Raw genomic sequence first — 72,089 nt, 5'->3', positions numbered from 1 at the left:
GGATCCTGTTCATTGGGAGGGGTCTGGCATACCGCAAAACGCAGGAAACAGACCTCCTACGGTCGTAACGGGGGTCCTGTTGATCGGGAGGGGTGTGGTGTACCGCAAAATGGATGAAACGGACTTGTGTTGGAGCATTATGGTCGAAACAGGGGTCCTGTTCATCGGGAGGGGTGTGGCGTACCGCAAAACGGGACTCCATGGGATACTTTTCATCTCCACCGTCGACCTCCTCCAGCCTCCACGGGCAACTGTTCATCCACCGTTGACCTCTTCCAGCCTCCATCTACGACTGTTCATCCACGGGCTCCTGTTCATCCAGCCTCCACCGCGCACTACTCCACCAGCTACTGTTCATCCACCCCTCCACCATCCACTGCTCATCCAGCCCTCCACGGGGTCGTCCTATTCATCCAGCCCTCCACGGGTTCCTGTTCATCCAGCCCCAACCGGCTCGATCGATCGGGGTCCAGTTCATCCAGAGGCAACGCCACAGGGTCCTGTTCATCCACCCCCACCGCTCACTGTTCATCCACCCCCCGCACCCCGCAACGCTCATTGTTCATCCAGAGGCAACATCGATCGGCTTCAGTTAGCAGCAGTAGCGAAGGAATCGCTCGATTGGGTTTAGTTAACAGCCATCGATCGATCGCTCGGGTTCAGTAACGCGTAGCCTGCAGTGCAATCGCTTGGGTTCAGTTAGAGCCCAACGCCTCGCTCGGGTTCAGTTAGAGCCAACGCCTCGCACACATGCGCGTACATGTACAAGAGAAACGTGCATCGCTCGACCCCTGACCTCCCACCGTAACCGGGAACTCGCCAAAATTTTCCTCGCCCTTGCTTCTACCATGGTTTTTTCTGTCATGGATGGCCCAAAGAATGTCATGCAACTGCGTCTCCGGCCCGCCCAGGACGAAAAGCCCATTTTCTGTCATGATTTTTTGTCATAGAAGTAGGAGCCCACCACATCTATGATGATACCGGGTTTTGTCACAATTATCGTCATAGAAGTGTCATAAGTATGACGGAAAAAAGTTTTGTTCGACCCAAAATGTCACGGATGTGTCTTTTTTTTGTAGTGTAGGACTCCACTCCTAGTAGGATTCGCCCCTTCCTTCCAACAGAGAGGGGGGAAGGGCAAAGAGGGGAGAGGGAGAAGAAAGGGGGGCCGCGCCCCCACCCCTTGTCCAATTTGGATTGGGCAGGGGGAGGCGTGCACAACCTCTTGTGGCCTGCCTCCCTCTCTCCACTATGGCCCATGAGGCCCATTAACTTTCCCAGGGGGGTCCGATAACCTCTCGGTACTCTGATAAATCCCCGAACCTCTTCGAAACCATTCTGGTGTCCGTATATAACCTTCCAATATATGAATCTTTACCTCTCGACCATTTCGAGACTCCTCGTCATGTCCGTGATCTCATCCGGGACTCCAAACAAACTTCGGTCACCAAAACACGTAACTCATAATACAAATCATCATGGAACGTTAAGCGTGTGGACCCTACGAGTTCGAGAACTATGTAGACATGACCGAGACACATCTCCGGTCAATGGCAAATAGTGGAACCGATGCTCATATTGGTTCCCACATATTCTATGAAGATCTTTATCAGTCAAACTACAATAACAACATACGTTATTCCCTTTGTCATCGGTATGTTACTTGCGATCGTCGGTATCATCATACCTAGTTCAATCTCATTACCGGCAAGTCTCTGTACTTGTTCTGTAATGCATCATCCCGCAACTAACTCATTAGTCACATTGCTTGCAAGGCTTATAGTGATGTGCATTACCAAGAGGGACCAAAGATACCTCTCCGATACTCAAAGTGACAAATCCTAGTCTCAATCTATGCCAACCCAACAAACACCTTCGGAGACACCTGTAGAGCATCTTTATAATCACCCAGTTACTTTGTGACGTTTGATAGCACACAAGGTGTTCCTCTGGTATTCGGGAGTTGCATAATCTCATAGTCAGAGGAATATGTATAAGTCATGAAGAAAGCAATAGCAATAAAACTTAACGATCATTATGCTAAGCTAACGGATGGGTCTTGTCCATCACATCATTCTCTAATGATGTGAACCCGTTCATCAAATGACAACACATGTCTATGGTCAGGAAATTTAACCATCTTTGATTAACGAGCTAGTCAACTAGAGGTATACTAGGGACACTCTATTTTGTCTATGTATTCACACATGTACTAAGTTTCCGGTTAATACAATTCGAGCATGAATAATAAACATTTAGCATGATATAAGGAAATATAAATAAAAAATTTATTATTGCCACTACGGCATATTTCCTTCAGAAGCAAGAGAGAATTTCTTCAAAAATACTAAAGCACACCATGCTCAAATATATAAGTGAAGCACTAGAGCAATTCCATAGAAAAGAGCTTCATTGACGGGATGTTAGTGTCGCTTACCTAGCCTGTCTGGCAACTATTTGAGGACTCTATTTTGTTTAAAAACTTTAAGTTCTAAGTATTTTATTAAAACATCAAGCAAAACAAAACAAAATGACATTTAAAGAATAGCACACATCATGTGAAGAAGCAAAAACTTAGGCTCAACCGATACTAAACGATAATTGTTGAAGAAGAAAGGTGGGATGCTTACCGGGGCATCCCCAAGCTTAGATGCTTGATACTATTTAAATATAAATTTGGGATGCCTTGGGCATCCCCAAGTTTGATCTTTTGTGTCTCCTTAATTTCTTTTATATCACGGTTTCCCTAAATCTTAAAAGCTTCATCCACACAAAACTCAACAATAACTCGTGAGATAAGTTAGTATAAACCAATGCAAAAACGTTATCATTCTCTACTATAGGAAATCACTAAAATTATTATTCAACATTTCATACTAAATTCCTATGCATATTTAATACTCCTATCCTCAAATAGAATCATTAAACAAGTAAACATATGCAAACAACGCAAACATAACAGCAATCTTCCAAAATAGTACAGTCTGTAAAGAATGCAAGAGTATCGATACTTATTAAACTCCAAAGATTATGAAAAAAATATCACACTTTAGAGAATTTATCATATCTTATTTTTCAAAAAGATTCAACATTTTATCACATTCTGACTTTTCTAGGGAATTTTTGCAACATCGATGAACTTTCTGTCTTGAAACAGCAGCATGTAGACTTGCAAAATAAGCATGGTAAAGGCTATCCTTGACATTTTTTTATTGAAATGAAATAAGCAAAACATTATTACAAATAGAAGCAAGAAAATCCTAACAAAATAAAATGACTCTCCAACTAAAACTCATATCATGTGACGAGTGAAAACATAGCTCCAAGTGAGGTTACCAATAATGTTGGAGACGAAAGAGGGGATGCCTTCCGGGGCGTCCCCAAGCTTAGTTGCTTGGATATTCCTTGAATATTATCTTGAGGTGCCTTAGGAAACCCCAAGCTTAGGTTCTTTTCACTCCTTATTCTCCTCATATTGATATCTCACCCAAAACTTTAAAACTTCAATCACAAAATACTTAACGGAATTCGTGAGATAGGTTAGTATGATAAAGAGCAGAACCATTTCACTTTGGTACTGTCAAAGACAAGGTTCATAATTTTTTCCACATAATTCCTACTGTAGCATATCATTTCCACAATTTATATCGAGCAATATAATCCATAGAAACTAGAAAACAAGCAAACTATGCATCGAAAACAGAATATGTCAAAAACAGAACAATCTGTAATGATCTGCAGAATAACCATACTTCTGCTACTCCAAAAATTATGAAAAAATAAGGACCACGTGAGAAATTTGTATATTAATATTATGCAAAAAGAATCAACTCAAAAGCACTCTTCTGTTAAAATGAAGAATTATTTTCGTGAGCACATAAGTTTCTGTTTTTCAGCAAGACCAAATCAACTATCAGCCAACATGATCCCAAAGGCTTTACTTGGCAGTTTATTGAAACAAAAGCAATAAAACATGATTACTAAAGTAGTTTAATCATGTGAACACACAAAAACAGTAGGTAAAAGTGTTGGGTTGTCTCCCAACAAGCGTTTTTCTTTAATGCCTTTTAGCTAGGCATGATGATTTCAATGATGCTCGCATAAAAGAAAAGAATTGAAACACAAAGAGAGCATCATGAAGAATATGACTAGCACATTTAAGTATAACCCACTTCCTATGCCTAGGGATTTTTTGAGCAAACAATTCATGGGAGCAATAATCAACTAGCATAAGAAGGGAAAACAAGCAAAACTTTAAGATTGTCAACACATAGAGAGGAAACTTGATATTATTGCAATTCCTACAAGCATAAGTTCCTCCCTCATAATAATTTTCAGTAGCATCATAAAGAAATTCAACAATATAACTATCACATAAGGAATTCTTTTCATGATACATAGGCATAGAAATTTTGTTACTTTCAACATAAGCAAATTTCTTCTCATCAATAGTAGTGGGAGCAAATTCAACAAAATAACTATCAAGAGAGTGAAAATTAAAATCATGTTGACAAGTTTCATGGTTATCATTATTCTTTGTAGCATACATGTCATCACCATAATCATCATAGATAGCAACTTTGTAATCATAATCAATTGAAGCCTCATCCAAAATGGTGGATTTATCACTAAATAAAGTCATGACCTCTCCAAATCCACTTTCATCATTATAATCATCATAAATAGGAGGCATGGAATCATTATAACAAATTTGCACATCAAATCTTGGGGGACTAAAAATATCATCTTCATCAAACATAGCGTCCCCAAGCTTATGGCTTTGCATATCATTAGCATCACGGATATTCAAAGAATTCATACTAACAACATTGCAATCATGCTCATCATTTATACCAAACATTATATTGAATTCTTCTTCTATCAATTGAGCACAATTTTCCTTTCCATCATTTTCACGAAAGATATTATAAAGATGATCAATAATGTGATGCAACCTCAATTCCATTTTTATGTAGTTTTCTTTTATAACCAAACTAGTGATAAAACAAGAAACTAAAAGATTCAATTGCAAGATCTAAAGATATACCTTCAAGCACTCACCTCCCCGGCAACGGCGCCAGAAAAGAGCTTGATGTCTACTATGCAACTTTATTCTTGTAGACACGTGTTGGGCCTCCAAGCGCAGAGTTTTGTAGGACAGTAGCAATTTTCCCTCAAGTGGATGACCTAAGGTTTATTTATCCGTGGGAGGTGTAGGATGAATATGGTCTCTCTCAAACAACCCTGCAACCAAATACAAGAAATATCTTATGTCCCCAACACACCCAATACAATGGCAAATTCTATAGGTGCACTAGTTCGGCGAAGATATGGTGATAAAAGTGTAATATGGATTGTAGAAGTATATTTTTATAATCTGAATAAATAAAAACAGCAAGGTAGCAAATAGTAAACAATCATAAAAACGGTATTGCAATGCTTGAAAATGAGGCCTAGGGTCCGTACTTTCGCTAGTGCAATCTCTCAACAATGCTAATATAAATGGATCATATAACCATCCCTCAAAGTGCGATGAAGAATCACTCCAAAGCTATTCTTTCCGTTCAATCTATTCAAGAGTTCGTACTAAAATAACATAAAGCTATTCTTTCCATTCGATCTATCCTAGAGTTCGTACTAAAATAACACCAAAGAAAATTCATATTCATAATACTTAATCCAACACAAAGAACTTCAAAGAGTGCCCCAAGATTTCTATCGGAGAAAAAAAGACAAGAACATGCATCAACCCCTATGCATAGATTACCCCAATGTCACCTCGGGGATCTGCGAGTTGAGTTCCAAAACATATATCAAGTGAAATCAATACTATACCCCATTGTCACCGTGAGTATTCAATTGCAAGACATATATCAAGTGTTCTCAAATCCATAAAAGTATTCAATCCGATAACAACGAAATCTCAAAGGGAAAACTCAATTCATCACAACAAGATAGAGAGAAAACACCATATGATCCGACTATATTAACAAAGCCCGCGATACATCAAGATCGTGACATCTCAAGAACATGAGAGAGAGAGAGAGATTAAACACATAGCACTGTACAAACCCTCAACCCCGAGGGTGGATGATAACCCACAAGTATAGGGGATCGCAACAGTTTTCGAGGGTAGAGTATTCAACCCAAATTTATAGATTCGACACAAGGGGAGCCAAAGAATGTTTTAAGGTATTAGCAGCTGAGTTGTCAATTCAACCATACCTGGAGATTAATTATCTGTAGCAAAGTGATCAGTAGAAAAGTAGTATGATAGTTTTGATAATAGTAGTAGCAGTAATGGTAACAGTAATAGTGATAGCAGTATTTTTGTAGCAAGTGCAATAGTGACTATAGCAGTAGTAACTTAGCAAGAACAATATAAGATAAATTCGTAGGCATTGGATCGGTGACTTGTTGGATGATATTCATCATGAGACATTTCTAACCTAGGGTGATACGACACTAGCTCCAATTCGTCAATATAATGTAGGCATGTATCTCATAAATAGTCATACGTGCTTATGGAAAGAACTTGCACTGGTGCTCGTCGGTCCTAAACAAACGGTTTTTTACCCCTTTCCGCGACGGCATTTAGAACCGTTGCCAAGTGAGTGTGTGCGATAGGGTGTCCTTCCCACACAACCCAGATATCATCGAGGATAGGCCCTCCTGGGACCCAGGCTGGGGCCGTGTGCGATCGAGCGAGGCCTCAAAACCCAATCATTTTCGTAGGTATGTACATCCCACACGGTAATCCGAGAAAATCATTTCCATAGGTATGTACATCCCACACTGTAATCCGAGAAAATCATTTCCATAGGTATGTACATCCCACACGATGAATCCCAGAAAAAAATTTCCATTCGTATGTATATCACACACAGTCAATCCAAGGAATACGTTTCCGTTCTTATGTACATCCCACACAGTCAATCCAGGGAAAACGTTTCCGTTCGGATGTAGATCCCACACGGTTTTATGTATACGCTCGTGTGTGAAAGGTGTAACTATCACACACACTCTGCCTTGGTTAACTATTTGCTTTCATTAACTACATCACACACGATTTGATGTAGAAAACTGTGTGGCATTGGGCTATCCACCGCAAGCGCTTTTACTGCTAGAACCGTTTGCAAAGGTCCATGACCGTCTGTTCTATTTTTATTTTTGCTTGTAATTTATTATTCTAATTGGAAATTTTGAAATACGAAACGTGCAATTCAAATTCTCAGCACAATGGTTCAACAACGAATCTATAAATAAAACTTCCAGTACAATATGTTCAGTAATTACAGGATTAGGCAGAACTATGATGAACCACAGTATTTAAAGGCAGTAAAGGTGAAGAGACAAGTGTAAATCATTTTGACTGCCGACGGTGTTGAAGAAGTGGGATGCCCATAATGTGCCTTCCTGCATGCCATAGGCATGAAGCACTTTTGTGCAACCCCTTGTGACGATCGCCCGCCCATCCTTCATCGCCTTCAGGAAGACTTCTAGAGCATTAGCATGGTAGCATGAATTATATACTTTAACCTTAGTTGCCTCCACCCCCGTCATGTAGCTTGCAAGGTAATCATCAGTAAATAGCTTCGGAAACCACTGAAAAGAGAAAAATATCAGATACTGAGGTCTAATAGAGTAACTTGTTGTGGGCAGGGGGGAAAGGCAACACATTACGTACCATCCTAAAGTTCACTATTGTCTTTGACAAAGTGTAAATAAAGAGCTTAATTCCAATCACCCGTTTCTTTCGCCTAACAATCTTTCTTAGTTTCCTCACTTGACGCTTGTTCATGAATATCTCATTGCCCCATACGCAAAAGGGATCGAAGCATGGATCAGTACCCCTCATATATGTACCTACAAGCAACCAGTAAATGTTAGAAGCTAAACTGAGATTGCACAAATGATGTAAAATACAACTACCTATGTTCCTAAGTATAAGTATTTTTTTTGAGATTTCAATATGAACTGCATACAGATGTATATAGAATTATAGATATAGTTTAGATTAGAATCTAGATTCACTCATTTTGCTCCTTATGTAGTCTATATTGGAATCTCTAAAAATACTTATATTTAGGGATAGATGGTGTATAAGACATGGGATGCAGCTAACCTCGACGGCGAACAACAACATCGCCCATTGTAGCCCTGTGTTACTGTGTAAGTAGATGGAAAGCCAATGTTAACTACAACAGGGTTAACATCCACCAAAAATAGCAAATGGTAATAAAACGGCAACATCTGTAGTGATATCTTCATTTCGAAAGAGTAGCACGGTAGCAAAGGGACGGATTAAAAAATGGATACAACTGTTAATTGCAATAGGCTTAATAACATCCTAATTCATGTTTTTTAAGTTTGTAGCCATTGAAATACAACTCTTTAAAAATGGATACAACTGTTAATTGCAACAGGCTTAATGGCCATTGAAACTGGTACTGATAAAAATGCAATTGGCAGAGTTAAACATCACAGGGCAGGTGCTGCCAGATCAGATAATGGCCCAGTTGTCTATAGAAAGGTTGGGAAAATAGCTCAAACGTGTTAGGCATGTTTACTACAACATGCTTAATACATCGATAGTACAAAACATAGCCATTAATTGCAACTAGTATTCGTAAGATTGAACTGGTGGGTACATACTTTGTAAGTCCTGAGAGGTAGTTGCTGCGGCACTTCATCTTGGCCAGAGCCTGCCCAAAGTCAGCGGCGGCGGAGGCGAGCTGTTCCTTTGGGTCGAAGCATGGATCAGTGGCACTGACATGTGTACCTATAGGCAACCAGTAAATGGTAGAAGTTAAACTGCAATTGCACAAATGAAGTGAAATACTGTAAGACATGAGATGCAGCTAACCTTGACGGCAAACAACAACATCGGCCGTTATGACCCTGCGTAAGTACATGGAAAAGCATGTTAAGTACAACAGGGTTAGCATCCACCAAAAATAGCAAATGGGGCAACATCTCTAGTATATCTTCATTGCGGAGAGTAGCATGGTAGCAAATGGACAGATTAAAAAATGGATACAACTGTTAATTGCAACAGGCTTAACAACATCCTAAGTCATGTTTTGTAAGTTTGTAGCCATTGAAATGCAACTGCTTAAAAATGGATTCAACTGTTAATTGCAACAGGCTTAATAGACATTGAAATCGGTATTGATAAAAATGCAATTGGCATAGTTAAACATCACAAGGCAGGTGCTGCCAGAGCAGAGAATGGCCCAAATGTCTATAAAAAGGTAGGGAAAGTAGAAAAAATGTGTTAGGCCTGTTTACTAGAACATGCTTAATACATTGACCCTACAGAACATAGCCATTAATTGCAACTGGTATTGGTAAGATTGAATTGGTGAGTACATACTTGGTAAGTCCTAAGAGGTAGTTGCTGGGGCACTTCATCTTGGCCAGAGCTCGCCCAGAGTTAGCGATGGCGAAGGCGAGCTGTTCCTCCGGGTCGAAGCGTGGATCAGTGCCACTGACATGTGTACCTACAGGCAACCAGTAAATGGGTAGAAGTTAAACTGCAGTTGGACAAATTATGTGAAATACTGTAAGACATGGGATGCAGCTCACCTCGACGGCAAACAAAATCATCGGCCGTTATGACCCTGCATAAGTACATGGATAGGCATGTTAAGTGTAACAGGGTTAGCATCCACTAAAAGTAGCAAATGGGGGGCATCTCTAGTGATATCCTGAGTCATGTATTGTAAGTTTGTTGCTATTATTAGTGAAAATGAGCTGGACACGGTAATATTTGAATAGCACACAGTGTGTAGTATTGAAATAAAAAAGGCATGAACATGCTTAATACATCAACCGTACAAATCATAGCCGTTGCAAGTGGTATTGGTAAGATTTAGCTGGTCAGATATTACCTGTTAAGTCCTGTGGGGTAGTCGCTGGGGGACTTCATCTGGGCCAGAGCCTGCACCATGTCGGCGGCGGCGGCGGAGGCGGGGTGTTCCTCCCGGTAAACACGCACAACGGCCATCGCGCCATGGACCGCCATCAGCTCCTGGCGGGGAGGGGGATTTGGAGGCATGAGGATGTTTCGCAGGCGCCATTTAAGCAATCAGGCCGGGGACGTGATAGAGATTGGTGGGTTACCTGACTGGATCCGAGCAGAACGTAGATGTGGTTGAAGTTGTGGTTGCAGCGGCGGCGGTTTGAGATGCCGGTAGGGGGAGGCGCGAGGGAGGGGGGATACTGAGGGGCAGGGGATATGGTTGGAGGAATAAATTCTGAAATCGCGCGCCTAATGAAAATTTCGGTGTGAAACTTGAAACTTGGGCATGGGAATCACACAACACAGAGGAAGTGTGTAAAATACTCATGTGTGAGAAAAAATAAAGTTGGCAGATCTCGTCTCCAAAAATATGTACACGTGTACTTGATTTTTTTCGGTTAATGGTACACTTGGTTTATTAGGAAATATCACACAGGTAACTGACTTATGGGCCATTAACACAAAAAACGCAGACGGGTACGACATAAAAACCGTGTGTTTTGTGATCTTCTAATGATTAACGCAAAAAAACGCACATGGGCACACATGCTAATCAATGCTCAAAGCCCTCAAAGGATGCTCTTACCGACATTGTACGTTAATACTACAAACTTAAAGTACTACTGGTAATTTTCTCTAATACTACAAACTTAAACTACTTCTCACATGCTGCCATCGGGGCATGCTGGCCAAACCCCGGCGTTCTCCTTCTCGGCCTTGTTGGTGGCAGCCACCGTGCTTCGATCTCCGCCAAGCTCTCCTCACCATGGTGTGCAACCTCTTTTTTCTTGCGGTGGCGGGACTCTCTTTTCTTGACTGCTTTCTGCCTTTTCCGCTCCTTCTGTGCGACTTTGGCTGCCTCTAGATCCACCACCCATTGGGCCATGGCAGCCTCAAAGTCCGCCCATGTAACTGTCTGGCCACCGGCGGCGATGAACTCGGTGCAGCAAGATGCCATCGCTTCCTTACCATGTGTGCGGTCGCGGGCGGCGAGGAATGTGGCGCGGCAGGATGCGATCGATTCCTTACCAGTTATTATGAACCGCGGTGCCATGGACGACTCCTGGAGAGAGCTCTGGGATGGAGGGGCCGGGCAGCCGTACAGTGCGGTGCTATTCAAGAGCTCAACACAAAAGACAACAGAAATTTGGCTTCCCTTACAATTTTGCTCGTTCATTATCGCACATGGTTCATCTCCGTCGCTTCCGGAAACAGTGTGCGCTGAGCCTATTGTGTGTTCGTTATGATTGGCCAGAACCCCAGCCATGCGGATCGCGCGTGTGCACCGTTGGATGCGTCACGATCGAATGGCAATCCACGTCCCTCAGATCACACCCGTGCACCTGTAGCTGGATTGGATTTATATGCGCTAAATGCCTAGAAAATGCACATAATCCCCTAAATATGGTAAATGAGCCCGGAAAAATGCCAAATTTGAACACGGTAACTTGCAGGGTGTATGTTCATCATAGAAAAAACTCCAGGGCAAAGAACGAAGAAAATTTGGATTCCCCTTCAATCTTGAGGATTTCCCTTTTGAAAGCATGGAACTTCCTCGGTGATTGTTCGATTTATGAAGGGCGTGCATGACAACATAAGCCAAACGTTCTCAAATTTTTACCAGGGCATGGTGAGGTCATAAAATGGCACCATGCCAGGGGTCATGTTTTTTAAGAATTTATTTCCTTTTTTCTATCGTTGAAAATCCAACAAACAGACATTTGTGGTTGACTATTGCCACACATTTCATCGAAATATCTTTCCATTCCTTGTAAAAGGCACTAGAATTTACTAAATGGCATGAGCATGGTTTTCTAGGTCGTTCTTGTGGACCCTTTCATGCATTGGTTGTTTGAACTTGTATTATGTGCATTAATGCCTAGGAAATGCACATAATCCCCTAAATATGGCAAATGACCCCGGAAAAGTGCCAAATTTGAACACGGTGATTTGCAGGTTGTATGTTCATTGTAGAAAGAAACTCGTGGACAAAGGACAAAGGAAATTTGGACCCCCCCTTCAATCTTGGTGATTTCCCCCTTGAAACCATGAAACTTCCTCGGTGATGGTTCGATTTATGAAAGGCGCGCATCACGACATAAGAAAAACATTCTCCAATTTTTACCAGGGCATGGTGAGGCCATACCATGGCACCACGCCAGGCGTCATGTTTTCCAACCATGTGTTTCATTTTTTGTATAGTTGTTAACCGAGTAAACGACGCGTTTATGGTTGACTATTGCCACACATTTCCTTGAAATATCTGCCCATTCCTTGTAAAAGGCATGAGAATATGCTAAATAACACAAGCATGGTTTTCCAGACCGTTCTTGTGCACCTTTTCATGCATCGATTGTTCGAATTTGAATTATGTCCATTAATGCCTAGAAAATGCACAAAATCAACTAAATATGGTAAATGAGCCCGGAAAATGTCAAATTTGAACACGTTGCATTTGAGGTGGTATGTTGATTGTTGGAAAAAACTGAATGACAAACTAGGACGGAAATTAGGATTCCCCTTCAATCTTGGTGTTTGCCCCCTCAAAACCATGAAACTTCCTCAGATGATGGTTCGTTTTATGAAAGGCGCGCATCACGACATAAGGAAAACATTCTCTAATTTTTACCAGGGCATGGTGACGCCATACCATGGCACCACACCAGGCGTCATGTTTTCCAACCATGTGTTTAATTTTTTGTATAGTTGTTAACCGAGTAAACGACGTGTTTATGGTTGACTATTGCCACACATTTCATGAAATATCTACACATTCCTTGTAAAAGGAATGAGAATGTACTAAATAACACGAGCATGGTTTTCCAGACCGTTCTTGTGCACCTTTTCATGCACCGATTGTTCGAATTTGAATTATGTCCATTTAATGCAGAGAAAATGCACATAATCCCCTAAATATGGTAAATGAGCCCAGAAAAATGTCAAATTTGAACACGTTGCATTTGAGGTGGTATGTTGAACGTTGGAAAAAACTGAATGACAAACTAGGACGGAAATTTGGATTCCCCTTCAATGTTGGTGATTTCCCTCTCGAAAGCATTGAACTTCCTCGGTGATGGTTCGATTTATGAAGGGCGTGCATGACAACATAAGCCAAACCTTCTCTAATTTTTACCAGGGCATGGTGAGGTCATACCATGGCACCATGCCAGGCATGACGTTTTTTAAGCATTTATTTCATTCTTTCTATAGTTGAAAACCCAACAAACAAACATTTGTGGTTGACTATTGCCACACATTTCAATGAAATATCTATCCATTATTCCTTGTGAAAGGCATGGGAATTTACTAAATGGCACGAGCATGGTTTTCCAGGCCGTTCTTGTGGACCCTTTCATGCATCGATTGTCTGAACTTGAATTATACGCATTAATGCCTAGGAAATGCACATAATCCCCTAAATATGGCAAATGAACCCGGAAAAGTGCCAAATTTGAACACGGTGATTTGCAGGTTGTATGTTCATCATAGAAAAAAAACTCGTGGACAAAGGACAAAGGAAATTTGGATTCCCCTTCAATCTTGGTGATTTCTCACTTGAAACCATGAAACTTCCTCGGATGATGGTTCATTTTATGAAAGGCGCGCATGACGACATTTTTACCAGGGCACGGTGAGGTCATACCATGGCACCACACCAGGCGTCATGTTTTTCCAAGCATGTAATTCATTTTTGTATAGCTGTTAACCAAGTAAACGACGCGTTTATGGTTGACTATTGCCACACATTTCCTTGAAATATCTACCGATTCCTTGGAAAAGGCATGAGAATGTACTAAATAGCACGAGCATGGTTTTCCAGACCGTTCTTGTGCACCTTTTCATGCACAGATTGTTCAAATTTGAATTATGTGCATAATTAATGCCTAGAAAATGCACACAATCCCCTAAATATAGTAAATGAGTTCGAAAAAATATCAAATTTGAACACGTTTCATTTGAGGTGGTATGTTGATCGTTGGAAAAAACTGAATGACAAACTAGGACGGAAATTTGGATTCCCCTTCAATCTTGGTGATTTCCCTCTCAAAAGCATTGAACTTCCTCGGTGATGGTTTGATTTACGAAGGTGTAACAACCTGGTTTTTAACCCTTTACTTATTCTTTTGATTTATCTGGTTTTTGCTTTGTTTTTCTTGTTGGAGTGGTTCTGTGGCCTTGCCACCTGGGAAATCATCCTCATTTCCCCTCCCAAGTGGATCATCATTCTCAAAACCTTGCCAAACATCATGTCACTTCACTTCTTGACCAAACCCTAAACTCTTTTTCTAGGGAAAATTCCTTTTTCATTAAAGGAATAACCCTATCTGCCCTAGGTTGTGAAGCAACCTATATTTCTGTCCATACAAAAATTCCCTATTAATTCTCATAATTCTTTGGGTCATATATAGCTCAAATATGCCCAAACATTTCCTTGGCCAGTTCAAAAATAATTCCCCAATAATTATTCTTCCTTTCTGCCCTAAATGGCACTTTGTGAAGGAAGTGTCATTTAAATTTTTCCTAGTAGCTCCAAACCTTTTTGGGCATTATTATATGTTCCAATAATTGCCTCATGCACAAGTTCAACTTTATTTGCCTATCCAATCTTCCTTAGTGAATTTTCAAAGTTTCTGTCAGACAGAAGGCTTTGTGAAGGAAGTACTAGCTAGGAGTATACAAATGAGTTGAACTTTTGCACACTCCTTAATGTGCTCATATTAACACCCTCCAACAATTTTCAGCCCCATCCAATCATCTATGTGAGCACAGGAGCAAATCTTTGATTCTGGCAATATTTTCAGGTTGTGAAGCAAGTGCATTTTATATTGCTTCAAATTTTTTGATAAATTACCAGATCATTATTACACCCACAAAACATCTCTCCACCCAATTTGGCATCATTTCTATGAGCCATTTGATCACCAAAATTATTCCAAGTTTCTAGACAGAAATGATTTTTGTGAAGCAAGTGCCATTTTGGCTTGTCCATTTAGCATGAGCTTTTTACAGAATCTTCATATGTCCAAATAATCAAGCTTTGCCCAATCTTAGCCCAAGTTGCTTCTCCATGTGAGTGCATCATCCAAATCTCATTTCTGGACCATTTTGGTAGTTGCAAAGCAACTATATTAAATCCTGGTCCAAATCTTCTCAAAATTACCAGGATTAAAGTCATTCTTTAGCTCAACCTCGCAGACAACTCCATTGCTCCCAAAATCCTTCCCGTTGATCACCAGTGCTCACCCAAGTTTACTGCAGTAAACTTCAGAGGTGGCTTACCGTTTAACCAGAGCAGTTTTCATCGATCTACCACCGCAGTTACAACCTACCCAGGGAGTACTTACCACTAGACAACATTTGTCAACGCTTGGCTTCTTCTCCTCGCCAGCTCACGCGGTGACCATGGCCCTGGCGAGCATTAAACGCGCTCTGGCGCGACCTCGGTGCTGTGCTCGTCCATGCTCTCCTCGTCTCGACCCCAACCTTGTCCAGTGGCCTCCCCGTGATCTAGCGCGTCACCCTCACCTCACTCCCCCACCGTCCATTTCCTCACCGACGCTCACTGACGCTCGCCGCCGAATGCCCATAGGGGCACAATGTTTCGTTTGGCTTCGAGCTCACCTCGGCCTCTTCCTCTGCCCCCCTCGACTCCGTGACCTCTGCAGCTCGTCCGCTCTCTCGCTCGTCGCCTTCCCCGTGCCCCCCCCCCGCGTGCTCCGTGACCTCTGCAGCTTGTCCGCTCTCTCGCTCGTCCGCACTCTCGCTCGTCGCCTTCCCCGTGAGCTCACCTCGACTCTGTGGCACCCGAGCCCATCCCCCTTGCCCGCCTATATATAGGCCTCCCCCGAGCCTTTCGAGCACACCAGCAGCCTCCCCGCACTCCACTGCCTCTCCCCAGCCTCTCATTCGAGCTCGAGGAGCTCTCTGTGTCCACCATCGCCACCATGGCCGCCGCGGTGCTCCGCCTAAATTCCGGCGAGTCGCGCCTCCTCTCCCCGTTCCAACACCACCAGAGCACTCCTCTCCTCCCCGTAGTTCGCCCCATCCCCTCTCCCTTCGCCGGAGACGGCTGCAACACCAAGAACCACCGCCGCCCGAAGCTCTCTGCCCTCCTCATGGCGCCACCCTCCCCTCCACCTTGTTCCTTCCCCGCGCTGTCCAACCCTCTGAATGGATGCGGCGTCCTTCCTCGAGTCCGTCGGTGCCTCCCATTTGGCCAGAGGTGGGCCGGTTGGGCCGCCGCCGGCGCCGCGCCCCTCCCTCTAGACCATGGGTGAGCACACGCGAGCGCTTGAAGACGAAGACGACCCCGACCCCTGCCCCTAGGCCCCACCTGTTAGCGACCCAGAGGCCGGCCCCGCCCCTGCTGACGTGGATAAGTGGACACGGCTTTTGCCGTGTACGCTTTCATCCACCGAAAGCATTTTCTCTGAGTGCACATTCTGTTTTTTCTTTTAAGGGCCTGTTTGTGATGATTTTTATTACAAAGAGGTCCCTGGCAAAAAAATAGCTATAACTTTTCACCCGTAGCTCCAAATCAGGTGATTCCAAAGCCCACTTCTTTGTTTCGTTGAGCCCGTTCTGATGGAAACATTGTCACCATGTTTTAACATTCTAAAAATGACCATTTTTCCCTTGCCCTTATTCAGCCCCCTCCAAGAGAGTACGATTTCCGGCGATTTGTTCCGCGAGTTTCTTGCACTTTCTCCTAGTGATTTCTTCCACCCCAGGCAAGCCACACCCTCCATTTGCATGATTGCAATGCAGTGACATGGTTTAACTTATTTGAACTAGTTTAAAATAATTTTTTAGCTACTTGTGATCTGTGCATGGCATTTTCTCAGAGTATTGTTTTGATCTTGTTGATGCCATGCTATTGTTTGGATTACTAGGAGTTATGTTTGTAGTTGATGAGTATCATGTTGCCATTGGAGTATTAGTGGTTGATATTATGATTGTTTTCATGATGATATCTATTATTATATTTTGGAGAATTACTTTGGATGTCATGCTGCCTTTGGATTATTAGTGGTTAGTATGACTATTTTCATGATGCTAGTCGATGTTCTGTTACTGTTGCTTGGAGTATTAATCTCGGAGATGATGTTTACGTGTGGATCTTAGCTGGATATATATGTTCTGGTTATTGGAGTAGTAGAGTTATTGTTTTCAGATTCATCATGATAGAAATATTATGCTATCTTTAGAGTATTTTGATATGATGATATTATACTCGAATTATTTGTTGGATATTTCTATGACTTGGATTATAGTTTGATAGTAGATATCGGAGTATCAGTTATCGCAATTCTATTTTTGGGGATAAATTCCGTCATTAAGTTGGTCAGGTGCCACCGAACCGAGTTTCTCCAGTGCAACAACATTTGCTTTTGTGGGAAGGCCCTAATGCGATGCTATTGCTGTGTCTCTTGCTGGTGCCTCCAACAAGGGAAGGTTATGGGTGCGCACTACCCTGATCAGGTAGGCGGACATAAGCCTTGTGTGCCCGTTGTTGTTGTTATGTGCACATGTCCTCATTTGGGACGGTTTATTGTTTTGGCCACGACGGTGGCCGTTGGTGTCTTTGTTAGACACGGGGCCACCTAGAACTAGCCCAGTGGGGAGTGAGTCGAAGTGGCCGGGAGAGTGTCATGGCAGTAGGTTGGTTTTGTCGGAACATCGTTGGTCCACCCGAATGGGAGTGCGAGACCATGGGTTTCGTGGTGTGGGTAAAGTGCGCTACCTCTGTAGACTGTGTTTGTTTAAACTATCAATAGCCGAGTCCTCGGTCATGGGCATGGGTTCGTACTAGGTCACACTGTTCGATCAACACTCACATGATGGAATGACTTATAGGTGATTTATATGTTGTTATTTTGCGCAGTACAGTTTGGCAGGATGTTGATGATGATGTTGGGGACCAAGTGTTGGTCATGGTAGTGATCGCCGGAAAGATCACCGTTTGAGACCAAGTGTTGTTCATGGTAGTGATCGTCGGAAGATCACCGTTTGAGACCAAGTGTTGGTCATGGTTGTGATCCGTGAATGATCACCGATTGGTTTTGATCACGAGCTGATCGAGATGGTATATTGCTTGGCCGATTAGCCAAGAGGGATATGGTTATGTAGATCTAAGATGGTGATTTATCAGTATTGTAGTAGTTCCATATCATGCTTAGTAGTTGCTGTTGTATCATGGTAGCTGTTAATTTAATTAACCTGCTTAATGCTATGTTGTTGTCTTGCCTTGATGTTTTTGGTTGTTGTGAGCTTGCAAGTACATTCAATGTACTAACCTGGCATGTCATGCCAGATTGCAGGTGATGCCTTGATTGCTTGATTTCTTGTCGTGGTTTCCATTTGTGCGAGCTAGATCGTGCCCGAGCCAGAGTCCCTACGGAGTGGAGTTCACCACCTTCGTCGTTGTTCCGCTGCTAGAAGATTTCTGCTGCTTCGAGTTGTTCCGCTGCTAGCATAGAATAAGTGTAGTATCTCAGACGTAGTGTCACCATGCTGATGTGATTCGTTGTAACATCAGACCCGTGTATTATTATTCTTGTAATAAGAGCTGATTTGTTCTATGTCAAGCAGTGTCGTATTCCAAAGACTTCTCCTCGATCTCTAGGCTGGAATACGGGGCGTTCTGGTTTCTCTGAGCCGGGGTGCCACAGGCTTGGTATCAGAGCAGGTCTGACTGTAGGATGCCCTAGTCAGCGCGAGCGGTGGAAACCGGTAGAAATCGGTAGTATAGAGTCTGTCTTGATGATCAAATTTGGTTGCTGCATTTGTTTGTTGCATAGCATGCATATAGAATTATTATTTGTTACTAACGGTTTATATGGTGATTGTAGCTGGCATCGGTTCGGATCCACTACAGATCAGCCTATGCATTTCTCCAGTTCCTTTTTCTTTGGTGTCATTTCTTTCCCAGCAGGGTGATGCCAAGTGATCCCGACATTGTTTGCAAAAATGGTGCTCAGGTATCGTGCGGATGTCTTTCTTTCAGTCCCGTCTATCGTTTCGGTGATGGACATGCTTCTATCCCGGATCGTTCTTTTATTTTGTCGTGTTGGCAACCCTTAATGATCTTAGGTATCAAGAAAGGGCAATGTCAAGAGCCTCATCTTTTCCCCGCTATCCTATTTCTTGGACGAATACAGATCTTTTTCCGTCCACTTGATAATAATGTGGTTGCGACCTTCATGTCCCACTACATGATTCCCGAGTATCTCCTCGCCTCCGAGCTAGTTCAGGTTGCCACCTGGCTAAGCTAGCACTTGGTGTAGCCATATTTACACCAATTCTTCCACACATTTATTCGTCCTCGTGCACATCGTCACAACATGCTAGATCGTAGAACCGGAGATCCCGCGAGATTTGTGTGCTTAAGTAGGCATGCGTATTATGTGACTAGCAGTAATATGTCACATTGATTGTGTGTGAATTGTTTGTTGTTGTCTGCTTTTGTTTAGTTGAGTTTTCTGTTGCTTCTTTCTTTTTGGGCCCTAGTGTTACATTATTTTTTTCCCTATAAACAGTTGCTCATCCACCGACACCGGACTTGAAGAAGCAATAAGGATTTCAAATATTTGGAAGAAGCTCAGCTAAACATTTTGGGTCTACCCAGTCAACCGCATTATAGCATTAATATTTGCTCAGAATACCAATGATGTATTGGATTGATTATCAGCATCAAGTCCCCATTAGTGCAAAATCCTCACAGTAGTTATGATCCAGCCAGCAACAAGACAAGTCAGGTACAAGATCAACGGTATATTTTCAGACAGAGGTATGGATCATATACTAAACTTTCGCTCAGCAATGCATGGCGCTTGAACTATGTTACTATCCGAAATAAATTCAGAATGTGATATGCTCAAGGAAGATAGTCGAACCATTTTTCTCATGCAAATAATCAGCCTTAGAATATTATGGGCATGTGTATGGATTTCAGTCTGCATATCAGTATGAAGTTTTTGGATATAAGAAACACAGTATTCTTCCACACGCTATCGGAAGAAATTTATGAGGCAAGGCTCCTCCATTTTTCCTCAGCATGATATGTGAACAATTTCCGGCCCACGATACCCAGTCTTTCTCAGCAAGATACCTCGTTAAAGGCATCTACAGATGGAAATAAAATTTTCTCAACAAGCAAACTTGAGAAGAAGCTTCTCAAGTATGGAACTCAGGCTTCTCTAGCATAGTACTCAGGACAAGCTTCGTGTGTAAGCTATAGAGCCTTCTTCTGCACGATACCCAGACAAAAGATTTGAGCAAAAGTTAGCAAGTCTTCCTCAGCAAGCTACTCAGATGACTTCTCTCGTAAGCCATTCAGTCTGCGTCAGTACCATAATATTGCACCCTGAGAAATATTGCGGTGAGTTGGCAGTATATGACAGTGCAGTTCAAGGACCAGACTTGCAATAATTTTGTCAGAGGTAAAATTTAGTCAAAACATATGCCTACTGCAAGGATCGAGTGATCGGTGGCATATCCTTCTTATATATGGTGAACATGCATCCCAAGTCATATTAGTCACTCATACGAGATGCGACAGTGATCCAATAGATATACCTAAGAAAATTAAGGATTCAACAACCTCTCCAGTTAGGCAAAGGAAAATAAGCAGAGATACATCTTATGTGATACAAGGATCGGCAATATTTGGAGATAACATCACAGAATCAACAGTCCTGACAATGGTCACCAAAGGCATTATTCCCGCAAACTGGCAAGGTGATATCATGAAATCTTGTCACCTTCTTGTATGATTGGCCTCGGCCATGAGCTCTGTACAGCTACAAACCCCGGGTATATGTCATATGTGTGCGGACCCAGGTCAGAAAACAAGCATAAGGACTAATGCCAAAAATATCGCACTAATCGCATCCATGGTCATACGAAGAATCAAGGACAGGTGTGGCCAAGTTATTTCAGTAAGGTATCTTGACAAAGAAAATCATGACCGTAAAAAGAATGAGACTAACAGCAAAGTATGATGATTTTTTCACGACGATCAAGGTCCGGATACACGAGTCAGTTGGAGGTCATAATTCCATATGGATCCACAAAGGCATACTCTCAGTGTCCTACTCTATATACAAGGATTTTTCATATCCCGCTGACCCGCTTGACATGGTTAGTGTGGAATATCCAAGTATGTTCTGTCAAATCCAAGAATTCTTTGCAAACTCAGCAGTCTAAGCTCCGCGGCAGCGTTAAAGCATATCACAGCCTATTACCACAGATGGGTATATCGACCACATGAGAAAAATCAAAAGCCGAACAATGAGCTCAGACCCGGCATGCTCACCAACGGAATCAAGTACACGGTCAGTCTGTCAAGAAAAACATTTGTCCGTCAGCCCCTTGTCGGGCCAGTCTCAAGATGTAAATATTTGAAGTATGGCACAACTATATCCCCATACACCATTATATTGCTCACGCCAAAAGGCGGTCAAATCTTTGGTATATGCCACATGCTCGAGCCAAAGAAATAAATCAAGATAAATCAGTGCCACCTATGAGAAGTTAGATCCCGTCAGAGGATGGCCCTGATTCTCAGCATTTATGGAACCCAAAAGACATGCATTTATTTGAAGCAACCCCATGACAGAAGTAAAAAGGTTTTCATGACCAAAGGGAAATTTGTACTCAGATCCATTGGATATTACCGCAGATATGAGAAAATTCACTTCAACAAAAAGATTTGGTATGTGAGCAAAAATCTGTCTGAATTTGTGGAAGGGTGAAGCGAACCACCCCAGAGCAAGGTAAGTTGACCGTCTGAAATTCTTGGGGGAACAGTAAATAAAGGAAAAAGGATACCCGAATTGGAAACACTGTCCTCAAGTCATACTTGTTCCCTGAGCAACCAAATCTCGAGGACGACATTTCTTTAAGGGGGGGAGGTTTGGAACAGCCTGGTTTTTGGCCCTTTTCTTTTTCTTTTGATTTATCTGGTTTTTGCTCTGTTTTTCTTGTTGGAGTGGTTCTGTGGCCTTGCCACCTGGGAAATCATCCTCATTTCCCCTCCCAAGTGGGTCATCATTCTCAAAACCTTGCCAAAGATCATGTCACTTCACTTCTTGACCAAACCCTAAACTCTTTTTCTAGGGAAAATTCCTTTTTCATTAAAGGAATAAGCCTATCTGCCCTAGGTTGTGAAGCAACCTATATTTCTGTGCATCCAAAAATTCCCTAATAATTCTCATAATTCCTTTGGGTCATATATAGCTCAAATATGCCCAAAAATTTCCTTGGCAAGTTCAGAAATAATTCCCCAATAATTACTCTTCCTTTCTGCCCTAAATGGCACTTTGTGAAGGAAGTGTCATTTATATTTTTCCTGGTGGCTCCCAACATTTTTGGGCATGATTATATGTCCAAATAATTGCCTCATGCACAAGTTCAACTTTATTTGCATACCCAATCTTCCACAGTAAATTTTCAAAGTTTCTGTCAGACAGAAGGCTTTGTGAAGGAAGTACTAGCTAGGAGTGTCCAAATGAGTTGAACTTTTGCACACTTCTTAAAGTGCTCATATTAACCCTCTCCAACCATTTGCAGCGCCATCCAATCATCTATTTGAGCACAGGAGCAAATCTTTGATTCTGGCAATATTTTCAGCTTGTGAAGCAAGTGCATTTTATATTGCTTCAAAAATTCTGATAAATTACCAGATCATTATTACACCCACAAAACATCTCTCTACCCAATTTGGCATTATTTATCTGAGACATTTGATCACCAAAATTATTCCAAGTTTCTGGACAGAAATGATGTTTGTGAAGCAATTGCCATTTTGGCTTGTCCATTTGGCATGAGCTTTTTACAACATCTTCATATGTTCAAATAATCAAGCTTTGCCCAATCTTAGCCCAAGTTGCTTCTCCATGTGAGTGCATCATCCAAATCTCATTTCTGGACCATTTTGGCAGTTGCAAAGAAACTATATTAAAGCCTGGTCCAAATCTTCTCAAAATTACCAGGATGAAAGTCCTTCTTTACCTCAACCTCGCAGACAACTCCATTGCTCCCAAAATCCTTCCCGTTGATCACAAGTGCTCACCCAAATTTACTGCAGTAAACTTCAGAGATGGCTTACCATTTAAACAGAGCAGTTTTCATCTATCTACCACAGCAGTTACAGCCTACCCAGGGAGGACTTACCTCGGCGCTATGCTCGTCCATGCTCTCCTCGTCTCGACCCCCAACCTTGTCCAGTGGCCTCCCTGTGATCTACCGCGTTGCCCTGACCTCACTCCCACTCCGTCCGTTTCCTCACCGACGCTCACTGACGCTCGCCGCCGAACGCCCACGGGGGCACAGTGTTTTGTTTGGCTTCGAGCTCACCTCGGCCTCTTCCTCTGCTCCCCTCTACTCTGTGACCTCTGTGCTCGTCCGCTCTCTCGCTCTTCGCCTTCCCCATGCCCCCCCCCCTGTGCTCGCTGGCCGTCGCCAAAGCCTCGGCCGGACGTGCCCGGCGGCACCCGAGTCCATCCCCCTCGCCCGCCTATTTATAGGCCTCCCCCGAGCCTTTCAAGCACACTAGCAGCCTCCCCGCACTCTACTGCCTCTCCCCAGCCTCTCATTCGAGCTCAAGGAGCTCTCTGTGTCCACCATCGCCACCATGGCCGCCGCGGTGCTCCGCCTAAATTCCGGCGAGCCGCGCCTCCTCTCCCCGTTCCAACACCACCAGAGCACTCCTCTCCTCCCCGTAGTTCAACCCACTCCCTCTCCCTTCTCCGGAGATGGCCGCAACGCCAAGAACCACCGCCGCCTGAAGATCTCTGCCCTTCTCATGGCGCCACCCTCCCCTCCACCTTGTTCCTTCCCGGCTCTGTCCAACCCTCTAAATGGATGCAGCATCCCTTCCCGAGTCCGTCGGTGCCTCCCGTTTTGCCAGAGGGGGCCGGAGCCGGCCGGGCCGCCGCCATCGCTGCGCCCCTCCCTCTGGACCACGGGAGAGCACGAGCGAGCGCTTGAAGGCGAAGACGACCCCGACCCCTGCCCCTGGGCCCCACCTGTAAGCGACCCAGAGGTTGGCCCCGCCCCCTGCTGACGTGGATAAGTGGACAAGCCTATTGCCGTGTACGCTTTCATCCACCCAAAGCGCTTTCTCCGAGTGCGCGTTCTGTTTTTCTATTAAGGGCATGTTTGTGATGATTTTTATTACAAAGAGGTCCCTGGCAGAAAAACACCTATAACTTTTCACCCGTAGCTCCAAATCAGGTGATTCCAAACCCCACTTCTTCGTTTCGTCGAGCCCGTTCTGATGGAACCATTTTCACCATGTTTTAACATTCTGAAAATGACCATTTTGCCCCTGTCCTTATTCAGCCCCCTCCAAGAGAGTACCATTTTCGGCGATTCGTTCCGCGAGTTTCTCGCACTTTCTCCCGGTGATTTCTTCCACCCCAGGCAAGCCACACCCTCCATTTGAATGATCGCAATGCAGTGACATGGTTTAACTTATTTGAACTTGTTTAAAATATTGTTTTAGCTACTTGTGATCTGTGCATGGCATTTTCTCGGAGTATTGTTTTGATCTTGTTGATCCCATGCTATTGTTTGGATTACTAGGAGTTATGTTTGTAGTTGATGAGTATCATGTTGCCATTGGAGTATTAGTTGTTGATATTATGATTGTTTTTATGATGATATCCGTTATATTTTGGAGAATTACTTTGGATGTCATGCTGCCTTTGGATTATTAGTGGTTAGTATGATTATTTTCATGATGCTAGTCGATGTTCTGTTACTGTTGCTTGGAGTATTAATTTCAGAGATGATGTTTATGTGTGGATCTTAGCTGGATAGCTTATTTCTGGTTATTGGAGTAGTAGAGTTATTGTTTTCAGATTCATCATGATAGAAATATTATGCTATCTTTGGAGTATTTTGATATGATGATATTATGCTCGGATTATTTGTTGGATATTGCTATGACTTGGCTTATAGTTTGATAGTTGATATCGGAGTATCCGTTATCGCAATTCTATTTTTGGGGATAAATTCCGTCATTAAGTTGGTCAGGTGCCACCGAACCGGGCTTTCTGCAGTGCAACCACATTTGCCTTTATGGGAAGGCCCTAATGCTATGCTATTGCTGTGTCTCTCGCTGGTGCCTCCAACGAGGGAAGGTTATGGGAGCACGCTACCCTGATCAGGTAGGCAAACATAAGCCATGTGTGACCATTGTTGTTTTTATGTGCACATGTCCCCGTTTGGGACGGTTTATTGTTTTGGCCACGACGGTGGCCATTTGTGTCTTTGGTAGACACGGGGCTACCCATGACTAGCCCAGTGGGGAGTGAGTCGGAGTGGCCGGGAGAGTGTCATGGCAGTAGATCGGTTTTGTCGGAAAGCCGTTGGTCCACCCGAATGGAAGTGCGAGGCCATGGGTTCCATGGTGTGGGTACAGTGCGCTACCTCTGCAGAGTGTGTTTGTTTAAACTATCGATAGCCGAGTCCTCGGTCATGGGCATGGGTTCGTACTAGGTCACACCATTCGATCAACACTCACATGATGGAATGACTTATAGGTGATTTATATGTTGATATTTTGAGCAGTACAGATTGACAGGATGTTGATGATGATGTTGGGGACCAAGTGTTGGTCATGGTAGTGATCACCGGAAAGATCACCGTTTGAGACCAAGTGTTGGTCATGGTAGTGATCGCCAGAAAGATCATGGTTTGAGACCAAGTCTTGGTCATGGTTGTGATCCGTGAATGATCACCGATTGGTTTTGATCACGAGGTGATCGAGATGGTATATTGCTTGGCCGGTTAGCCAAGAGAGATATGGTTATGGAGATCTGAGATGGTGATTTATTAGTATTGTAGTAGTTCCATATCATGCTTAGTAGTTGTTGTTGTATCTGGTAGCTGTTAATTTAATTAACCTACTTAATGCTATGTTGTTGACTTGCCTTGATGTTTTTGGTTGTTGTGAGCTTGCAAGTACATTCAATGTACTGACCTGGCGTGTCATGCCAGATTGCAGGTGATGTCGTGATTGCTTGATTGCTTGTCGTGGTTTCCGTTCGTGCGAGCTAGATCGTGTCCCAGCCAGAGTCCCTGCGGAGTGGAGTTCACCACCTTCGTCGTTGTTCCACTGCTAGAAGATTTCCGCTGCTTCGAGTTGTTCTGCTGCTAGCATAGAGCAAGTGTTGTATCTCAGGCGTAGTGTCGCCATGCTGATGTGATTCTTTGTAACATCAGACCCGTGTATTATTATTCTTGTAATAAGAGCTAATTTGTTCTATGTCAAGCAGTGCCGTATTCCAGAGACTTCTCCTCGATCTCTGGGCTGGAATACGGGGCGTTCCGGTTTCTCTGAGCCGGGGTGCCACAGGCTTGGTATCAGAGCTGGTCTAGCTGTAGGACACCCTAGTCAGGGCGAGCGGTAGAAACCGGTAGAAATCGGTAGTATATAGTCTGGCTTGATGATTGCATTTGGTTGCTGCATTTGTTTGTTGCATAGCATGCATATAGAATTATTATTTGTTGCTAATGATTTATCTGGTGAGTGTAGCTGGCATCGGTTCGGATCCACTACAGCTCAGCCTATGCATTTCTCCAGTTCCTTTTTCTTTCGTTGTTTGGTGTAATTTCTGTCCCAGAAGAGTGATGCCAAGTGATCCCGACACTGTTTGCAAAAATGGTGCTCAGGTATCGCGCGGATGTCTTTCTTTCAGTCCCGTCTATCGTTTCGGTGATGGACATGCTTCTATCCCGGATCGTTCTTTTTATTTTGTCGTGTTGGTAACCCTTAATGATCTTAGTTATCAATAAAGGGCAATGTCAGCAGCCTCAGCTTTTCCCCGCTATCCTATTTCTTAGACGAATACGGATCTTTTTTCATCCGCTTGATAATAATGTGGTTGCAACCTTTGTGTCCCACTTCATGATTACTGAGTATGTCCTCGCCTCCGAGCTAGTTCAGGTTGCCACTTGGTTAAGCTAGCACTTGGTGTAGCGCTATGTACACCAATTCTTCCACACATTTATTCATCCTCGTGCACATCGTCACATCATGCTAGATCGTAGAACCGAGATCCCGCAAGATTTTTGTGCTTAAGTAGGCATGTGTATTGTGTGACTAGCAGTAATATGTGACATTGATTGTGTGTGAATTGTTTGTTGTTGTGTGCTTTTGTTTAGTTGAGTTTCTGTTGCTTCTTTCTTTTTGGGCCCCAGTGTTACATTATTATTTCCCCTATAAAGAGTTTCTCATCCACCGACACCGGACTTGAAGAAGCAATGAGGATTTCAAATATTTGGAAGAAGCTCAGCTAAACATTTTGGGTCTACCCAGTCAACCGCATTATAGCATTAATATTTGCTCACAATACCAATGGTGTATTGGATTGATTAGCAGCATCAAGTCCCCATCAGTGCAAAATCCTCATAGTAGTTATGATCCATCCAGCAACAAGACAAGTCAGGTACAAGATCAACGGTATATTTTCAGACAGAGGTATGGATCATATACTAAATTTTGGCTCAGCAATGCATGATGCTTGAAATATGTTACTATCCGAAATAAATTCAGAATGTGATATGCTCAAGGAAGATAGTCGAACCATTTTTCTAATGCAGATAATCAGCCTCAGAATATTATGGGCGTGTGTATGGATTTCAGTCTGCATATCAGTATGAAGTTTTTGGATATAAGAAACCCAGTATTCTTCCACACACTATCGGAAGAAATTTATGAGGCAAGGCTCCTCCATTTTTCCTCAGCAGGATATGTGAACAATTTCTGGCCCACGATACCCAGTCTTTCTCAGCAAGATACCTTGGTAAAGGCTTCTGACAGATGGAAATAAAATTTTCTCAACAAGCAAACCTGAGGGGAAGCTTCTCAAGTACGAAACTCAGGCTTCTCTAGCACAGTACTCAGGACAAGCTTCGTGTGTAAGCTATAGATCCTTCTTCTGCACGATACACAGACAAAAGATTTGAGCAAAAGTTAACAAGTCTTCCTCAGCAAGCTACTCGGATGACTTCTCTCATAAGCCATTCAGTCTGCGTCAGTACCATAATATTGCACCATCCTCTGAAATATTGTGGTGAGTTGGCAGTATATGACAGAGCAGTTCAAGGACCAGACTTGCAATAATTTTGTCAGAGGTAAAATTCAGTCAAAACATATGCCTACCGCAAGGATCGAGTGATCGATGGCATATCCTTCTTATATATGGTGAGCATGCATCCCCAGTCATATCAGTCACTCATACGAGATGCGACAGTGATCCAATAGATATACCTAAGAAAAGTAAGGATTCGACAACATCCCCAGTCAGGCAAAGGAAAATAAGCAGAGATACATCTTATGTGATGCAAGGATCGACAATATTTGAATATGACATCACAGAATCAACAGTCTTGACAATGGTCACCAAAGGCATTATTCCCGCAAACTGGCAAGGTGATATCATGAAATGTTGTCACCTTCTTGTATGATTGGCCTCAGCCATGAGCTCTATACAGCTACAAACCCCGGGTATATGTCATATGTGTGCGGACCCAGGTCAGAAAACAAGCACAAGGACTAATGTCAAAAATATCGCACTAATTGCATCCATGGTTATACGAAGAATCAAGGGCAGGTCTGGCCAAGTTATTTTAGTAAGGTATCCTAACAAAGAAAATCATGACCATAAAAAGGATGAGACTGACAACAAAGTATGATGATTTTTTCACGACCATCAAGGTGCAGATACCCAAGTTAGTTGGAGGTCATAATTTCATATGGATCCACAAAGGCATACTCTCAGCGGCCTACTCTATATACAAGGATTTTTCATATCCCGCTGACCCACTTGACATGGTTAGTGTGGAATATCCATGTCTGTTCTATCAGATCCAAGAATTCTTTGCAAAGTCAGCAGTCTAACCTCAGTGGCAGTGTTAAAGCATATCACAGCCTATTACCACATATGGGTATATCGACCATATGAGAAAAATCAAAAGCCGAACAATCAGCTCAGAATCGGTATGCTCACCGATGTAATCAAATACACGGTCAGTCTGTCAGGAAAAGCATTTGTCCGTCAGCCCCCTGTCGGGCCAGTCTCAAGATGTAAATATTTGAAGTATGGCACAACTATATCTCCATACACCATTATATTGCTCACGCCAGAAGGTAGTCAAATCTCTGGTATATGCCACATGCTCGAGCCAAAGGAATAAATCAAGATAAATCAGTGCCACCTATGAGCCGTCAGTTCCCGTCAGATGATGGCCCTGATTCTCAGCATTTATGGAACCCAAAATACATGCATTTATTTGAAGCAACCCCATGATAGAAGTAAAAAGGTTTTCATGATACTCTGATCCATTGGACATCACCGCAGATATGAGAAAAATTCACGTCAACAAAAAGATTTGGTATGTGAGCAAAAATCCGTCTGAATTTGTGGAAAGGTGAAGCAAACCACCACAGAGCAAGGTAAGTTGACCATCTGTAATTCTTGGGGGAATAGTAAATAAAGGAAAAAGGATACCCGAATTGGAAACGGTGTCCTCAAGTCATACTTGTTCCCTGAGCAACCAAATCTCGAGGACGACATTTCTTTAAGGGGGGAAGGTTTGTAACAGCCTGGTTTTTGGCCCTTTTCTTTTTCTTTTGATTTATTTTGTTTTTGCTCTGTTTTTCTTGTTGGAGTAGTTCTGTGGCCTTGCCACCTGGGAAATCATCCTCATTTCCCCTCCCAAGTGGCTCATCATTCTCAAAACCTTGCCAATGATCATGTCACTTCACTTCTTGACCAAACCCTAAACTCTTTTTCTAGGTAAAATTCCTTTTTCATTAAAGGAATAACCCTATCTGCCCTAGGTTGTGAAGCAACCTATATTTCTGTCCATCCAAAAATTCCTTATTAATTCTCATAATTCCTTTGGGTCATATATACCTCAAATATGCCCAAACATTTCTTTGGCCGGTTCAAAAATAATTCCCCAATAATTATTCTTCCTTTCTGCCCTAAATTGCACTTTGTGAAGGAAGTGGCATTTATATTTTTCCTAGTGGCTCCCAACCTTTTTGGGCATGATTATATGTCCAAACAATTGCCTCATGCACAAGTTCAACTTTATTTGCCTACCAATATTCCTCAGTGAATATTCAAAGTTTCTATCAGACAGAAGGCTTTTTGAAGGAAGTACTAGCTAGGAGTATCCAAATGAGTTGAACTTTTGCACACTCCTTAATGTGCTCATATTAACCCCCTCCAACCATTTGCAGCCCCATCCAATCATCTATGTGATCACAGGAGAAAATCTTTGATTCTGGCAATATTTTCAGCTTGTGAAGCAAGTGCATTTTATATTGCTTCAAAAATTCTGATAAATTATCAGATCATTCTTACACCCACAAAACATCTCTCCACCCAATTTGGCATCATTTCTATGAGCCATTTGGTCACCAAAAATATTCCAAGTTTCTGGACAGAAATGATGTTTGTGAAGCAAGTGCCATTTTGGCTTGTCCATTTGGCATGAGCTTTTTACAACATCTTCATATGTCCAAATAATCAAGCTTTGCCCAATCTTAGCCCAAGTTGCTTCTCCATGTGAGTGCATCATCCAAATCTCATTTCTAGACCATTTTGGCAGTAGCAAAGCAACTATATTAAAGCCTGGTCCAAATCTTCTCAAAATCACCAGGATGAAAGTCCTTCCTTACCTCAACCTCGCAGACAACTCCATTGCTCCCAAAATCCTTCCTGTTGATCACCAGTGCTCACCCAAGTTTGCTGCAGTAAACTTCAGAGGTGGCTTACCATTTAACCTGAGCAGTTTTCATCGATCTACCACCGCAGTTACAACCTACCCAGGGAGGACTTACCACTAGACAACATTTGCCAACGCTTGGCGTCTTCTCCTCGCCAGCTCACGCGGTTACCATGGCCCTGGTAAGCATTAAACGCGCTCTGGCGCGACCTTGGCATTGTGCTCGTCCATGCTCTCCTCGTCTCGACCCCCAACCTTGTCTAGTGACCTCCCCATGATCTACCGCATCATCTTGACCTCACTCCCCCTCCGTCCGTTTCCTCATTGACGCTCACCGACGCTCGCCGCCGAACGCCCACGGGGGCACAATGTTTCGTTTGGCTTCGAGCTCACCTCGGCCTCTTCCTCTGCTCCCCTCTACTCCATGACCTCTGCGGCTCGTCCGCTCTTGTAATAGCCTGGCTTGTTAGGGATGATAGACTACTCATATCAATAAGGAATTCCTTCTTTTCCGGGATCCCATTCAGACAGAACTCCAAAGTTAAGCGTGCTCAGCTTGGAGTAGTTTCAGGATGGGTGACCGACCGGGAAGTTGCTCCCGGGTGCGCACGAGTGAGGACAAAGTGCGCAGAAAAGACTAGTATTGATCTGTGGGGCCAGTCTAGATCCCGCCAGGAGTAACGACCACCGGCGGGTGTGTCCGAGGCGTTACAAGTTGGTATCAGAGCCGACCCTCGCGGTTACACGGATGGTTGCAGACAGGTGCGTGGTCATGTTGTTCATGACGTTTGTGACCCGTCGTGGCACACGGCATGGCACATGTACCGGACTGGATGCACAGACGGTTGTGCCAAGAGGGAACATTCCTGTGGCCCGACGAGGACGTCGGTTCCTCTGAGTGGGGGTGTATGTAATAGCCTGGCTTGTTAGGGATGATAGACTACTCATATCAATAAGGAATTCCTTCTTTTCCGGGATCCCATTCAGACAGAACTCCAAAGTTAAGCGTGCTCAGCTTGGAGTAGTTTCAGGATGGGTGACCGACCGGGAAGTTGCTCCCGGGTGCGCACGAGTGAGGACAAAGTGCGCAGAAAAGACTAGTATTGATCTGTGGGGCCAGTCTAGATCCCACCAGGAGTAACGACCACCGGCGGGTGTGTCCGAGGACTTGTAACGCCCTCGATGCGGCTATATCTCCTACGTGTCGAAGCACGACTTAGAGGCATAACCGCATTGAAAGCAATGTCGCAAGTGAGGTAATCTTCACACAACCCATGTAAAACATAAGGGAAAGAGATACATAGTTGGCTTACAATCGCCACTTCACACAAATACATGAATAAAGCATTACAACAACCAAATACAATCAGGGCCCGACTACGGAGCCTAAATAAAAGAAGAACCCCAAATGCGACAAAGGTCCCAATCACCCCCAACTGGGCTCCACTACTGACCAACTAGAACGAAACAACACAAAGGACAAGATCTTCATCGAGCTCCTCCTGAGCTTGGTTGCGTCATCTGCACGGTAACATAGGCACCTGCAAACTGGTTTTGGAATTATCTGTGAGCCACGGGAACTCAGCAATCTCGCACCCGCGAGATCAAGACTATTTAAGCTTATAGGAAGGATGGAGTAATGAGGTGGAGCTGCAGCAAGCGACTAGCATATATGGTGGATAACATACGCAAATGAGAGCGAGAAGAGAAGGCAAAGCACGGTCGAGAAACTATGATCAAGAAGTGATCCTATAGCAACCTACGTCAAGCATAACTCCAACAACCGTGTTCACTTCCCGAACTCCGCCGGAAAGAGACCATCACGGTTACACACACGGTTGATGTATTTTAATTAAGGTCAACTTCTGGTTTTCTACAACCGGACGTTAACAAATTCCCATCTGCCCATAACCGCGGGCACGGCTTTCGAAAGATCAATCCCTGCAGGGGGTCCCAACTTAGCCCATGACAAGCTCTCACGGTCAACGAAGGAATAGACCTCCACCCGAGACGTTCCGATCAGACTCGGTATCCCGGTACAACAAGACATTTCGACAGGGTAAAACTAAACCAGCAACACCGCCCGAATGTGCCGACAAATCCTGATAGGAGCTGCACATATCTCTTTCTCAGGGCACACTCAGATGAGCGCTCCGTGCAACTAAAACCAAACCTCGAGTTGCCCCGAGGGGGCGCTGCACAGGACTCTAGTTCGGACCAACACTTAGACAAGCACTGGCCCGGGGGGGTTAAGATAAAGATGACCCTCGGGATGCGCGACTCCCAAGGGAAAAAGGCTAGGTGGCAAATGGTAAAACCAATGTTGGGCATTGCTGGAAAAGCTTTACTTAAGGCGAACTGTCAAGGGGTTCCCATTATAGCCCAACCGCGTAAGGGACGCAAAATCCGGGAACATAACACCGATATGACGGAAACTAGGGCGGCAAGAGTGGAACAAAACACCAGGCATAAGGCCGAGCCTTCCACCCTTTACCAAGTATATAGATGCATTAATTAAGTAAGATATATTGTGATATCCCAACAAGCAAATAAATGTTCCAACAAGGAACGGTATCTCCATGTTCCAACAAGGAACAAACTTCAATCTTCACCTGCAACTAACAATGCTATAAGAGGGGCTGAGCAAAGCGGTAACATAGCCAATCAACGGTTTGCTAGGACATGGTGGGTTAGAGCTTTGACATGGCAATTTGGGAGGCTGACAAGCAAGTGGTAGGCATCGTAGCAATGGCATAACAAAAGAGCGAGCAAACTAGCATAGCAAAGATAGTAGTGATTTCGAGGGTATGATCATCTTGCCTGAAATCCCGCAAGGAAGAAGAACGAGTCCATGAAGAAGACAAACGGACGTAGACGAACGGATCCTCACAACCTCGACGTTATCGGAACCAACCCGAAGAAGCAACACCGGAAAGGAGCAAAACAATCATGGTAAACAACCACCACATAAACATGGCATGATGCACAACCAAGTATGATGCATGTCCGGTTTAATGAAGCATGGCATGACAAAATGCACAAAACAATCCTACAAATTAAGTGGAGCTCAATATGCAACGAGTTGCATATTGACGAAACACCACATTCAAGTTATTTAGTTCTCTCCCGGTAATGTACCCAACAATATTAAATGTTATTAAGCATGGCAAGAGGTGAAGCATAAAAGAAACTATCTAACTAAGCAATTTAAATGGGGCTGGATATAACAAACAACAAATCCGGTAAATCCCCATATGCATTAGTAATTTATTGCAACAACAATTTAAACATATTAATTGTTGTTATCATGATGCGGATGACATGAACAAGTTTATGCAACTTTTATGAAAATGTTGACATGAGCATGTTATGAAGCATTTGTCACCGTGGCGGAAAGAAAGGGTGCCACGGCAACGATAACGAAAATGGTGCCACGGCAACGATAACGAAAATGGTGCCACGGCAACATTCTGATGATCTGATAACTCATTGAGATACCGGTGCAAAAGAGCAAGTGTGCGGATGTGCGAAACATGCAGAAGATGGTGGGGTGATCCCAGATACCGGGTTCCCACAAGATGGTGGCACGGCAAAAGAGGGGCATCGCAAGGACGATTCAATCACGGTGCAAAACTCGAGCATCTCATTCAACACATGCATTCGGTCCACAGCGGTCGTTCTCGGCGGTTATACCTTTGTAGCGTGCAAACGGGACGGTTCTTGTTCGATGCCAAGTAGAGGAAGTAGACGTTCTCGAGACGTTTGTCATGGAAGTAGTCGTACAACGTTTTCATAGAGGTTCGGGATCACGAGACGGAACTTGACATCCACGGGGTCTTCGAGGGTCGACGGTAGTGGTACACATTTGGCGTTTCGTAGTCGTCACCGTTCGTAGTTAAAGTAGTTGAACTTGACGTAATCCACACAATCGGTGCTTGTTCGGGCATCGGTCTTGAAGAAGATGTACTTGGCGAATCCGCGTAGTCGTTCGGGCGCCTGTGGAGGAACTTGACATTCACAGTGTCCCGTTCTTGGCCATGGAGAGGGGCGCAGCCCACACAAGGAGGGGAGACCCTGGTGAGTGCACTGGGCCTGCGCGTGCAGCGGTCAACGGGGCTGGGTGCTGCTAGTCATCTCCTTCGCTAGGAGACGGAACGAAGGCGCGGCAGGAGTGCAAGCAGGGGGGATGGCGCTGGTCGTCATCGTTCGGCGCAGCAGAAATAGGGTAGGCCAGCGATGGGGGTTTGGGGAGGTCGATCCGGTCGCCTCCGAGGCTTGGGCACGCCGGAGCTTCAGACTGGAGGCGGCGGGCGGCATCCACGGCCATGGCTGCTCCCGGAGCTTCGTCACAGGCGCACGGACAAAGGCAGGGCACTAGAGCTCGAGGTCAATGGCGTCGGGCGCGATGGGGCTCGGTGGGCGTGCGGCAGAAGGAGCAACTCCGGCAGGACGAGGGGCTCGGCGACGCGGACTTGTGGCGCCGGCGACGGGCGCGATGGCTGCAGGCGCAGGTGCTCGAGGAGCTCCTCTCCTCGGGCGCCTGGGCGACAGGGAGCTTGGTGAGGTGGAGGCGCGGAAAGGTGGCTCCGGCCAGGGGCATGGCCTGCTGGGCGGTCGGTGCGGGCGCCATGGCCGGAGGCCAAGGTAGTGGACAAGGGGTTCGGGGGAATGGGAAGCTGCTCCTCTGCGTGCAAGTGTTGGGAGGAGGACGAGGGAAAAGAGGCAGCGAGTAGGGAAGAGATCGAAAGGGAGATGGGATCGAGAAGATGGGGAAGATGGGATCGAGCGCGGGGGCTCTCCTGGCGGCGCGAGGGGAAAAACGAGAGGGAGAAGGGAGTCGGGCTAGGGTTTAGGTTAGGGAGTGGGCTGCGGGAGGCCTTGGGCCAAATGGGCCTAGCTGGACACAAGTGGCGGCTGGGCTTCTCTCTTCCTCCTCTCTCTTTTCATTAACAGAGAATTAGAAGAAAGGAAAGAAGACAAGAGAAGGTTGGAAGAAGAATTAGGGCATGTGGTTAATTTCTCCGGACTCACAAAAATGCGCCCGGTCAAAGAAAAGTAGGATTGGACATGATTGCAAGAATTAAATTCAAAGTCATTTGAATTTAATTGAAAAGGTTTGAACAAGGGATAGGAATTAGAAATGTCCAAAAATGTTGAAAATTTAGGTGGAGCTCCGGAAAATGACGAAAGGATATATGGCAAAGTTAGAGGCCAAGAATTGAAATAATAAAAGGCATTGGGATTTTTGCAAGTGTGTTATGGTGACTCCAAAGAATGGATTATTTTATAATAGCTCCACTAATATCGGGAGGATATATTATAAAGAGAAGTCATCCTTCCCTCGATTTAAATGGATCGAAGATCCATAAAATTTATTTAGTTGAGTAAGAAAAGAAAAGACATGATGGCATGATGACATGATGCAATGCACATGATGCAATTATGAATGCAACACGCAAGAAAAAGACAACGCAACAACATCGAATAACTGCATGACACCTGGCACATCGGTCTCGGGGCGCTACAACACTCCACCACTACGAGAGGATCTCGTCCCGAGATCTAGAATGGCACCGGAGGGAAAAACGGAAGAGAAAGAGAAGAGGTAAAACAAATTGCTCCTTTGACAAAGGAATGAAACCAAAGAACCTTGAAAAGGTTAAGCCATTTCGATAAAAGAATACAAGGTGAACAAGGTCGAAAACACTCCGTTAGAAACGAGGGACAAAGAGCATTTGCGAAAACCTTGAGGTTGAAGGGAAGATATATATTGAAAACACTCCAGTTAAGGAAGGGGATCAAGGAAGACCAAATTCGGGCAGCACTCTGGTTGGAAAGAAAAAGAATTGAATAAGGTCTTGATAAGATGAGAAGATACTTGTAAAGAGGACACAACACTCAGATAAAAGTATAGGCATGGAAAGATCATGATCTTTGACAAAACGAGATGATGGGTTGAAAAGATGAACATCACAATGCCTCCGGAACAAAAGTAAGAATGGAATGGAGTGAACGAAGGAAAACAATATCTTGAGAGAGCACGGTTACAACAGAAGCTAGAACGGAGTTGTTGGAAAACCCACAATGAAAATAATAAGCTTGATATGGTCCTTGGAATACCTCTCAAATTAAGAGATGAAAAACCTGCCACTCATGGGAAAAGAATTGGATTGATAAGAACAAAGAGACGAGAAACTTATTTCACCGGGAGGATAAAAGAAGAACTTGGGTCATTTATAAACGCCATAGATAGCAACAATCCTTAGGGAAGTCTTTAGGTGAAATATAACCCAAGATAGCTCCAATGACGAGATTGATGGATTTGAAATATCCCAATCTTGACAACATGTGAATCGTGGAACATGAACTCAAATTATCAAGAATGACATAATACCACCTCCAGAATATGGTAGAAAGAATTGCACTCCGGATTACCAGAAGAAGACTGCTTGAGCTCCTTAAAAGAATCTCGATGAAAACTTCGAGAAGGAAATAAATCCTTGATGAACCATCATGTAGAACCTCCATGAAGAACTCCGGTAACAAAAAGATGATCCAATGGAAGGAAAAAGAAGTTGAAAACACAAGGTGAAACCTTGTAATGATTTAGATGAATCTCCGCAACGAGATAAAGAGAAAACTTGGCACTCCGGTAAAGAAAGATGAACAAATGGAAACAAGAATTTGATGAGCCTCAGGAATAAGGAATTAATATCTTGGGTGAAACAAGAATAAGAATTACATTATGCTTATCCTTCACCATTTTAAAATTGATGACAAGCAACGGATTTGACATATTACTTATTCTCGTAGAAAAGATTAAGAGAGATATGGTGTAAACTTGAGAAGGTCTTCAACGAACCACCGGTAGGATTTGGAAAGAACGAATGAATTGATATGATAACAAAGAAAGAGAACTCTTGAATGAAGCACCGTAAGAATTGAAAATGATCGAAGTAGGGGTGCATCACCGGTAAGAATTAGCAAATGAACGAAGGTGCTTATGACAAACTAGATACATGAGAACAAAGAGACCAAGAACTGATTAGAGGATATTCGATTGATGCACCGGCAAGATAGGAGAATGATAACTGACGGCTGAGAATGAATAAACCTGAATTGATGGACTCCGGATGACAAACTGAGAAGACTCTTGAATATCTCCTGATGGGTGAAAAAGATTCTCACAATCGAAAATAATTATGAGAGGATGGCAACAAGCTAGCACCATGAATCTTGAAGAGAATAGAGCAAGATTAAAGAGAAACTCTTCTTCGGTCTTCAAATGATGAGAATGACAACGAGAAACACCACCAAGAATTATTGAGGCACACCGGAAGAATCAAAAGCGAAGAGGTTGAGCCAACTATGAAAAGAATTTGAAAGATCTTGGAGAAAAGCATTTGACTGATGATAACTCATTCTTACGTCAAATTTGGAGAAGAATTTAGGATAACGCCGGAGAAAATAAGAAGAGTCAGGTAAGATCCTGGAAAAAGACCTGTGGGTTAGGGCCCACTCAAAAGAACACCGTTGAAAAGATTTAAAAGAGATGTTGCACCGGTTGAATTAAATGACTTGAATGAGATACCAATCACAAAAGAGCTTGAACGAATGCAGAGTGGAAACACGAATCTTCGAGATATCTTGAGCACTCCGGAACAATTTAATAGCGAGAGATGGATGATTAAGAGGTGCACCGGCATAAGAAAAGCATTGGAAAAAAAAGAAAAGGAGTATGCTTAAAACCAAAGCTTGAATTAAATCCACCGGGGAAGAAAAGAACGAGGAATGATGAACTTGAAGCTCCATTAGAATCTTCATGAGAATCACCGGATAAGAACATTGACGGAAAAGAATGGAGAAACTTCCCATCAATAAAATGAATACTTGAAGAAGAAATCTTACTCCTTGAAGAAAAACAAAAGGGAGGGAGGGTGGGAAAAACAAAAACAATTTGGAATGGAAGAAACGAACACTGTTGAGGAACTTAGAATTGATCTTGCGGATGTTGAAAATGAACGGATCCACTTGAAGAGAAGCACACCGGTTAAAAGGATTGACATGACAAACTCGATGATCGAGAAGGATTAGTATTCACATAGAAGTATGAGAACACCATTTGGAAAAGGTATGGAATCAACATTTGACTTCGAAGCAACTCGAATACCACAAATAAAACAAAACAAAGGATTTGGCTTGCAGAATAAGCCAGAACAAACATATGATAGAGATTTCGTCCGAAGTTTTCGTGGTGGGGCCTACACAGGCTCGATCGTACAGCACCATCATGTACAAGGCAGTGCACATGACATACGAAGCGTCCCCGAGTCAGCATAGCCAAGGACTCTTTAAGACACAACGAGACCACTGTAAAAACGACCGTGAATAGGCGGACCACTAGACGTCGAACCCCAATTTCATATCATACATCTATCGGAAAGATACCCTAAGAGCTACTTGATTTCCCACCTATGAAACTCCCGAAATTTTCCGGTTATGCAATCAGGTGTTGGGGATACAGGGGAAGCATAATATCTCACCCAAAACTAACAAATCCTACATCCAGCTGTATCCATCCTTCAACACATAACCAAGAAACCTTCGGAAATCATCTACCTCAACCTTCGAAAAGCATCCGTTATACAAGTTATGGCAATACTCCCGTACTCACCTCAGTACTGGGTTATCGGGGTTATCTCACCAACAACTGCATAAAAGAGATTTTCGATGTCGGCGTACTAAACTCAGGTATTCCAGAACTGCAACGATAAAATTATGATGACAACACCTCAGAGCTCAACTCCCCGGGACACTTCCACTAAACCCCTGACAGGAGGCACCAAGACAATGTTCTCATCATAAAACCATCGGAACGATTCCAAGATACCCGCGTGATCCTAAATTTTTTTAGTGAAATTTGAGAAGAGAAAAGTCAAAACTCTACGTCAGGATGCCTTACCAGAGCGATGAGGAGACTGGGAAGTAAAAAGAATTCCTAAACTCTCCGATATATAATTCCTAAGGACTCAAAACATTTTTCTAGACACAACTCGGCTGCTAAAAACGATCAAGCAAAGGGGCTCCTAAGGTCGGGGAAGGCTCTGATTACCAACTTGTAACGCCCTCGATGCGGCTATATCTCCTACGTGTCGAAGCACGACTTAGAGGCATAACCGCATTGAAAGCAATGTCGCAAGTGAGGTAATCTTCACACAACCCATGTAAAACATAAGGGAAAGAGATACATAGTTGGCTTACAATCGCCACTTCACACAAATACATGAATAAAGCATTACAACAACCAAATACAATCAGGGCCCGACTACGGAGCCTAAATAAAAGAAGAACCCCAAATGCGACAAAGGTCCCAATCACCCCCAACTGGGCTCCACTACTGACCAACTAGAACGAAACAACACAAAGGACAAGATCTTCATCGAGCTCCTCCTGAGCTTGGTTGCGTCATCTGCACGGTAACATAGGCACCTGCAAACTGGTTTTGGAAGTATCTGTGAGCCACGGGGACTCAGCAATCTCGCACCCGCGAGATCAAGACTATTTAAGCTTATAGGAAGGATGGAGTAATGAGGTGGAGCTGCAGCAAGCGACTAGCATATATGGTGGATAACATACGCAAATGAGAGCGAGAAGAGAAGGCAAAGCACGGTCGAGAAACTATGATCAAGAAGTGATCCTATAGCAACCTACGTCAAGCATAACTCCAACAACCGTGTTCACTTCCCGAACTCCGCCGGAAAGAGACCATCACGGTTACACACACGGTTGATGTATTTTAATTAAGGTCAACTTCGGGTTTTCTACAACCGGACGTTAACAAATTCCCATCTGCCCATAACCGCGGGCACGACTTTCGAAAGATCAATCCCTGCAGGGGGGTCCCAACTTAGCCCATGACAAGCTCTCACGGTCAACGAAGGAATAGACCTCCACCCGAGACATTCCGATCAGACTCGGTATCCCGGTACAACAAGACATTTCGACAGGGTAAAACTAAACCAGCAACACCGCCCGAATGTGCCGACAAATCCCAATAGGAGCTGCACATATCTCTTTCTCAGGGCACACTCAGATGAGCGCTCCGTACAACTAAAACCAAACCTCGAGTTGCCCCGAGGGGGCGCTGCACAGGACTCTAGTTCGGACCAACACTTAGACAAGCACTGGCCCGGGGGGGTTAAGATAAAGATGACCCTCGGGATGCGCGACTCCCAAGGGAAAAAGGCTAGGTGGCAAATGGTAAAACCAATGTTGGGCATTGCTGGAAAAGCTTTACTTAAGGCGAACTGTCAAGGGGTTCCCATTATAGCCCAACCGCGTAAGGGACGCAAAATCCGGGAACATAACACCGATATGACGGAAACTAGGGCGGCAAGAGTGGAACAAAACACCAGGCATAAGGCCGAGCCTTCCACCCTTTACCAAGTATATAGATGCATTAATTAAGTAAGATATATTGTGATATCCCAACAAGCAAATAAATGTTCCAACAAGGAACGGTATCTCCATGTTCCAACAAGGAACAAACTTCAATCTTCACCTGCAACTAACAACGCTATAAGAGGGGCTGAGCAAAGCGGTAACATAGCCAATCAACGGTTTGCTAGGACATGGTGGGTTAGAGGTTTGACATGGCAATTTGGGAGGCTGACAAGCAAGTGGTAGGCATCGTAGCAATGGCATAGCAAAAGAGCGAGCAAACTAGCATAGCAAAGATAGTAGTGATTTCGAGGGTATGATCATCTTGCCTGAAATCCCGCAAGGAAGAAGAACGAGTCCATGAAGAAGACAAACGGACGTAGACGAACGGATCCTCACAACCTCGACGTTATCGGAACCAACCCGAAGAAGCAACACCGGAAAGGAGCAAAACAATCATGGTAAACAACCACCACATAAACATGGCATGATGCACAACCAAGTATGATGCATGTCCGGTTTAATGAAGCATGGCATGACAAAATGCACAAAACAATCCTACAAATTAAGTGGAGCTCAATATGCAACGAGTTGCATATTGACGAAACACCACATTCAAGTTATTTAGTTCTCTCCCGGTAATGTACCCAACAATATTAAATGTTATTAAGCATGGCAAGAGGTGAAGCATAAAAGAAACTATCTAACTAAGCAATTTATATGGGGCCGGATATAACAAACAACAAATCCGGTAAATCCCCATATGCATTAGTAATTTATTGCAACAACAATTTAAACATATTAATTGTTGTTATCATGATGCGGATGACATGAACAAGTTTATGCAACTTTTATGAAAATGTTGACATGAGCATGTTATGAAGCATTTGTCACCGTGGCGGAAAGAAAGGGTGCCACGGCAACGATAACGAAAATGGTGCCACGGCAACGATAACGAAAATGGTGCCACGGCAACATTCTGATGATCCGATAACTCATTGAGATACCGGTGCAAAAGAGCAAGTGTGCGGATGTGCGAAACATGCAGAAGATGGTGGGGTGATCCCAGATACCGGGTTCCCACAAGATGGTGGCACGGCAAAAGAGGGGCATCGCAAGGACGATTCGATCACGGTGCAAAACTCGAGCATCTCATTCAACACATGCATTCGGTCCACGGCGGTCGTTCTCGGCGGTTATACCTTTGTAGCGTGCAAACGGGATGGTTCTTGTTCGATGCCAAGTAGAGGAAGTAGACGTTCTCGAGACGTTTGTCGTGGAAGTAGTCGTACAACGTTTTCGTAGACGTTCGGGATCACGAGACGGAACTTGACATCCACGGGGTCTTCGAGGGTCGACGGTAGTGGTACACGTTTGGCGTTTCATAGTCGTCACCGTTCGTAGTTAAAGTAGTTGAACTTGACGTAATCCACACAATCAGTGCTTGTTCGGGCATCGGTCTTGAAGAAGATGTACTTGGCGAATCCGCGTAGTCGTTCGGGCGCCTGTGGAGGAACTTGACATTCACGGTGTCCCGGTCTTGGCCATGGAGAGGGGCGCAGCCCACACAAGGAGGGGAGACCCTGGTGAGTGCACTGGGCCTGCGCGTGCAGCGGTCAACGGGGCTGGGTGCTGCTAGTCATCTCCTTCGCTAGGAGACGGAACGAAGGCGCGGCAGGAGTGCAAGCAGGGGGGATGGCGCTGGTCGTCATCGTTCGGCGCAGCAAAAATAGGGTAGGCCAGCGACGGGGGTTTGGGGAGGTCGATCCGGTCGCCTCCGAGGCTTGGGCACGCCGGAGCTTCAGACTGGAGGCGGCGGGCGGCATCCACGGCCATGGCTGCTCCCGGAGCTTCGTCACAGGCGCACGGACAAAGGCAGGGCACTAGAGCTCGAGGTCAATGGCGTCGGGCGCGATGGGGCTCGGTGGGCGTGCGGCAGAAGGAGCAACTCCGGCAGGACGAGGGGCTCGGCGACGCGGACTTGTGGCGCCGGCGACGGGCGCGATGGATGCAGGCGCAGGTGCTCGAGGAGCTCCTCTCCTCGGGCGCCTGGGCGACGGGGAGCTTGGTGAGGTGGAGGCGCGGAAAGGTGGCTCCGGCCAGGGGCATGGCCTGCTGGGCGGTCGGTGCGGGCGCCATGGCCGGAGGCCAAGGTAGTGGACAAGGGGTTCGGGGGAATGGGAAGCTGCTCCTCTGCGTGCAAGTGTTGGGAGGAGGACGAGGGAAAAGAGGCAGCGAGTAGGGAAGAGATCGAAAGGGAGATGGGATCGAGAAGATGGGGAAGATGGGATCGAGCGCGGGGGCTCTCCTGGCGGCGCGAGGGGAAAAACGAGAGGGAGAAGGGAGTCGGGCTAGGGTTTAGGTTAGGGAGTGGGCTGCGGGAGGCCTTGGGCCAAATGGGCCTAGCTGGACACAAGTGGTGGCTGGGCTTCTCTCTTCCTCCTCTCTCTTTTCATTAACAGAGAATTAGAAGAAAGGAAAGAAGACAAGAGAAGGTTGGAAGAAGAATTAGGGCATGTGGTTAATTTCTCCGGACTCACAAAAATGCGCCCGGTCAAAGAAAAGTAGGATTGGACATGATTGCAAGAATTAAATTCAAAGTCATTTGAATTTAATTGAAAAGGTTTGAACAAGGGATAGGAATTAGAAATGTCCAAAAATGTTGAAAATTTAGGTGGAGCTCCGGAAAATGACGAAAGGATATATGGCAAAGTTAGAGGCCAAGAATTGAAATAATAAAAGGCATTGGGATTTTTGCAAGTGTGTTATGGTGACTCCAAAGAATGGATTATTTTATAATAGCTCCACTAATATCGGGAGGATATATTATAAAGAGAAGTCATCCTTCCCTCGATTTAAATGGATCGAAGATCCATAAAATTTATTTAGTTGAGTAAGAAAAGAAAAGACATGATGGCATGATGACATGATGCAATGCACATGATGCAATGATGAATGCAACACGCAAGAAAAAGACAACGCAACAACATCGAATAACTGCATGACACCTGGCACATCGGTCTCGGGGCGCTACAGCTCTCTTGCTCGTCACCTTCCCCGTGCCCCCGCATGCTCGCTGGTCATTGCCAGAGCCTCGGCCGGACATGCCCGGCGGCACCCGGGCCCATCCCCCTCGCCCGCCTATATATAGGCCTCCCCCGACCCTTTCGAGCACACCAGCAGCCTCCCCGCACTCCACTACCTCTCCCCAGCCTCTCATTTGAGCTCGAGGAGCTCTCTGTGTCCACCATCGCCACCATGGCTGCCGTGGTGCTCTGCCTAAATTCCGGCGAGTCGCGCCTCCTCTCCCTGTTCCAACACCACCAGAGCACTCCTCTCCTCCCTATAGTTCGGCCCACCCCCTCTCCCTTCGCCGGAGATGGCCGCAACGCGAAGAACCACCGCCGCCCGAAGCTCTCTGCCCTCCTCATGGCGCCACCCTTCCCTCCACCTTGTTCCTTCCCGACGCTGTCCAACCCTCTGAATGGATGCGGCGTCCCTCCCCGAGTCCATCGGTGCCTCCTGTTCGGCCAGAGGTGGCCGGAGCCGGCCAGGCCGCCGCCGTGCCCCTCCCTCTGGACCACGGGCGAGCGCTTGAAGACGAAGACGACCCCGACCCCCGCCCCTGGGCCCCCCTGTAAGCGACCCTGAGGCCGGCCCCGCCCCCTACTGACGTGGATAAGTAGACAAGGCTTTTGCCGTGTACACTTTCATCCACCGAAAGCGTTTTCTCCGAGTGCCGTTCTGTTTTTCTATTAAGGGCCTGTTTGTGATGATTTTTATTACAAAGAGGTCCCTGGCAGAAAAACAGCTATAACTTTTCACCCGTAGCTCCAAATCAGGTGATTCCAAAGCCCACTTCTTCATTTCATCGAGCCCATTCTGATGGAGCCATATTTACCATGTTTTAACATTCTAAAAATGACCATTTTCCCCTGCCCTTATTCAGCCCCCTCCAAGAGAGTACGATTTCCGGTGATTCATTCCGCGTGTTTCTCGCACTTTCTCCCGATGATTTCTTCCACCCCAGGCAAGCCACACCCTCCATTTGCATGATTGCAATGCAGTGACATGGTTTAACTTATTTGAACTTGTTTGAAATATTGTTTTAGCTACTTGTGATCTGTGCATGGCATTTTCTCGGAGTATTGTTTTGATCTTGTTGATGCCATGCTATTGTTTGGATTACGAGGAGTTATGTCTGTAGTTGATGAGTATCATGTTGCCATTGAAGTATTAGTGGTTGATATTATGATTGTTTTCATGATGATATCTGTTATTATATTTTGGAGAATTACTTTGGATGTCATGCTACATTTGGATTTTTAGTGGTTAGTATGATTATTTTCATGATGCTAGTCGATGTTCTGTTACTATTGCTTGGAGTATTAATTTCAGAGATGATGTTTACGTGTGGATCTTAGCTGGATAGCTTTGTTCTGGTTATTGGAGTAGTAGAGTTATTGTTTTCAGATTCATCATGATAGAAATATTATGCTATCTTTGGAGTATTTTGATATGATGATATTATTCTCGGATTATTTGTTGGATATTGCTATGACTTGGATTATAGTTTGATAGTTGATATCGGAGTATCAGTTATCACAATTCTATTTTTGGGGATAAATACTGTCATTAAGTTGGTCAGGTGCCACCGAACCGGGCTTTCTCCAGTGCAACCGCATTTGCCTTTATGGGAAGGCCCTAATGCGATGTTATTACTATGTCTCTCACTGGTGCCTCCAACGAGGGAAGGTTATGGGCGTGCGCTACCCTGATCAGGTAGGTGGACATAAGCCTTGTGTGCCCATTGTTGTTATGTGCACATGTCCCCGTTTGGGACGGTTTATTGTTTTGGCCATGACGGTGGTCGTTGGTGTCTTTGGTAGACACAGGGCCACCCAGGACTATCCCAGTGGGGAGTGAGTCGGAGTGGCCGGGAGAGTGTCATGGCAGTAGATCGCTTTTGTCGGAACATCGTTGGTCCACCCGAATGGGAGTGCGAGGCCATGGGTTCCGTGGTGTGGGTAAAGTGCGCTACCTCTGTAGAGTGTGTTTGTTTAAACTATCGATAGCCGAGTCCTCGGTCATGGGCATGGGTTCATACTAGGTCACACCGTTCGATCAACACTCACATGATGGAATGACTTATAGGTGATTTATATGTTGATATTTTGAGCAGTACAGATTGGCAGGATGTTGATGATGATGTTGGGGACCAAGTGTTGGTCATGGTAGTGATCGCCGGAAAGATCACCGTTTGAGAACAAGTGTTGGTCATGGTAGTGATCGCCGGAAAGATCACCGTTTGAGACCAAGTGTTGGTCATGGTTGTGATCCGTGAATGATCACCGATTGGTTTTGATCACAAGGTGATCGAGATGGTATATTGCTTGGCCGGTTAGCCAAGAGAGATATGGTTATGGAGATCTAAGATGGTGATTTATCAGTATTGTAGTAGTTCCATATCATGCTTAGTAGTTGCTGTTGTATCATGGTAGCTATTAACTTAATTAACCTGCTTAATGCTATGTTGTTGTCTTGCCTTGATGTTTTTGGTTGTTGTGAGCTTGCAAGTACATTTAATGTACTGACCTGGCGTGTCATGCCAGATTGCAGGTGATGTCGTGATTACTTGATTGCTTGTCGTGGTTTCCGTTCGTGCAAGCTAGATCGTGTCCTAGCCAGAGTCCCTGCGGAGTGGAGTTCACCACCTTCGTCGTTGTTCCGCTGCTAGAAGATTTCCGCTACTTCCAGTTGTTCTGCTGCTAGCATAGAGCAAGTGTAGTATCTCAGGCGTAGTGTCGCCATGCTGATGTGATTCTTTGTAACATCAGACCCGTGTATTATTATTCTTGTAATAAGAGCTGATTTGTTCTATGTCAAGCAGTGTCGTATTCCAAAGACTTCTCCTCGATCTCTGGGCTGGAATATGGGGCGTTCCGGTTTCTCTGAGCCGGGGTGCCACAGGCTTGGTATCTGAGCGGGTCTGGCTGTAGGACGCCCTAGTCAGGGCGAGCGGTCGAAACCGGTAGAAATCGGTAGTATAGAGTCTGGCTTGATGATTGCATTTGGTTGCTGCAATACGGGGCGTTCTGGTTTCTCTGAGCTGGGGTGCCATAGAAGGGCTTGCATGATGACATAAATCAAACCATCTCAGCTTTTAACCAGGGCATGGTGAGGCCATACCATGGCACCATGCCAGACGTCATGTTTTTCAAGCACATATTTCATTGTTCTATAGTTGATAACCTAGTAAATGACGCGTTTGTGGTTGACTATTGCCACGCATTCCATTGAAATCTCTGCCCATTCCTTGTAAAAGGCTTCAGAAATTACTAAATACCACGAGTATGTTTTTTCCAGACCGTTCTTGTGCACCCTTTCATGCACCAATCGTTTGAATTTAAATTACGTGCATTAATGCCTACAAAATGCACATAATCCCCTGAATATTGTAAATGAACCCGGGAAAGTGCCAAATTTGAACATGGTGATTAGCAGGGTTTATGTTCATCAACTCATGGATGAAGGACAAACAAAATTTGGATTCCCATTCAATCTCGGTGATTTACTATCGCACACGATTCATCTCCGTCGCCTCTACGAACCATGTGTGTTCACTCGCACATGGAAAAGGAAAAGAAAACTCTCGCCCACTTCGTCCCCAATCACTCGCCGTGGACTCCTCCGCAACTCTTCACCCTAAGCTCAACGGCTGTTGGCGGCGGGCGTAGGTCGCGCTCCAAACGGCACCGGATTTTGCTTCCACCGCTTTCCACCGCCTATCTGCACCAACATTCTAGACTCTGGTCGATTGGGGTTTTCTGCGGGATTGGGCTGGGGATTTTTCTCATGGAGAAGGTAATCAACTTAATTAGCAAAATATTCACTCATCTCTTATCGCAATCTGTCCGTCGCTGTTAATCAATCGGCGGAAATCATCGTGGAATCATTTTTGTTCTAGCTGATTCGTGGGTGTTCATTCATGTGTGCACAGTGCGAGCACAAATCGGGCAACTGTGGTCGTGGCCAGTCGGAAACGAAGTTCTATATCACCATTCCATATGACTTCAGGGAACACTCGGTATGTTCAATCTCAACCTACCACGGTCGGCATGGCCTAAATTTGTGAACATATACCGTTTATTGCTACATTATCTATATACTTGCATCAAATCTTTGTTACATTATCTATTTTTAATTCTATATTTTTGTACTTTGCTTGCATCTATATATGGATACGTTCTATCAGTTACACCCATATTTGCATTTTGCTCGGTTATTTCAATATATCTAATTTACGATCTTAATTTTCATTTCAAGCAGTACATCCCTTGGTTTGCAAGAACAGGAGTAGAAGGAAATCTTGGGCTTCACTTTGCTGATGACTCCCAGGATGTCATATTGACAACACAACATGGATTTACAATGACGGTTAGCGTAAAACTTGATAAAGATGGTCACTCCTCTTTTAATGCGGACCTTTGGAAAAAATGTCTGAGTGTTATGAACTGAAAGCTGGCAATAAATTCTAGTGCGTGCACCACAGCCTGGTCTAATTAACATGGATGTTTACTTCCCCAACGTCATCAGCAGATCAAAGTCTGATCAAGGTTAGTGTCCTTTCAACTTTCTCCATGTTGTCATATTACTATTTAAGCAACCAATTGATAACTATTTAAGCAACCAATTGGGATATCATATTCTGACTCCGTTGCTAGGTAGTAACAAATTCTGTTTACCAATTTATGCTCACCATATATTCTTCTGCCATGTTCTGAATAAATAATACCTTTCCACCTTTTAAGCAGGATATATTGGATGCATAGTGAATGATCTATATGTTATTAAGCGTACCTAATTTCACTGGAAGGACTTCAAGCATGTCATAAACTTTGTTGATAATCTGACAGAGATAGCACAACATATGAACGCTGGATTTTGGATGGGATTAATTAGACCTACGGTGCACACACTGAACAAGATCAATTGTGTGCACAAAGCACTGGTAGAAAGTCTTATTTTAATGTTGATGCTCATAAACTATATGATGATAGGCGTGATGATATTATTTTGATATGATGATATTATTCGCGGATTATTTGTTGGATATTGCTATGACTTGTATTATAGTTTGATAGTTGATATCGGAGTATCAGTTATCGCAATTCTATTTTTGGGGATAAATACCATCATTGAGTTGGTCAGTGCCACCGAACCGGGCTTTCTCCAGTGCAACCACATTTGCCTTTATGGGAAGGCCCTAATGCGATGCTATTACTATGTCTCTCGTTGGTGCCTCCAACGAGGGAAGGTTATGGGCGTGCACTACCCTGATCAGGTAGGCGGACATAAGCATTGTGTGCCCATTGTTGTTATGTGCACATGTCCCCGTTTGGGACGGTTTATTGTTTTGGCCATGACGGTGGTCGTTAGTGTCTTTGGTAGACACAGGGCCACCCAGGACTAGCCCAGTGGGGAGTGTGTCGGAGTGGCCGGGAGAGTGTCATGGCAGTAGAACGGTTTTGTCGGAACGTCGTTGGTCCACCTGAATGGGAGTGCGAGGCCATGGGTTCCGTGGTGTGGGTAAAGTGCGCTACCTCTGTAGAGTGTGTTTGTTTAAACTATCGATAGCCGAGTCCTCGGTCATGGGCATGGGTTCATACTAGGTCACACCGTTCGATCAACACTTACATGATGGAATGACTTATAGGTGATTTATATGTTGATATTTTGAGCAGTATAGATTGGCAGGATGTTGATGATGATGTTGGGGACCAAGTGTTGGTCATGGTAGTGATCGCCAGAAAGATCACCGTTTGAGAACAAGTGTTGGTCATTGTAGTGATCGCTGGAAAGATCACCGTTTGAGACCAAGTGTTGGTCATGGTTTTGATCCGTGAATGATCACCGATTGGTTTTGATCACAAGGTGATCGAGATGGTATATTGCTTGGCCGGTTAGCGAAGAGAGATATGGTTATGGAGATTTGAGATGGTGATTTATCAGTATTGTAGTAGTTCCATATCATGCTTAGTAGTTGCTGTTGTATCATGGTAGCTGTTAATTTAATTAACCTGCTTAATGCTATGTTGTTGTCTTGCCTTGATGTTTTTGGTTGTTGTGAGCTTGCAAGTACATTTAATGTACTGACCTGGCGTGTCATGCCAGATTGCAGGTGATGTCGTGATTACTTGATTGCTTGTCGTGGTTTTCGTTCGTGCGAGCTAGATCGTGTCCCAGCCAGAGTCCCTGCGGAGTGGAGTTCACCACCTTCGTCGTTGTTCCGCTGCTAGAAGATTTCCGCTGCTTCGAGTTGTTCCGCTGCTAGCATAGAGCAAGTGTAGTATCTCAGGCGTAGTGTTGCCGTGCTGATGTGATTCTTTGTAACATCAGACCCGTGTATTATTATTCTTGTAATAAGAGCTGATTTGTTCTATGTCAAGCAGTGTCGTATTCCAAAGACTTCTCCTCGATCTCTGGGCTGGAATATGGGGCGTTCCGGTTTCTCTGAGCCGGGGTGCCACAGGCTTGGTATCAGAGCGGGTCTGGCTGTAGGACGCCCTAGTCAGGGCGAGCGGTCGAAACTGGTAGAAATCGGTAGTATAGAGTCTGGCTTGATGATTACATTTGGTTGCTGCAATACGGGGCGTTCTGGTTTCTCTGAGCTGGGGTGCCACAGAAGGGCTTGCATGATGACATAAATCAAACCATCTCAGCTTTTAACCAGGGCACGGTGAGGCCATACCATGGCACCATGCCAGACGTCATGTTTTTCAAGCACATATTTCATTGTTCTATAGTTGATAACCTAGTAAATGACGCGTTTGTGGTTGACTATTGCCACACATTCCATTGAAATCTCTGCCCATTCCTTGTAAAAGGCTTGAGAAATTACTAAATACCACGAGTATGTTTTTTCCAAACCGTTCTTGTGCACCCTTTCATGCACCAATTGTTTGAATTTAAATTACGTGCATTAATGCCTACAAAATGCACATAATCCCCTAAATATTGTAAATGAACCCGGGAAAGTGTCAAATTTGAACATGGTGATTAGCAGGGTTTATGTTCATCAACTCATGGATGAAGGACAAACGAAATTTGCATTCCCATTCATTCTTGGTGATTTACTATCGCACACGATTCATCGCCGTCGCCTCTACGAACCATGTGTGTTCACTCGCACATGGAAAAGGAAAAGAAAACTCTCGCCCACTTCGTCCCCACTCACTCGTCGTGGACTCCTCCGCAACTCTTCAGCCTAAGCTCAATGGCTGTTGGCGGCGGGCGTAGGTCGCGCTCCAAACGGCACCGGATTTTTCTTCCACCGCTTTCCACCGCCTATCTGCACCAACATTCTAGACTCTGGTCGATTGGGGTTTTCTGCGGGATTGGGCTGGGGATTTTTCTCATGGAGAAGGTAATCAACTTAATTAGCAAAATATTCACTCATCTCTTATCGCAATCTGTCCGTCGCTGTTAATCAATCGGCGGAAATCATCGTGGAATCATTTTTGTTCTAGCTGATTCGTGGGTGTTCATTCATGTGTGCACAGTGCGAGCACAAATCGGGCAACTGTGGTCGTGGCCAGTCGGAAACGAAGTTCTATATCACCATTCCATATGACTTCAGGGAACACTCGGTATGTTCAATCTCAACCTACCACGGTCGGCATGGCCTAAATTTGTGAACATATACCGTTTATTGCTACATTATCTATATACTTGCATCAAATCTTTGTTACATTATCTATTTTTAATTCTATATTTTTGTACTTTGCTTGCATCTATATATGGATACGTTCTATCAGTTACACCCATATTTGCATTTTGCTCGGTTATTTCAATATATCTAATTTACGATCTTAATTTTCATTTCAAGCAGTACATCCCTTGGTTTGCAAGAACAGGAGTAGAAGGAAATCTTGGGCTTCACTTTGCTGATGACTCCCAGGATGTCATATTGACAACACAACATGGATTTACAATGACGGTTAGCGTAAAACTTGATAAAGATGGTCACTCCTATTTTAATGCGGACCTTTGGAGAAAAATGTCTGAGTGTTATGAACTGAAAGCTGGCAATAAATTCTAGTGCGTGCACCACAGCCTGGTCTAATTAACATGGATGTTTACTTCCCCAACATCATCAGCCGATCAAAGTCTGATCAAGGTTAGTGTCCTTTCAACTTTCTCCATGCTGTCATATTACTATTTAAGCAACCAATTGATAACTATTTAAGCAACCAATTGTGATATCATATTCTGACTCCGTTCCTAGGTAGTAACAAATTCTGTTTACCAATTTATGCTCACCATATATTCTTCTGCCATGTTCTGAATAAATAATACCTTTCCACCTTTTAAGCAGGATATGTTGGATGCATAGTGAACGATCTGTATGTTACTAAGCGTACCAAATTTCACTGGAAGGACTTCAAGCATGTCATAAACTTTGTTGATAATCTGACAGAGATAGCACAACGTATGAACGCTGGATTTTGGATGGGATTAATTAGACCTATGGTGCACACACTGAACAAGACCAATTTTGTGCACAAAGCACTGGTAGAAAGTCTTATTTTAATGTTGATGCTCATAAACTATATATATATATAACTTCAACGATATGTTACAATTGTTTTTCATTCTACATGTCAACAGAAATTGCCCCTGCAGCAGTTCCTGGATCGATTTCCCGACGTGGTCGAATTACACTTGTGCCTGCTAATAAGGCCAAAGTGATTGCAAGGTACTGCATTTCCCGCAAAAATGGAACCATTCAAATTAACAAGTTCTCACTTCTCGTGGCAATGCATCCATATTGGAAAATTAGAGACACTATTCTACTCCTTCTCTACCAAGGCACGGGAGGGCTCTTCCGTTTCACTGACGAGATGCCGAGTCGCCGTGATCAAGCTGCTTCCAGTAGATAGTTGTGGATGTTGTCCCTCAGCCTCTTAAAATGTGCTAGCTATTACTATATATGTTAAGTATGTAGATATGGACCATATGGTTGTTGGCCCTTAGCCTCTTAAAATGTGATAGTTGTTACTATGTTAAGTATGTAGATATGGACCATATGGTTGTCAAAACCGAGTTACAAAGATCCTCCTTTTGTCGAATAGTGTAACCACTATATATATGTTACTCAAATGCTGTTACCCAAGTTCATAAATTTTCATGGAAAGTATTAGTATCGTACACAGTTCATTGAGTTTAAGCGTGTGCCCGATGTCCAGAAGGCATTTGCATATTAACTGTCCATATTGCAAATTCACACACATGTTCACATAAGGAAACATATGTGTAACATACTAATCATCGCACACGAGTACTCGCAGATGCATCGTGTGCGATATTCCTAGCCACCGCAAGCAACTAGTTTGCATTTTTCAAAGTTTTTTGTACACACAGAATCACACATGAAGTAACTGTATTGACGTCTGTGTTGTAATTTCTCATCGCAAACAGTTCATCCGAGTCGGCTGTTTGCCACGTATCACACACATCTTGTTTACATGACTCGTTTGTGTTCTTTTGGCTCATCACAAACAGATCATCCATGTGAACCGTTTCTGTTGAACCGTTTCTGTTGTGTTCCCTAATCGAAAACAGTTCGTCCGAGTTAACCGTATGCCGTATATCGCACACACATTGATATAGTTTCCCATTTTGGTTATTCTGCCTCATCGCAAATAGTTCGAATGGGTTAACCGTGTGTCCTGCATCGCACACACATTGTTATGGATGCCCGTTTCTGTTGTTCTGCCTCATCACAGATAGTTTGAATGGATTAACCATATGCCCTGCATCGCACACGCAACTAAAATCTTAACCGTGTTTGATGCATCCATCGTCGCAAATGTTTTGCACCTTTTTGACGGTTTTTTACACCACTGTTTGCGATTATTGCATCGCACACAGTTTCGGCAAAGGGTCTCTGATCGTAGTGTCACGTTAGCAGTATCCTGTAGTAGTGTTGCATGACAATTTTGTCCTACCCTCCCATGGCAGCGGGGTCCTATTAGAAACTAAGAGATATTAAGGCCTCCTTTTAATAGAGAACCATAACAAAGCATTAACACATAGTGAATACACGAACTCCTCAAACTACAATCATCATCGGGAGTGGTCCCGACTATTGTCACTCCGGGGTTGCCGGATCATAACACGTAGTATGTGACTATAACTTGCAAGATCAGATCTAGAACATGGATATAATGATGATAACATAAACGGTTCAGATCTGAGTTCATGGCACCCGGGCCCAAAGTGACAAGCATTAAGCATGACAAAGTCGTAGCAACATCAATCTCAAAACATAGTGGATACTAGGGATCAAGCCCTAACAAAACTAACTCGATTACATGATGCATCTCATCCAACTCCTCACCGACCAGCGAGCCTACGAAGGAATTACTCACTCCCGATGGGGAGCATCATGGAATTGGTGATGGAGAAGGGTTGGTAATGACGAACAACGAAGATCCCCCTCTCCGGAGCCCCAAACGGACTCAAGATCTGGCCTCCCGATGAAGAACAGGAGGTGACGGCGGCTCCGTCTCGTGGATCATGATAATTCTTTCTCCCTGATTTTTTTCTGGAAAAATAGGATTTTGTAGCGTCAGTTTCAGGGTCTGCGGGGTCAACAGGTGGGACAACCCACATGGGCGCGCCAGGAGAGGGGAAGCACCCTGGTGGGTTGTGCCCACCCCAGGTGCCCCTCTCCGGTGGATCTTGGCTCCAGTAATTCTTATTTATTGTATAAAAAATCCTCGCAAAGTTTTGTTCCATTCCGAGAACTTTTATTTCTACGCAAAAACAACACCATGGTAGTTCTGCTGAAAACAGCGTCAGTCCAGGGTTAGTTTCATTCAAATCATGCAAATTAGAGTCCAAAACCAGAGGAAAACCGTTAGGAAAAGTAGATATGTTGGAGACGTATCAACTCCCCCAAACTTAAACCTTTGCTTGTCCTCAAGCAATTCATTTGATAAACTGAAAGTGAAAAAGAAAAACTTTTACAAACTCTTTTGCTGCTGTTTGCATAAATAAGCTTAAACAGCACCCAGGTTTTCAGTCAACATTATAACTAACCATGACAGCAATAACACTTAAAGATTATATTAACTCATATCAATGACATAATCAGCTAGCAAGCAGTAATAAGGTATCTCAAACGGCAACACATTATCAAAACAACCATGATATCTTTCCCTAATAATAAAGCACGGATTGACTCCGTGGGTACACCGTCACAATAAGCTTCTTCCCGTGATTTTATGCTTTCAGTTTAAATTTAAAACATATTCGAGGTGGTACTAAATTTTGAGCTTCGTGCGTCACCTGATCGAGCACGCGACCGAGCATCCTCCTGTCTCGTACGTCCGACCCACCTTGACCTGTCGATGAAATCAAGTAATTCAGGCCTCTTATTTTCACGTCTCACGTATATGGGCCAAGTTGGGCCATCGCTCGAGGACTAAGTTGCTGCCAGAAAAAATGATGCAGCAGCAAGAATCAAACTCGCAACCTGCGTTTGGATAAAATTAAATGGTCCAACTAACCTATCTCATGGTTGTTGAAAACAACAGAGTCTCAGTTCTTTATATATAGTACCACCTCGCATCTTTACCTACAATAACACCAGTTTATATACATCTGCGAATTCAAATCAATAAACCGCCTTAAGGATTAAAAAGGAGAAGAGGGTAAACGATGGGCCCGTTCTTCCCTGGAAAGAACCAAGAGAATTGGAAAGGAAGCAGTCAACTACATGCTTTAATGGAAGAATGAAGAAGGCCATGAAAAAGAAGGAAATCGATTAACCGATTAAAATAGGCACGTAGCCACACCATTGACGGAGGGAATTAATGCGAAAGAAGAACCCAAAATTCTGGCATGCATGGTAGAAATTATAATACGCAGCCAACCACCCCGGATTGATGGAAAATTAATATAGAAGAGAGATCTGAATTAAATAGATATTTGATGGAACTGCAATGGATGGAAGAAAGAGATAGGCGATTTTAAAGAGTAATTTCTCAAATGTTCATCTTTGAAAGTATTGTTTATGTATTTCCTTCCTGCTGCCCCCACGCCCAAATCTCGCATGCATAGTAATGGGATGCCTACCTTAGACACTTCTAAGTGGACACACCACATGTCCTCCAAGTTTGACAGAAGTTGTCTTCATATTTGAATAATCAAAATTTTTCTATATCTTCAGGTCATTGGAGTCGTAGATTTCAGATCATCTAGACATCACACAAGTTGCTAAAAGCAAGAAAACGTATTATTTTTCCTCCATTTTTGAATCTAAATATTTGTATTTTTTAATATTTTAGTGAAGCAACTTTATATTCATAATGATGTTACTAGAGATGAGAGTAACAGTATTTGTCATGTTTGTTGGAGTTGGATATAAAAATGGCACATAATGCCACACGGTGTAGGATTTTTGCCCGTTGCAACGCACGGGCATTTGGACTAGTAATATGACTATAGTGGTATCTCGCTAGCCCTTTCTGAGACCGCAAAACATAAACGCAGAGCACCTCCAAAGTTCAAGCAGCAACTAAACATTGTAATTCATGGTAGAAAAGATCCAGTCATGACGCACCCAACATTAGCTACACACAATGCATAAGTCATGACATATGTGCTCTCAGGTTCTAGCGCTTGTTTTAGAAGGTGATGACACAACATAAAAGTAAATAGATAGTCCCTTCACAGAGGGAAGCTGTGATTTGTAGAGGTGCCAGAGCTCAAGTTTTTAGAACAGAGGTAAATGATATTTTGAGACATGCACCCTTCTCATTTACTTCGCGACTATTAGTTATCAATATCTTCCATGCTAAGCACGCTAGTGGCGGTTCCCAAACGATAAAAGTAAAGGTTTTGACTCCATTGGGAGTTTTTGTTTGATTATTTGAGAGATCATTTCTTTTGCAGTTTGGTACTGGGCATCCCTATTACCGCCCTTTTCTCATGCGATGGCGAGTGAATAAACACTCGACCTGAGAATAACCTGCTTAGCATGGAAGATACCGACCACCTCCTGTCGTTCCATAAACGATCCAGGCACACAAAAGGGATATTTATTTAGAAGTTTTAAGAGGTGGCACATGCAAATTTACTTAGGACAGCAGAGTAATACCGCATATAGGTAGGTATAGTGGACTCATATGGAATAACTTTGGGTTCAAGGTTTTTGATGTACAAGCAGAATTCCCACTTAGTACAGGCGAAGGCTAGCAATTAGATTGAGAAGAGGCCAGCTAGAGAGCAACAACATCATAAACATGCATTATGCATAAGTAACATTGGACACTAGCATGAGTAGGATATGAACACCATGAACATAAATATCACAGAGGCTATGTTGGTTTTGATTCAACTACATGCATGAACATGTACCAAGTCAAAGCCACTCGAACATTCAGAGGAGGATACCATATCATCATACTACATCACAATTATTTTAACGCAATGTTGATATCCAAGATAAATCGTTATCCACTCCTAGCTACTTATGCATGGCATGAGAAACTATAATCTCTAATTGTCATTGCAAACATGTTCAATCATAATGGACTGAATCATGGATACTAGGTTAAACATATTTACACAAACAGAACAAGTCGAGTTCATACCAGTTTCTCTCTGCCATGGCCAGTTCATCGAATGTCGTCATTATTGCCTTTCACTTGCATGACCGAATGCTATGAAAATAATAATAGTGCAAGAGTGCCATGGACTAAGCTGGAATCTGCAAACATTTTATTCAACAGCAGAAGACAAGGTAAATTGGGCTCTTTATTAGATCAACAGTTATTCATATGAGATCCACTCAACATTTTCATCGTGGTCTTCTCCTCGATACAACTCGAATAAAAAGAAAAGAAATTCAGAGAAGCACACTGAAACTTTTTTGGAGTTTTTGGTTTTCTTGAACAAGGAAATAAAAGGAAAAAGCAAAAACAAGAAAACTATTTACACGGGAAAGCTCCCAACAACCAAAAGAAGAACAAGGAAATCTTTTTGGGTTTTCTTTTTAATATTACTACTAAGCATGCATAGAAAGTAAATTAACTACAACTAATTTTTTTGGTTTTTCTAAAGTTTTTCAAACACACAAGAAGAAAGCAAGAAAATAAATCTAAGCATGGATGATAGAATGAAAAAATGTGAACACCGACTAATGGAATAAGTGAACATGAATGTAATGTCGGTGGAAACACGTACTCCCCCAAGCTTAGGCTTTTGGCCTAACTTCGTAGTCGATCAGTAGCCTGGATGGTAGTAGGGGTACTGAGGAGCGGGCATCCACTCATCCCACTGCTGAGGCTCCTCCTTTGTGTCTGCAGTAGCCTGAGTGTTCCGGTAGGCGATGATGTCCGCCGGCATGCATGATCCTATATCCGCCCCTGGCAACAGAATCAAACAAAGCAGGAGCAGGCAACGGAATAATATCACGAGTTTCAATGCTAAAAACTAGGTTATAAGGAATAGGGATGTCAGGGTAATCTTTTGCAATAAAATGGCGGTGTTCCATGGCTGCGCGGTCTAGGTAAACCTTGGTCAGAGGGTAATCATGATGGCGTATATCAACATTAAAGTGAGCTGCCAAACGAGTAGCGAAAATCCCACCATGTATTTTGGCCTTGGACTTATTAATGTGGAGGCGACGAGCCACAATAGCTCCCAACCTATAAGTGTTGTCGCCCTCTAGTGTACGATGTAAAACAGCAAGGTCTGGTGAACTGAGTGCACCCACCTTCTCTCTAGCACGCAAGCATTTTGCAATGAAAAGAGCAAAGTAATGAACAACAGGAAAATGCAAGCCAGCGGAGCTGACACCCCTCTCTCATGTCCCACTTTCAAGGTACGATAAAAGGTCTCAAACTCCGCCGGCCTAGGCTCGGCTAAGCTCCCATCAGAAGGGATCATGCATATGTTACAAAATTCAGTAAGTGGTATCTGATGGTTTTCAGCATATAAATCAAAACTCACTTCAGGAGGATTATTCTTAGGAAGGAAAGTAAAACCTTGAACAAAGATGTTTGTAAGGATTTGATGTTGTTCACACTCATCTGCGATGAAGTCGGTGAGGCCGGCATTAGCAGCATATTGTGTGAACTCCTGAAGAATTCCAGCATCTTCCAGGAACGGGGTGTGCGGCCATTCACACGGACGTACTTCCGCCAACCTCCAAGGATGGAGATCACTATCAGATGACTCCCCAATAACAACCTTGGAGTTCTTCTTAGAGCCAAACTTCGTAAAGATATTCATTGTTTTCTTATGAACAAAAATTCTGAAATTTATTAGCCCACAAAATTTTCTCAACAAAACTTCACAAAAACGATACCAACTACTCATAGGGATACATAGAGGCCGTAGAAAGCATTCAAACTACTTAGAACTCTAAGAATTCAACATGCAAGCTCATCTACAGCAGCACCAAGAGTAGCTAATTATTCAACATATAAACCACTAAAACAAAAATTAATTGGACAAATGGTGGAGTCACATACCAAGCAACAATCCCCTGAAACAGTTTTAGAAACGGAGCATCGAGCAAAGAGATCAAAATCCGCGGGTTTGAGAGCAATAACACGGGAGAGAGAGCATTGGAGTAATTGTCTGAAGGTAAATGATGATGTGGTGTGAAGGGATAAGTGAGGGGGCCCACATGGGGACCACAACCCACCAGGGCGCGCCTAGGGGTCCTGGTGCGCCCAGGTGGGTTGTGCCCACCTGGTGCACCTCCCTCTGATATTATTTGCACGAGAAATTCAGAAATATTCAGAAAAAATCGTATTAAATTTTTAGGGCATTCTGAGAAATTTTATTTTTTGGGTCATTTTTTTATTGCACAGGAAATTCAGAAAACAGACACAACATGGCATTTTATTTTATTTAACTAATAAAAACAGAAAACAAAAGGTAGGGACAGAAGGTAGTGCTTACTAAATTCATCAACTTCATACCGCTCAAAAATTATCCATTAATAAGGTTGATCAAGTCTTATTAACAACCACTTTCGATTAGCATGAAATCGAAGAACTTCCGTAAATCACTAAGTTACCTCAATGGGGATATGAATGTCCCAAACAATAAGCATTTCATATTTCTTTTTGATAGTAGGTAGAGGTATTTGAAAACTTCCAATAGTGATTATCGGAGATTTTTTAATAACATTAATACCATTTACTTGGAATTGTTTCTTCGAAAAGTGCATCGTATGCTCATTACCATTGATATGAAAAGTGATCTTGCTTTTATTGGAATCAATAACATCCCCTGCAGTATTCAAGAAGGGTCTACCAAGGATAATCGACATGTTGTCGTCCTCTAGCATCTCAAGTATAACAAAGTTAGTCAAAATAGTAACATTAGAAATAACAACAGGCACATCCTCACATATACCGATAGGTATGGCAGTTGATTTGTCAGCCATTTGCAAAGATATTTCAGTAGGTGTGAGTTTATTCAAATAAAGTCTTTTATACAAAGAGAAAGGCATAACACTAACACCAGCTCCTAAATCACACAAAGCAGTTTTCACATAATTCGTTTTGATGGAGCAAGGTATAGTTGGTATTCCCATATCTCCAAGTTTTTTAGGTACTCCATCCTTAAAAGTATAATTAGCAAGCATATTGGAGATTTCAGCTTCCGATATTTTTCTCTTATTGGTGATGATGTCTTTCATATACTTTGCATAGGGAGGCATTTTCAAGATATCAGTCAAGCGAGTACGCAGAAAGACTGGCCTCAACATTTCAGCAAAGCATTCAAATTCTTCATCATCTTTCTTTTTAGTTGACTTGGGTGGAAAAGGCATAGGTTTTTTAACCCATGGTTCTCTTTCTTTACTGTGTTTTCTAGCAATGAAGTCTCTTTTGTCATATCTTTTATTCTTAGGTTGTGGGTTATCAAGATCAACAGGTGGTTCTATCTCAACATCATTATCTGGTTCTTTATCATTGTTTGGTTGAGAGTCTTCATGAACCTCATCATTATCTTTTTCATTATCACTAGGTGAATGTTCATTACCAGGCTGAGTCTCAGCATCAGAGATAGAAGTTTCATTATCATTATCAACAGGATTTTCTATTTCAGGTTCACTAGAAGTATGCAAAGTCCTATCATTTTTCTTCTTCTTTTTCTTTCTAGAAGGACTAGGTGCATCAGTGTTAACTCTTTGTGAATCATGTTCAATTCTTTTAGGGTGTCCCTCAGGATAAAGTGGTTCCTGAGTCATTTTATCTCCTCTAGTTGCAACTCTAACAACAAAGTCCTGTATATTATGATTGATTTCATCAAGCAATTCTCTTTGAGATTTAGCAACTTGTTCTAGTTGAGTTTGAACCATAGAAGCATGCTTTCCAACACCTCTAACATCATTTGAGATTCTAAATAGTAAGTCACTCAAGCGAGCAATCATATCAGAATTGTATTCCAATTGTTTCATAACATTTGCATTGAAGTAATCTTGTTTTCTAATATAGTTTTCAAACTCATAAAGGCATTGGCTAGGATATTGTGAGCATTGTCACTGTCATTAAACTTCATTAAAGAATTTACCTCTACCACCTTAGGCAGTGATGGTGTATTAAGCCCATGTATTTCCTCAATAGGAGGTAAATTTTTAACATCCTCACCTTTAATACCTTTTTCCTTCATAGATTTCTTTGCCTCTTGCATATCTTCAGGACTGAGATCTAATATACCCTCTTCTTTGGAGTGGGTTTAGCCGGTGGTTCAGGAAGAGTCCAATCATCATAATTTTTCAATATATTATTCAATAATTCTTCAGCTTGTCCAACAGTGTGTTCCCTGAAAACACAACCAGCACAACTATCTAGGAAATCCCTAGAAGCATCAGTTAGTCCATTATAGAAGATATCAAGTATTTCATTTTTCTTAAGAGAGGATGATTAGGCAAAGCATTAAGTAACTAGCAAAGCCTCCCCCAAGCTTGTGGGAGACTCTCTTCTTTAATTTGCACAAAGTCAAATATTTCCTGTAAAGCAGCTTGTTTCTTATGAGCAGGGAAATATTTTTCAGAGAAGTAATAAATCATATCCTGGGGACTATGCACACAACTAGGAGCAAGAGTATTTTACCAAGCTTTAGCATCACCCTTTAATGAGAATGAAAATAATTTGAGAATAAAGTAATAGCGACTTTTCTCATCATGAGTAAAAAGGGTGGCTATGTCATTAAACTTAGTAAGATGTGCCACAACAGTTTCAGTTTCATAACCATGCAAAGGATTAGATTCCACCAAAGTAATTAACTCTGGGTCGATAGAGAATTCATAATCCTTATCATCAATAAAAATAGGTGAAGTAGCAAACTTAGGAACATATTTCATTCTAGCATTCAGGGATTTTTCTTTATACTTGCATAATAATTTCTCTAGATCATCTATATCTCTGCAAGCAAGAATATCTCTAGTTGTCTCCTCATTCATAACATAACCTTTCGGTACCTTAGGCAATTCATATCTAGGAGGGCTAGTTCAAGCAGGTGTTTCAAGAGTTTCAGTTTCAAGCTCATCATCAGATTCAACAACATCATATTGTATTTACTCTAGCAAATTGTTTATCAAGAAAGTCACCAAGTGGCACATTATCATTATCAAGCAAGGTACTAGCATCATCATAAGCATTATCCATAGCAGAAGTACCATTATCAATGATGACCCACAAGTGTAGGGGATCTATCATAGTCCTTCTGATAAGTAAGAGTGTCGAACCCAACGAGGAGCAGAAGGAAATGATAAGCGGTTTTCAGTAAGGTTTTCTCTGCAAGCATTGAAATTGTAGGTAATAGATGGTTTTGTGATAAGATAAATTGTAAGGAGTAACAAGCAATGAAAGTAAATAAAGTGCAGCAAGATGGCCCAATCCTTTTTGTAGCAAAGGATAAGCCTGGACAATTTCTTATAATGAGAAAAGAGCTCCCGAGGACACATGGGGATTATTGTCAAGCTAGTTTTCATCACGCTCATATGATTCGCATTCGATACTTTGATAATTTGATATGTGGGTGGACCGGTGCTTCGGTACCGCCCTTACTTGGACAAGTATCCCACTTATGATTAACCCCTACTTCAAGCGTCCGCAACTACAAAATAAGTATTAAGGTAAACCTAACCACGACATTAAACATATGGATCCAAATCAGCCCCTAATGAAGCAACGCATAAACTAGGGTTTAAGCTTCTGTTACTCTAGAAACCCATCATCTACTTATTACTTCCCAATGCCTTCCTCTAGGCCCAAATAATGGTGAAGTGTCATGTAGTCGACGTTCACATAACACCACTAGAGGAAAAGACAACATACATCTCATCAAAATATCGAACGAATACCAAATTCACATGACTACTAATAGCAAGGCTTCACCCATATCCTCAGGAACAAACGTAACTACGCACAAAGCATATTCGTGTTCATAATCAGAGGGGTAATAATATGCATTAAGGATCTGAACATATGATCTTCCACCAAGTAAACCAATTAGCATCAACTACAAGGAGTAATCAACACTACTAGCAACCCACAGGTACCAATTTGTGGTTTGGATACAAGATTGGATACAAGAGATGAACTAGGGTTTTGAGAGGAGATGGTGCTAGTGAAGATGTTGATGGAGATTGACTCCCTCCCAATGAGAGGATCGTTGGTGATGATTTCCCCCTCCCGGAGGGAAGTGTCCCCGGCAGAAGAGCTCTGCCGGAGCTCTAGATTGGTTCCGCCAAGGTTCCGCCTCGTGGCGGCGGAGTTTCCTCCCGTAAGCTTGCCCATGATTTTTTCCAGGGTAAAAGCCTTCATATAGCAGAAGATGGACACCGGGGGGCCACCAGGGGGCCCAGGAGACAGGGGGCGCGCCCAGTAGGGGTGGGCGCGCCCCCCACCCTCCTGGCCAGGGTGTGGCCCCCCTGATGTATTTCTTCTGCTCAATAATTCTTATTAATTCCAAAAACAGGTTTCGTGGAGTTTCAGAATTTTTGGAGCAGTGCAGAATAGGTTTTCAATGTTTGCTCCTTTTCCAGCCAGAATTCCAGCTGTCGGCATTCCCCCTCTTCATGGTAAACCTTGTAAAATAAGAGAGAATAGCCATAAGTATTGACATATAATGTGTAATAACAGCCCATAATGCAATAAATATTGATATAAAAGCATGATGCAAAATGGACGTATCAATTCCCCCAAGCTTAGACCTCGCTTGTCCTCAAGCGGAAGCCGAAATCAAAAAATATGTCCACATGTTTAGAGATAGAGGTGTCGATAAAAATAAAATACGGACATGAGGGCATCATGATCATTCTTATAACAGCAACATATATAGATTTTATCATGTGATTTATTATACTGAAGTAACAATCAATTCACAATGCCAAGTATGGTTGAGAACTAACAAACTATAATCTCAGTCATTGAAGCAATTGCAATTTATCATAACATCAGAAAGAGTCAAGAATAGAGCTTTTCAGCAAGTCCACGTACTCAACTATCTTGTAGTCTTCTACAATTGCTAACACTCACGCAATACTTGTGGTTATGGAGTTCCAGCCGGACACTGAGAAAGATAGGGGCTTATTGTGATGCCTCCCAACGTATTCACCTTTAGGTGATGTCAACAATAATAGCCCATGCTAACTTACATCCAATTGGATATATGTATCATGATCTTTCAAACACAAAGAGCTTGCCAAAGGATAAAATGAAAAAGGGAAAGGTGAAGATCACCTTGACTCAAGCAAAAAGTAAAAACATAAAGTAAAAGATAGGCCCTTCGCAGAGGGAAGCAGAGGTTGTCATGTGCGTTTAGGGTTGGATGCACAAAATTTTAATGAAAAAGAACGTCACTTTATATTGCCCCTTGTATGTGGACCTTTATTATGCAGTCCATCGCTTTTATTGCTTCCACAACAAGATCGTATAAAGCTTATGTTCTCTACACTAATAAGTCATACATGTTTAGATAGCATTTTTATTGCTTGCAACATGACAACTTACTTGAAGGATCTTACTCAATCCATAGGTAGGTATGGTAGATTCTCATGGAAAAACTGGGTTTAAGGATATTTGGAAGCACAAGTAGTATCTCTACTTGGTGCAAGGAATTTGGCTAGCATAAGGGGGAAAGGCAAGATCAACATGTTTGGAAGGTCAATGACCATATACTTTAACTGAGATGTGAGAAAACACAAACCATTACGTTGTCTTCCTTATGCAACGTCAACTCTTTTAGCATGTCATACTTAATGAGTGCTCCCAATCATAAAAGATGTCCAAGATAATATATTTGTATGTGAACCTCTCTTTCCTTATCACTTCCTATTAATTGCAACGATGACCAAAACTACATTTATCAACTCTCAACAATTTTTATGCCTCATACTTTCTATGTGTGAAGTCATCACTAACCGTAAGATCAATATGAACTCTTTTATTCTTTCTACTTTCTCAAGATCATAGCAACATAGCAAAGCCCTTGACTCAACACTAATCTTTATTATAGATAGCTCACGGACTCGATTACATAAAGAGATCACAAAGCAAAACTCAAAACTACTTGATATCAAAACCTCAATCTACTAGATCAAGATACTACTAAAAGGATCGAACTAAATAAAATGGTAAAGATAGGAGTGTGATGGTTATACGATACCGGGGCACCTCCTCCAAGCTTGGCAGTTGCCAAGGGGAGTGCCCATACCCATGTGATTATGTCCTCGGAGGTGGTGAAGTAGGAGTTATTGATGATGTAGGCTTGTCGTCCATCTTCCAAGGCATAGGCTCACCATCATAGAAGGATGATCGAGACTCCGGGATCCTTAAATTTGCAGCCAAACTCATCCTCTTGAATCTATACTCATACTCACAGTTCTGGTTTTGCAGGTCATAGATCTAGGCTTGGAGGTGGTCTATTTTCTCTTGAAGCTTGAAGATGGTCGCCCCAATGACTTTGGCATCTAGCTTGTGGTTGTTGGTGACTCCGTGATCATCATTTGGTTGGCGTTGAGTCCACGCTCCACCATCCCTTGGCACTTGAAAACTTGCTGCTCCACGGCTTCGAGATTTGTCTCCACGCTTCCAGTACGCCTTGGTCCCTCCACATCGCGGATGTGCAGCACCCCCTCACGCATCTCAATGGTTTGAGGGTGTTGCAGCACCTCCGCAAGATAGGGGTTGATAACCTTCTCGAAAAACTTGTCCTTGGGAGCGCTTGGAGACACCATGATGCTCTAGATCTAAAATAGAAATAGCTTGAAACGAAAACAGAAGATATTTGCATGAAACGATGGTCAAAACCTTCGGGAGTATATATAATGAATTTTTACCAACCAAAATACATAACATGCAAGAAAACGGAGTCCGGGAGGCACACGAGGTGTCCACGAGACAGGGGGGCGCGCCCAGTAAGGGTGGGTGAGGGAGTCCTGGATTAGGGGGTATCCGGACAGCCGGACTATATACTCTGACCGGACTATTGGACTATGAAGATACAAGACTCAAGACTTCGTCCCGTGTCCAAATGGGACTCTCCTTTGCGTGGAAGACAAGCTTGGCGATTCGGATGTTAGATCTCCTTCTTTGTAACCGACTCTATTTAACCCTAGCCTCCTCCAGTGTCTATATAAACCGGAGGGTTTAGTCCGTAGGACAAGAACAATCATAATCATAGGCTAGTTCCTAGGGTTTAGCCTCGACGATCTCGTGGTAGATCAACTCTTGTAATACTCATATCATCAAGATCAATCAAGTAGGAAGTAGGGTATTACCTCCATCAAGAGGGCCCGAACCTGGGTAAAACATCATGTCCCCTGCCTCCTGTTACCATTAGCCTTAGACGGACAGTTCGGGACCCCCTACCCGAGATCCGCCGGTTTTGACACCGACATTGGTGCTTTCATTGAGAGTTCGTCTGTGTCGTCGCAGCAAGGCTCGATGGCTCCTTCAATCATCAACAACAACGCAGTCCCGGGTGAGACTTTTCTCCCCGGTCAGATCTTTGTGTTCGGCGGCCTCGCACTACGGGCCAATTCGCTTGGCCATCTGGAGCAGATCGACAGCTACGCCCCTGGCCATCTGGTCAGGTTCAGAAACTTGAACTACATGGCCGATATCCGCGGAGACTTGAACTACGTGTCTGGTAATGGAGTTCACCGCCGCGGATATCTTTCAGCACTCGCCCTTCGGCGACATGCTGAATTCATTAAGGTCTCTCTCATTGTCAGGAGACTCTTGGCCGAACTATGTCCGGCCCTAGTGGGAAGCAAGCGATGAGGAAATTCGCTACCCACCCACCACCCACTTCATTGCCACTGTCGATGATTTGACCAACGTGCTTGACTTCGACTCCGAAGACATCGACAGTGTGGACGACGATGTAGGAGAAGAACAGGAACCACCGCCCACAGGGCGCTGGACAGCCACCTCCTCGTATGATATATATATATATATATATATATATATATATATATATATATATATATATATATATATATATATATATATGGTGGGCACCCCCAAAGAAACCAATGGCGATGAGGCAACAGAGGATAACCCCTTACGGAAGATATCAAAGCATGGGCGTCATCGGCACCGCTCTGAGCCCCGCCACAGCAATACCGGCACAGGAGACGAAAACAATTCGGACAGTGCCAAAACTGAATACAATCCCGATCAGCCTGCCTTCGAGCAGGCCGAATAGGAAGACGGGAAGGTTAGCCCAGATGAACAGGCGACGGGCGGATACTTGGAGGAGGACAAACACATGCTCCATCCGAAGACGAGGTGAGCCTCGGCGACGATGAATTCGGCATGCCTGAGGATCCCGTCGAGCAGGTGCGCTTCAAGCGACGGCTTATGGTCACTGCAAGAAGCCTGAAAAAGAAGCAGCAGCAGCTCCAAGCTGATCAAGGTCTGCTCATAGACAGATGGACTGAGGTCCTGGCAGCCGAGGAATACGGACTCGAGCGCCCCACCAAAGGGTACCCAAAGCACAAGTTGCTACCTCAACTCGAGGAGGAGGTCCTACAGCCCACACCCCGACGCCAATACATCACGGTCCGGGGCAATACGCAGGAAACGCGAGACAACATCCATAAACCTCGACGCAACAAACATAAGCGTCACAAAAATAATGATGATGCCCAAGACACGGTAGTCGATGCCGGACTCTGCGGCCCCCAAGTCGGTTAGCAGAAAGGGAACAATTCAGGCCCATCCGGCCCGGGCATCACACTCGACCACCCATGTCAAATTCATGGTACCCCCGGAACGGCAGCTAATCATACCAATAGAGAATGCCGGATCTTCAAAACAAACCTACCGGTTGCACGCCGGAAACAATAAGAAGGGGTCTCAAAGCTATGAAGACAACGAGGAACCCAGACCATCAAACATTATGAGGCAAAAGAAAATTCTTTGCAAACCAACAAGGCAAACGTGATAAACACCACCCACATCCCCAAATGGGAACGAATGTGTACTCCTCGGGACGCTGGCTCAACAATACAAGTCACCCCACGGTAAAAGAATACGGCCGATCATCTCCGATCACACAGACCGCCCAGCCAATTTCAACCATGGCAATCTAGTTGCACTTATCCTCGACCCAATAGTTGGTGGGTTCCACCCCACACGAGCCCCTATTGGCATACACAGCAGCCCAAACTTGCTGCACCAGGACACGGTGCACCAGATAGGTATTGATCGGTCGAGGATCAAACCCACTAAAAACATCTTCTCAAGATGTCGTACCAGGTGTAAAGGTCAGTTTTACAGGCCCACCACCCTAGAGGTTGTCCTCGGATCACCGAAAAATCACCATGCCGAAGAATAAGTCTTCGACATTGTCCCCTTATACAGTAACTATTACATACTGTCGAGACGAACCGCGTTGGCTCGATTCAACGCGGTACCACACCATGCCAAGCCCACGTGACATAGTCACAATTACGGGCAAGGCCGAACTCCACCCCGAAACTGGAAAGTATATTGCCACCGAGGTAGCGAGTTGGGCCTTTCTATCGAACCTCGATTCGACAGCCAACCCCCCGGACACCAACAAAGGAGTCTGAGCTACTTTACGGCATGATAGCCCGGCTCGACCAGGCTCCAATCAAGTACTCCGGCATAAGCTAGAGAGGGCCCCACGGTCCAACCACCCTATGACACACAAATGTCTCTAAGCATTTTCTTTACAGGCTCACTTTTGCGTAGAACAGGACTGGCGACATGGAATCAGCTTGGATGCACAAAGAGGGAACACACAAATGTTCCCCAAGAAGACAATATGGATACACTTCGGATCCGCACATAGCTTCCTCCCACCCAGTCGCAACAGGTTCCGCCAGCATACCTCCTTTTATAGCATAAACTGTACTCATACGCATAGACGTGTCACTCCACTACAACATGTAGAGTTATACGACACTTACCGGCCGTAATTCCTCATTGACACCTTTTTTCGTCATAACGGCACCGGCACATAGTGTCATGCCCTACTATGCTAGGGGCTTCATTGTACCCACAATATGGCAACAAATTCCGGCCACCTTCTCGGTCGCTCGGCACCCCGAACTTATATCACTATATGCATCATCTCCGAATCATGTCTTGGGTCATTAGTTGGGTTTGCCCGGCTCCCATGTTTTGGTACCTTACGTTCCCTTCCGTCGGCTAAGGTAGCGCTGGGAGAACTACTGCGGTTGTGTCCCGGTTCTTCTGGACGAGCACCTCAGTAGAGAAAGCCGAAAACTGACTATCATGATACGGCGAGAGTTGGTCAGCTGTTCGAGAGGTTGTAAAATCTTTAAGGATTTATTCCGCATAATGCCATAACAAATGCAGAGTGCAACGGATCGGTCTTCCGATCAGGTGCTGTTACAACCCCTCGTACGGTCTTCCGAACACCAGGGGCTGCGCCTACCATACTCGAATTCCTATGGCTAAGTGAGAGCGATAAAGCCTGATAGTCCGATTGCCTGGTTCGCTGTGGTGAACACCTCCTTCAAGGACCCAAAAATGGGATAAAGAGTGTTCAGGTATGTCCCGAACACCCCCGTACTTTCTATGTGGGGGCAGAAGCCGACGACTGGCCAACTCTCAGGATTCGTATATATCAAACGGCCGCACAGGAAGAAAAACCTTTATATAACAGGCAATAAATAATAGAAGTGCCAATATTCCACATTACAAAGGACAACATGACTGTCTTCAAGGAAATATAATGTCTTTGGTACATTGCTCCGCCACAAGGCGGGCTCCTTTCAGGACACCATCATAATATAATTTGGGCTTGCGGTGCTCCTTACTCTCCGGAGGTCCCTCAATCATCAGCTTTTCAGCATCAAGCTTCCCCCAGTGCACTTTCACACGGGCAAGTGCCATTCGTGCACCTTCTATACAGACCGACCACTTAATGACTTCAAGCCGAGGGCAAGCACCAACAATCCGCTTCACGAGCCCGAAGTAACTACTTGGAATTGGCTCAGTGGGCCACAGCCGGACAACTAAGTCCTTCATGGCTAGTTCGGCCGCCTGGTGCAGTTCGATCAGCTGCTTCAGCTGATCGACAAATGGCACCGGATAATTCGGCGCCAAATACTGTGACCAGAAATGCTTTTCCACAGCCTTCTTCTCCTCAGCCCGGTAGAATTGAGCAGCATCAGATATGCTGCATGGCAGGTCCGCAAACACCCCTGGAGATATAAGAATTCAATTTGTCACTTTGAATTTCTCCTGTTACTACATACAAATCGCTTTGAATAAAAAGCCTTACCAGCCGCAATCCTCCTCGCCTCCTGAATGTCCTTCAGAGCACCTCAGGCTTCCTCTCGAACATCATTTGCGGCTTGGAGAGCTTGGATTCTTTCCCTGCTAGACTCTGCTCCAAAGTCTCGCTTTTCTTGACGGCCTCCTGGAGTTCTCGTTCGGCTTCCATGACCCTGGCCTTGTGCCTTTCGCGAAGAGCCTGCTCCGCGGCGGCCTTCTTGTCGGCTTCGGCCACAGCCTTTTTTAGCGCCTCAATTTCGGCATTTGCTCCTAGAGCACATAATACAAATAATTTCATCAGGAACAACTACCCATTTATGCTAAACCTATCAAGGTTTCAACATACCTTGCTTGTTCTCCAACTGCTTCTTCACTCGGCCAAGTTCTTCTTCAGCCCGCTCCAGACTCTGCTTTAGTCTGGACACTTCTGCAGTATGAGAGGCAGTCGTCGCTACAGACGCTTGTTTATAAACGAAGAGATATATGTCATTAATTGATTCTCCTGCTGTCGGTGTCAAAACCGGCGGATCTCGGGTAGGGGGTCCCGAACTGTGCGTCTAGGCGAATGGTAACAGGAGACAAGGGACACGATGTTTTACCCAGGTTTGGGCCCTCTTGATGGAGGTAAAACCCTACATCCTGCTTGATTAATATTGATGATGTGTATTACAAGAGTGGATCTACCACGAGATCAAGGAGGCTAAACCCTAGAAGCTAGCCTATGGTATGATTGTTGTAATGGAGGTTATGTCCTACGGAGTAAAGCCATCCGGTTTATATAGACACCGGAGAGGGCTAGGGTTACATAGAGTCGGTTACAATGGTAGGAGATCTACATATCCATATCGCCAAGCTTGCCTTCCATGCCAAGGAAAGTTCCATCCGGACACGGGACGGAGTCTTCAATCTTGTATCTTCGTAGTCTTGGAGTCCGGCGGACGATGATAGTCCGGCTGTCCGGACACCCCCTAGTCCAGGACTCCCTCAGTAGCCCCTGAACCTGGCTTCAATGACGATGAGTCTGGCGTGCATAATGTTCGGCATTGCAAGGCGGG

Source organism: Triticum dicoccoides, chromosome 1B (assembly GCF_002162155.2).
Source record: "Triticum dicoccoides isolate Atlit2015 ecotype Zavitan chromosome 1B, WEW_v2.0, whole genome shotgun sequence".
Lineage (NCBI taxonomy): Eukaryota > Viridiplantae > Streptophyta > Magnoliopsida > Poales > Poaceae > Triticum > Triticum dicoccoides.
Note: the sequence above shows the minus strand (reverse complement) of the source record.